The 72089-nt window shown below is 39.0% G+C and overlaps 1 protein-coding gene across 2 annotated transcripts; it reads left to right on the top strand.

Moving 5' to 3' along the window:
* Window positions 1-19570: 19570 nt before the first annotated feature.
* MAGED1 (MAGE family member D1) lies at window positions 19571-70190 on the top strand. Of its 2 annotated transcripts, none has more exons than XM_033115864.1 (13): window positions 19571-19641; window positions 64086-64159; window positions 64874-65587; window positions 66269-66937; window positions 67065-67128; window positions 67357-67436; window positions 67604-67695; window positions 67903-67982; window positions 68074-68116; window positions 68374-68436; window positions 69043-69157; window positions 69397-69782; window positions 69981-70190. In XM_033115864.1, the coding sequence occupies exons 2-12, from the start codon at window positions 64115-64117 to the stop codon at window positions 69772-69774; spliced, it is 2343 nt and encodes a 780-aa protein (XP_032971755.1). In that variant the 5' UTR covers window positions 19571-19641; window positions 64086-64114; the 3' UTR covers window positions 69775-69782; window positions 69981-70190. The 2 variants fall into 2 exon arrangements, with proteins under 2 accessions (XP_032971755.1, XP_032971744.1); XM_033115853.1 differs by lacking the exon at window positions 19571-19641 and adding an exon at window positions 63397-63550.
* Window positions 70191-72089: the final 1899 nt, after the last annotated feature.

Genomic DNA, 72089 nt, shown 5'->3' with positions numbered 1-72089 from the left:
AGAATATTTGCTGTTCTGAGAACTGTGGACCACAGACACAGTTTCGCAGCCCAACTAGTTCCGGCAAAAGGGAGGGAGCTGTGGAAGCAGGACCAGCTGTGGTGGTGGTCGCCGCCATTGCTTTGGGCCACCTCTCAAACTCACCCCGCCCCTGGCCCCACCAATCTGGGCAGATCCCTGCAGGACTAAACAGAACTCCTGAAACATACAGGCTCTGAATCTGGTGTAGGAAGAGCATTGGAACTTCAAAAGCTCTCCACATACCAACATGGAAAATGCGCACTGTGACCCAGGCGAACTATTAACAGAGGAAAAGCCCATCTCCCAGGGAATCCCCCCATTATGTGAGAAGCTGGAATGGTGCAGAGAAAACAGCACTACCGTGTGACAGAGGAAAAAAAGACTGAGGTTGGAGAGAAAATAAAACATTCTACCAACAATTACTGGAAAACAAAAGAAAGACCTCTTCCTATCAACCTGTTGCAGAAGACACTCCTGTAGATGTCTTGGAAGAGAAATAATAAATCAGGAATTGCCATGAATAACCAAGGCAACAAGACAGTGCAGAAAGAAAGTGAAAAGTCGCCAGAAAAGGACTTTAAAGATATGTAAATATGTGACTTAAATTACAGAGAATTCAAGATTGCAGTTCTGAAAAAACACAACGAGATGCAAGAAAACAAAGAAAGGCAGTATAATGAACTCAGAAACACAATCAAAGAACAACATGAGCATTTTACAAAAGAGATTGAAATTTCAAAGAAGAACCAAATAGAATTTCTAGACATTAAGAACTCAATAGAAGAAATGGAGAATGAAATAACTAGCTTAGGTAGTAGAGTTGACCAGATGGAGTAAAGAATCAGGAATATCGAAGATAGAAACCTGGAAATGACACAGATGGAAGAAGAAAGAGACTTGAGAATTAAAAGAAACGAAAGAACTCTACAAGAACTTTCTGACTCCATCAGAAAGTGCAATATAAGAATAATGGGCATACCAGAAGAAGAAAGAGAGAAGGGAACAGAGAATATATTCAAACAAATCATCGATGAGAACTTCCCAAACTTGTGGAAAGACATGGACCCTCGAATCCAAGAAGCAATTGGAACACCTAATTACCTCAATCCCAAAAGGCCTTCTCCAAGGCACATTGTATTGAAGCTGTCAAAAATCAACGACAAAGAAAGAATCCTCAAGGCAGCCAGGGAAAAGAAGACGGTAACCTACAAAGGAAAACCCATTAGATTATCATCAGATTTTTCAGCAGAAACTCTACAAGCAAGGAGGGAGGGGAACCAAATATTCATACTATTGAAAGAGAGAAATTATGAGCCAAGAATAATATATCCAGCAAAGATATCCTTTACATATGAAGGAGAAATAAAGACCTTTCCAGACATATAGAAGCTGAGGGAATTTTCTAATACACGACCTACACTGTAAGAAATACTAAAGGAGGCTATTCGACCACCATCAACAGGGACAATTTGTGACAACCAAAGTATAAAATGGGGGAGAGTAAAGGAATGAACCGGAATATGGGAAAGGAGAAAGTAAGCATGCTGAAGATAATAGAATACTCTAAATATCAAACTTTCTTTTACATAAACTTAAAGGTAACCATTCAAAAAAAATCCAGAACTGGAATACATACTGTAATAAAAGAAGAAACAGAGGGAAACATCATAGAATACTACCACACAGAAATAATAGACAACAACAAAAAGGCAAAGAAACAATGGAGACACAGCCTTACCAGAAAACTAAAGACAGAATGACAGGAAATCCTCACATATCAATAATCACCCTAAATGTAAATGGAATGAAATCACCAATAAAAAGGCACAGAGTAGCAGATTGGATCAAAAAACTAAACCCAACCATATGCTGTATCCAAGAGACACATCTCAGCTACAAAGACAAGCACAGACTCAAAGTGAAAGGGTGGAAATTGACACTCCAAGCAAATGGCACCCAGAGGAAATCAGGCATAGCCATAATGATATCAGATGAAACAGACTTCATGGTGAAAAAGATAACAAGAGACAAAGATGGACATTTCATAATAGTAAAGGGGACTATACAACAAGAAGACATAATAGTCATCAATATTTATGCCCCCAATCAGGGAGCACCAAAATATACCAAGCAACTACTAACAGAACTAAAGGGAGAAATTCACCAAAACACAATTATACTAGGGGAACTAAATACATCATTGACAGCTATGGCTAGATCATCCAAACAGAAAATAAATAACGAAATAGCAGCCCTAAATGACACATTAGATGAAATGGACATAATTGACATATAGAGAGCACTTCATCCTAAAACATCAGACTATACATTCTTTACTAGTGTACATGGAACATTCTCAAGGATAGACCATATATTGGGACATAAAACTAGCCTCAGCAAATTTAAGAAGACTGATATCAGAACAAGCATATTCTCTGATCACAAGCCTTTGAAATTGGATATCAACTGCAAAAAGAAAGCAGGAAAAAGCACAAATACATGGAGATTAAACAACATACTTTTAAAGAACGACTGGGTCAAAGAAGAAATTAGAAGAGAGATCAAAACATACATAGAAACAAATAACAATGGAAATACATTGTACCAAAATTTTTGGGATGCAGTGAAAGCAGTTTTAAGAGGGAAATTTATATCATTACAGGCCTATCTCAAGAAACAAGAAAAATCCCAAATAAATAACCTCATGTTACACCTTAAAGAACTAGAAAAAGAAGAACAAGTGAAACCCAAGGCCAGCAGAAGAAAGGAAATAACAAAAATCAGAGCAGAACTAATTGAAATAGAGAACAAAAAGACAATAGAAAACATTAATGTGACAAAGAGCTGGTTCTTTGAAAAGATTAACAAAATTGACAAATCCTTGGCTAGACTCACTAAGATAAAAAGAGAGAAGACACTAATTAACAAAATCAGAAATGAAAAAGGGGAAGTTAACACAAACACCACAGAAATACAAAGGATCATCCAAGAATACTATGAAGGACTATATGCCACCAAATTCAATAACCTAGAAGAAATGGACAAGTTCTTAGAAATATGTAGCCTTCAAAGGCTGAACCATAAAGAACTGGAAAATCTAAACAGACTAATCACCGGTAACGAAATTGAGTCATTCATCCAAAACCTTCCCAAAAGTAAAAGTCCGGGACCAGATGGCTTCACTAGTGAATTCTACCAAACCTTCAAAGAGGATCGAATACCAATCCTGCTCAAACTCTTCCAAAATATTGAAGAAGACAGTACTCCCTAAATCATTTTATGAGGCCAACATAACACTGATTCCAAAACCTGGTACAGACAACACAAAAAAAGAGAACTACAGACCAACAGCTCTGATGAAGACAGATGCAACAATCCTAAACAAAATTCTAGCAAATCGAATGCAACAATGCATGAAAAAGATTATTCATCACAACCAACTGGGATTCATCTCAGGGGCACAAGAATGGTTCAACATCCGCAAATCCATCAATGTGATACATCAGATAAACAAAATAAAGGACAAAAATCATATGAATATATCAATTGATGCAGAAAAAGCATTTGACAAGATACAACATCAATTCATGATTAAAACACTTAATAAAATAGGTATAGAAGGAAAATACCTTAACATAATAAAGGTCATATATGACAAACCTCAGCTAATCCAGTAATTAACGGTAAAAAGTTGAAGCCCTTTACTCTACGTTCAGGAGTACGATTTGGCTGTCCCCTATCACCTCTGCTTTTTAACATAGTGTTGGAAATCCTTGCCAGAGCAATCAGGCAAGAGAAAGAAATAAAAGGCATCCACATTGGGAACGAAGAAGTTAAATTATCACTCTTTGCAGAAGACATGATGCTATATATAGAAAACCCTAAAGTCTCCACCAAAAAGGTATTAGAAACAATCAACGACTACAGTAAAGTTGCTTGCTACAAAATCAACGTACAAAAGTCCATTGCATTCCTATATACTAACAATAAAATCTCAAAGAGAGAAATACAAAAAAACAATTCCTTTTGCAATTACAGCAAAAAGAATAAAATACCTAGGAATAAACTTAACCAAGAATGTGAAGGAGCTATATGCTGAAAACTATAAGACTTTTTTGAAACAAATTGAAGAAGACACAAAGAAATGGAAAGACATTCCGTGCTCATGGATTGGAAGAAGCAACATAGTTAAAATGGCCATATTACCCAAAGCAATATACAGATTTAATGCAATCCCCATCAAAATCCCAGTGGCATTTTTTAAAGAAATAGAACAAAAAATCATCAGATTTGTTTGGAACCTCAAAAGATCCCGAATAGCCAAAGCAATCTTAAGAAAAAAGAACAATACTGGAGGTGTCACACTCCCTGACTTTAGCTTGTACTGCAGGGATACAATAATCAAAACAGCCTATTATTGGGAGAAAAACAGACACAGAGACCAATGGAATAGAGTTGAGAACCCAGAAATAAAACCATATAAAAATGGACAGATAATTTTTGACAAAGAAGATAAAAACATACAATGGAGGAAAGACAACCTCTTCAGTAAATGGTGCTGGGAGAATTGGATAGCCACGTGCAAAAGAATGAAACTGGACTGCTATCTGTCACCATGTACCAAAATTAATTCAAAATGGATCAGAGACTTTAGCATAAGACCTGAAACGATAAACTGCATAGAAGAAAGTATAGGTACTAAACTTATGGACCTTGGGTTCAAAGAGCATTTTATGAATTTGACTCCAAAGGCAATGGAAGTAAAAGCTAAAATAAACGAATGGAACTATATGGAACTTAAAATCTTCTGCACAGCAAAAGAAACCATCGACAAAATAAAGAGGCAACCAACTGAATGGGAGAAGATTTTTGCAAACAGTGCCTCTGATAAGGGGCTAATATCCAAAATATACAAGGAACTCATGCAACTCAACAACAAAAAAACAAACAACCCCATTGAAAAATGGGCAGAGGACCTGAAGAGACAATTCTCCAAAGAGGACATACAAATGGCAAGTAGAGATATGAAAAAATGCTCAACATCACTAATCATCAGAGAAATGCAAATAAAAACCACAATGAGATATCACCTCACCCCAGTCAGAATGGCTATCATCAACATGACAAATAGTAACAAGTGTTGGAGAGGCTGTGGAGAAAAAGGAACCCTCATCCACTGTTGGTGGGAATGCAGACTGGTGCAGCCGCTGTGGAAGGCAGTGTGGAGGTTCCTCAAAAAATTACGAATAGAATTACCATATGACCCAGCAATCCCTCTCCTGGGTATCTACTCAAAAAATCTGAAAACATTTATACATAAAGATACATGGCTCCAATGTTCATTGCAGCTTTGTTTACGGTGGCAAAGACATGGAAACAACCAAAATATCCTTCCATAGATGAATGGATAAAGAAGTTGTGGTATATATACATAATGGAATACTATTCGGCGGTGAGAAAAGATGATATAGGAACATTTGTGACAACATGGATGGATCTTGAGAGTATAATGCTAAGCGAAGTAAGTCAGATAGAAAAAGCAGAGAACCATGTGATTTCACTGATATGTGGTATATAAACCAAAAACAACAAAAGAACCAGACAAACAAATGAGAAACAAAACCTCATAGACACAGACAATAGTTTAGTGGTTACCTGAGGGTAAGGGGGATGGGGGGTGGGAGATGTGGGTAAGGGTGATGAAATATATGGTGATGGAAGGAGAACTGACTCTAGGTGGTGAACACACAATCGGATTTATAGATGATGTAATACAGAATTGTGCACCTGAAATCTATGTAATTTTAGTAACAATTGTCACCCTAATGAATTTGAAAAAAAAATAGAAAAATAAAAATGAACATATGTTCTTTAATCTCCATGTATATTTGTGGTGTTTCCTGCTTTCTTTTTGCAGTTGATATACAATTACAAAGCCTTGTGATCATCGAATATGCTTGGGATGATTTCAATCTTTTTAAATATGCTGAGGTTAGTTTTACGTCCCAATATATGGTCTATCCTTGAGAATGTTCCATGCACACTAGAAAAAATACATAGTCTGATGTTTTAGGATGAAGCGCTCTATAAATGTCAGTTATGTCTATTTCATCTAATGTGTCATTTAGGGCTGCTATTTTGTTGTTTTATGTTTGGATAATCTATCCATAGCTCTCAATGATGTATTTAGGTCCCCCAGTATAATTGTGTCTTGGTCAATTTCTCCCTTTATTTCTGTTAGTAGTTGTTTGGTATATTTCAGTGCTCCCTGATTGGGGGCATAAATATTGATGACTGTTATGTCTTCTTGTTTATAGTCCCCTTTATCATTATGAAATGTCCATCTTTGTCTCTTGTTACCTTTTTCACCCTGAAGTCTGTTTCATGTGATATCAGTACAGCTACACCTGATTTTCTCTGTATACCATTTGCTTGAATTGTCAAATTCCACCCTTTCACTTTGAGTCTTTGCTTGTCCTTGTAGGTGAGATGTGTCTCTTGGAGACAACATATGGTTGTGTTTAGTTTTTTGATCCAGTTTGCTACTCTGTGCCTTTTTATTGGTGAGTTCAGTCCATTTACATTTAGGGTGATTATTCATATGTGAGGATTTCCTGTCATTTTATCTTTAGCTTTCTGGTAAGGCTCTGTCTCCATTGTTTCTTTGCCTTTTTGTTGTTTTCTATTATTTCTGTGTGGTGGTATTCTATGATGTTTCCCTCTGTTTCTTCTTTTATTACATTATGTATTCCAGTTCTGGATTTTTTTGAGTGGTTACCCTTAAGTTTATGTAAAAGAATGTTTGATATTTAGAGTATTCCATTTTATTCAGCACGCTTACTTTCTCCTTTCCCATATTCCGGTTCAAGCCTTTACTCTCCTCCATTTTATACTTTGGTTGCCACAAATTGTTCCTGTTGATGGTGTTCGAATAGCCAGCTTCCTTTAGTATTTCTTTTAGTGCAGGTCGTGTATTAGAAAATTCTCTCAGGTTCTGTATGTCTGGTAAAGTATTTATTCCTCCTTCATATCTAAAGGATATCTTTGCTGGACATATTATTCTTGGCTCATAATTTCTGTCTTTCAATAGTTTGAATATTTGGTTCCACTCCCTCCTTGCTTGTAGAGTTTCTGCTGAAAAATCTGATGAGAATCTAATGGGCTTTCCTTTGTAGGTTACCGTTTTCTTTTCCCTGGCTTCCTTGAGGATTCTTTGTCGTTGATTTTAGACAGCTTCAATACAGTGTGCCTTGGAGAAGGCTTGTTGGGATTGAGGTAATTAGGTGTTCTATTTGCTTCTTGGATTCTAGGATCCAGTTCTGTCCACAAGTTTGGGAAGTTCTCATCCACAATTTGTTTGAATGTATTCTCTGTTCCCTTCTCTCTTTCTTCTCCTTCTGGTATGCCCATTATTCTTATATTGCTGTTTCTGATGGAGTCAGAAAGTTCTTGTAGAGTTCTTTCATTTATTTAAGTGTCAAGTCTCCTTCTTCTTCCATCTGTGTAATTTCCAGGTTTCTATCTTCGATGTCACTGATTCTTTCCTCCATCTGGTCAACTCTACTACCTAAGCTGGCTATTTCATTCTTCATTTCTTCTATTCAGTTCTTAATCTCCAGAAATTCTATTTGGTTCCTTTTTAAAATTTCAGTCTCTTTGGTAAAATGTTCATGTTGTTCTTTGATTGTGATTCTGAGTTCATTATACTGCCTGTCTGTATTTTCTTGCAGCTCGTTGAGCTTTTTCAGACCTGCAATCTTGAATTCTCTAGTCCGACTAGAGAATTTAAGTCACTTACTTCCATGTCTTTAAGTTCATTTTCTGGCGACTTTTCATTTTCTTTCTGAGCTGACTTGTTACCTTGGTTATTCATGGCAATTAATGAATTATTATTTGTCTTCCTAGGTATCTACAGGCATGGGTTTTGCATCAGATTGATAGTAAGAGGTCTTTCTTTTGTTTTCCAGTTGGTGTTGGTAGAATGTTTTATTTCCTCTCTTGCTGGAGCCTTTTATTCTCTCTCATGCTGTAGTGTTATGTTTTCTCTGCACTGTTCCAGCTTCTGACACAATGGGGGGTGTTTCCCTGGAAGGTGGGCTTCTCCTCTGTGAGGAGGTCAACAGTGACTCCTTTCGGGATTGTGGAGAGTTTCTGAAGTTCCAAAGCTCTTCCTGTACCAGTTTCAGAGCCTGTGTGTTTCAGTAGTTCTGTTTACCCGTGCAGTGATCTGCCTATGTAGGTGGGGGCAGGGGCAGGGATAGGTTGGGTTGTGAAGAGTGGCTCTGAGCAATGGTAGCAACCACCAGCACAGCCAATCCGGCACCCAAGGCTCCCTTTGCTTCACTGGAACTAGTTGGATCACGAGTATGTGGCTGCAGGCCACAGTTCTCAGAACTGCAGATATTCTGTTCTTTTGATGTGATAGTGCTACCGTTTTGCTTCTAGCACTGGGAGGGTGGATTGGGGCGAGCTCTGAAAGGACAGGAATGGGCTATTTAGGCTCCGTGCCCAAGCCTTCTGTCCTCTGCTTGGCAATGAGGGCTTAAACCACCATTTTCACCCTTCTTCTCTCAGTCTTTGCTCCAAGGTCTCTGCCATGAGCATTGGGTTCACCGATGTTATATGCTGATCCCTCAGTTGGGACTGTGGGCCTACCAGTCCAAATTCTTCCCTTTCCCAAAACTGCGGTAGCTCCGGAATGCAGGGAGCTCAGATCTTTGAGCTCTGGCCTGCGCTTGATCCCTGTTTCCACACTTCCCCCTTTCCTCCTCCCTCGGACACCCAATTTGCTCACCTTTAGATGATTTCAATTGCGCATCTCTTGGTGTTGCCTGTTTGATGCACAGGGAGTCCTTTGTGAAATTATAGCTGTTCAATTTGTTGTAAATTCCGGCGGAGATTTCAAGAGGCTCACCTCACACCACAATTTCTATGATGTAATCTCTCCCAAACAATTTTATTTTGACCTCCAGCTCTTCCTGAGTTATAAATTTTTGTTCAGAATCTTTGAATCATCATTTTCTTCAACCCACAACTCCGTCCTGATAATTATGTTTTCATATACACCACATTTGCTTTTTTTAGGTTGACATACATTGTCATTTTATTTGCTCTCCATTCTTTCTAGCCTTTCAGACTGTCCTTTTGGGATCATTTTTTTTCTGAGGTGTAGCCTGTAGGGTAGTGGTTTTCAATCTTCTCCAGGCATCAGCAATATTTTAGGGATACACACACACACACGCACACACACACACACACACACACAGTGGGTGCTAAAAAATGTATACACATTTTAAGAAAGGAAAAAAACTGTATTAATATATACCAATAAAAAAGATGAATACAAGTCACGTTTGACTTCTGCAATAACAAGTTTCTCAGAGTGTTTTCCATCAGCATCCAGACACTTTTGATTATGACAAACTATTGCTTGAGCAACGTTAACCAAAATGTCCACTTATATACATTTTTTTGGCTTTTCCAGTATATATATGCCTGACCTCCCCCCAGAGCTTTAAATTAATTTTGGGTTTGGGATGGGAATGAGGTACTGCTATTTAAAAAAGAAGAAAGACAAACGCTTTCCTAGTGATTTTAATGGCAACCCAGAGCTGAGAAAGACTGATTTAAAAATTCCATGTTTATTATTTTATTTTGTTTCTGCTTGTCTTCCTCACTAAAATATAAGTTCCAAGGATGCAAGGATTTTTTTCAGTCCTTTGTTTATGTATGTGTCTCTACTACCTTGAATAGTGACAACTGCACAGTATTTGACCAACAAATGTTTGTTGAATGAATGACAAAGTGAAAAGAATAGGATACAAGGCAGAAGCAGAGAAGAGGAGCATTTGTCTGATTTTGGTTAAGGAGTGGAACAAAGAGTCAGCAAGTTTTCATGAAAGATAAAATGTGAGCTGACTTTTGAAAGGTGAATATGAGTTGGAAGGGTGTGAAAGCACAGGACTTGAGATCTTGGTGAACTTTCCAAATTATAAGCAGTTGTGTGAGACTTGGACTTAGGGTGGTAGAGGCTGAGTGATGAGAGATGAGGAGAAAGAGAAACAGAGAGAGAGAGAGACAACCAAGGCTTTTGTATACCATGGTAAGATGTTGGGATTTGGGGAGAAATATAGGGGGTCTGAACTAAGAAAGTGATCCTGGTGACTAAAAGAAGTGGATGAAGTCTATAAAGGTTGTTCATGCATCACCCTTTCAGAGAGTCCTTCTATAATGGCAACTCTCCGCTCCCCGTGTACATTGCTATTGCATTTATTTGCTTTGCTTCTTCAGAGCACTTGTCACCTTTTAGCATGTACGTGTATTTCTTAAATATTGCATTATCTGACACAAAAATATAGGTCTTGTGAGGGCAGAAATTTCTGTCCATTTTGGTCATGATTCTATTCTCATGGCCTGGTGCATATTAACTGCTCAATTAATATTTGTGTGGCATGAATTAATCAAAATTTTAAATAAAAAAGAGTAAAAACAAAATGACCATGTTTCAATGCCTGTGGATTTTTGATAATCCATTGACTTTTTTCCCCAGCTCATTTCCCAACTACAATTAATTCTTAATAACATAAGCTCCTAATTTTCTGTGTCTATTCACTGATTACCACAGTATCCTCTAAACCAACCTCTCTGCATCTGGATTGTACCAGTATAACCCAGTTTCTATATTCTGGCTTGAAATATTAATATATACTTTCTTGCTTAAAATTCTTCTTTGGCTTTCTGTTTTCCTCATAATTAATTTCAAACTCCATAACATGGAATGCAATTTCCTTCCTTCTCTGGCCTCTTCTTATATCCAGCCTCATCTCTCTTCATAGCCCTTTTCACACTATTCTTCAACTCCACTGCCATTCTTCCCTTTTATTCATACATTAAATCATTTATTCTGCCTTAAACAAGTCTTTATTGAGCACCATCTAGGGATAAGGCCTATTTTAGGTTTTTAGTATTCACCAGTCAGTGGGATAGTCAGAGTTCCTACATTGTCTTCTCTTTATTGATTATTGTCACATTATAGTGCTACTAGCTGTTTATGTGTTTGTTTCTCCCACTGGTAGGAGGATATTAAAATGCAGGATTATATCTTATTCTTCTTTATATGGGCAATGTCAGGAATAGAACCTTACATTGAGTGGCTGTTCAAAATCTGTTGGTTGAACAGAATGACAAAATATAAATCAAATGTTGAAATGAACTATAAAAATATTAGCACAAGTATGGACCTTGTGCTGGCCCCTGCCATTGTTCTGACAACATTTGGTCATTTATTCATTCAAAGAACATTGATAATCACCTATTTTATGCTAGGCTCTTAAATGTCTTTAAATGTCACCTTTAGCTCCTATGCTGAGGGCTCCTAGTGCAATGCCTTTGGCTATACCATAGTGTTTGGTTCATGGTGGGTGCTCAGTATATACTTGTGGATTGACTGAATATGTACCCAGAGAGTGGGCCCTTATCAGAGCGATGTTCAGGCTTGGTTTCCACACCGGGGGTAAAACCCGACAGTTTCTGGGCTAGATTCCCAGACCGGGGGTCGAACCCAGGCCTCATGCAAAACTGGGAATCTTACCTGCTCTGGCTTGGCTCTCACACTGGGGGTTGAACCCTTTGGAGTCCAGGCTAGATTCCCAGACCAGGGGTCGAACCCAGGCCTTCGAACAAAACTGGGAATCTTAGCCGCTCAGTTGCTGGAGGATGGGCCCTCCTTGGCTCGGTGTCCAGGTTCTTGGCATCTTGAGCAAAGAATTGAGCAAGATACCAAGGTAAAGTAGTGAAAAAGCAGTTTATTAGAAGAAAACGTACACTTCAAAGAAATAGAAATGGGCCCAAGCAGAAAGCAGTGGCTCAAGGGCCATTATTAGAAGAAAAAATGTACTCCAAAGGCATTGGAGAGGGCTTGAGCAGAAGTGTGATTCGAAAGGCTCAAAAGGCTCAAATGGGACAAAAGCCAAAGTCCCAAAGGACTCAAAGGCCCAAAGGCCCAAAGGGCCAAGGGCCAAGGGCCACCAGGGCCAGGGCCAGGGCCAGGGCCAGGTCATCACTATTAGTAGAAAAAGTACACTCCAAAGAATTTGGAGCGGGTCGAGCAAAAGAAGAGGCTCAAAAGGCGCTCATTGGAGTTTTTATCACTTTTCTTTAGAAAGGGCTGTTTCTTTCTGGGTGTGGGACCACTTGATTGGCCCCTGTTATTGACAAGAGACTATTACCTCATCTTTTAAGACTGCGCATGTTCCTTCGCAGAATTCAGTCTGTTATAATGATATTAATGAACTTCTGGGCATATGAATGATATTATAATGATGGTATAATGAAGCCCAAGTAAAATGAAGGTTGTTGTGGCCTTTACTGCACAGGTGCTAGTGACTGGTATAATCTAGTTGGGTATTTTGTACCCATTTGTTTCCTCATAGGGGTAGATAATTATAATGAAAAGGGGAAGTTTTGGGCAGAGAGGGGAGGTCTTTTGGGTGGTCACATTCTCTGGGTTGTCTTGGACATGCAAGAATGAAGAAACCTGATGCCTATCTCTAACTGCTGCCTTGTTTTCCACTTGAGAGACATGATCCCCATAAATATCTATGGGAATTTGAGGAACAGGAGGTCTTTTCTTCTGTATCTGCTTCTGCTGGGCAAGGGCGTAGAGCTGTTCTTACCTATTGGGGGATACACGGAATTCTCACCCTATCTGATCTTAGATGAGAGGAAGGGGTGTCCAGATCCTCCTAGAAGACCGTGCTCTCTTCTTCGGTTGGGACTGTTAATCTTGCTGGGGTACCATCTGTTTCCCCAAGGCCCCTGAATAAGGAAAAATAGATTTTAATTAATAAATTTGAAAGTGTTGGCTTAAAGAGCAGAGCTCAAAGCTATTGATGCGGGGTGGCTATGTGATGGAAAATCCGTCAGCACTTATGGAGCCTGCGACCATTCAGCTGGTCACTCACGTGGCGTCAATTGTCTAGGAGCTGGGCCCAGAATGGGTTGGAAAGAACATTAGGTTTCAATGATTACAATCCACAAATAAATCAGAAGTTTTAAGGTAATCATCTAAAGCAGGGATAGGAGCTAAAAAATTGGGAAAAAGGAAACTTTAAGAAGGAAACTTAAGATCTTGGGGAGTGACGTCATAAAAATGGCAGCGAGAGGTGAGCCTCTTGAAATCTCCACTGGAATTTACAACAAATTGAACAACTATAACTCTACCAAGGACTCTCTGCGCAGCAGACAGGGAAGACTAAGAGGCACACTACAAAAATAACCTAAAGGTGGCAAATTGTGTGGGCAGGGGAAGAGGTAAGGTAGAAGTGCGGAGACAGAGGCCACAGGAGCAATACGCAGACCTAACTCAGTGCTCCGAGCTCCCTGCATCCCGGAACTACTGCAGCTGCGGGAGAGGGAAGAATTCAGACTGCTAGGGCTCTGTTGATGGCCCACAGGACTGAGGGAACAGCATATAACACGGCTGAACCCAAAGCTCATGGCAGAGACCTCGGAGCAAAGACTGAAGAAGGCTGAAAGAAGGCTGAAAACGGTGGTTTAAGGCCTCACTGTTGCAGAGAACAGAAGCCTTAGGTACTGAGCCTAGCCAACCCCTCCCTACCCTCACAGAGCTTGCCCCGCCCCCACCTGCCCAGTGCTAGAGTGGAACAGTAGCAGTGTCAGATCAAAAGAACAGAATATTTGCAGTTCTGAGAACTGTGGTCCGCAGAGAAGATTCGCAGACCAACAAGTTCTGGCACAGGGGAGGCAGCTGTGGAAGCAGGACAGGGTGTGGTGGTGGTCACCACCATTGCTCTGGGTCACCTCTCACAACCCACCCTGCCCCTGTCCCCACCTATCTGGGCATATACCTGCAGGAGTAAACAGAACTGCTGAAACACATGGGCTATGAATCTGGTGCAGGAAGCACTTTGGAACTTCAAAAGCTCTCTGCATCCCCACATGGATGCGGTGCCCTAAGACCCAGGCGAACGGTTAACAGAGGAGAAGCCCGCCTTCCAGGGAATCCCCCCATTGTGTGAGAAACTGGAGTCATGCAGAGAAAACATAAGACTACAGTGGGAGAGAGAAAAAAAGGCTGCAGTAAGAGAGAAAATAAAACATTCTACCAACACATACTGGAAAACAAAAGAAAAACCATTTCCAATCAACCTGTTGCAGAACCCACTCCTGTAGATGTCTACGAAGAGAAATAATAAATCATTAATTGCCATGAATAATCAAGGCAACAAGACAGCTCAGAAAGAAATTGAAAAGTCTCCAGAAAAGGAACTTAAAGATATGGAAATATGTCATTTAAATGACAGAGAATTCAAGATTGCAGTTCTGAAAAAACTCAACAAGATGCAAGAAAACACAGAAAGGCAGTTTAATGAACTCAGAAACACAATCAAAAAACAACATGAAGATTTTACCAAAGAGATAGAAATTTTAAAAAAGAACCAAATAGAATTTCTGGAGATTAAGAACTCAATAGAAGAAATGAAGAATGAAATAGCCAACTTAGGTAGTAGAATTGATAGATAGAAGAAAGAATCAGTGACATCGAAGATCGAAACATGGAAATGACATGGATGGAAGAAGAAAGAGACTTGAGACTTGAAAGACATGAAAGAACTCTACCAGAACTTTCTGACTCCATCAGAAAGAGTCATATATAATATAATATAATATAATATAATATAATATAATATAATATAATATAATATAATATAATATAATATAAGAATAATGGGCATACCAGAAAGAGAAGAAAGAGAGAAGGGAATGGAGAGTATATTCAAACAAATAGTCGATGAGAACTTCCCAAACTTGTGGAAAAAACTGGATCCTCGAATCCAAAAAGCAAATAGAACACCTAATTATCTCAACCACAACAGACCTTTTCCAACACATATTGTATTGAAGCTGTCAAAAATCAACGACAAAGAAAGAATCCTCGAAGCAGCCAGGGAGAAGAAGACGGTAACCTACAAAGGCAACCTCATTAGCATATCATCAGATTGTTCAGCAGAAACTCTACAAGCCAGAAGGAAGTGGAACCAAATATTCAAACTATTGAAAGAGAGAAATTATGAGCCAAGAATAATATACCCAGCAAAGATATCCTTTAGATATGAAGGAGGAATACAGAACTTTCCAGGCATACAGAAGCTGAGGGAGTTTTCTAATATACAATCTGCACTGCAAGAAATACTAAAGAAGGCTATTCGACCACCATCAACAGGGACAACGTGTGCCAACCAAAACATGAAAAGGGGGAGAGTAAAGGCCTGAACTGGAACATGGGAATGGAGAAAGTATGCATGCTGAAGAAAGTGGAATACTCTAAATATCAAACTTTCTTTTACATAAATTTAAGGGTAACCACTCAAAAAAAATCCAGAACTATAATATATACTGTAATAAAAGAAGAAACAGAGGGAAGCATCATAGAATATCACCACACAGAAATAAAAGACAACAATAAAAAAGCGAAGAAACAATGGAGAAACATTCTTACCAGAAAACTGAAGGTAAAATAATAGGAAATCCTCACATATCAATAATCACCCTAAATGTAAATGGACTGAACTCACAAATAAAAAGCCACAAAATAGCAGATTGGATCACAAAACTAAGCCCAACCATATGCTGTCTCCAAGAGACACATCTCACGTACAAGGACAAGTGTAGACTCAAAGTGAAACAGTGGAACTTGACACTCCAAGCAAATGGTATCCAGAGAACATCAGGTGTAGCTAAAGTTATATCAGATGAAACAGACTTCGAGGTGAAAAAGGTAACAAGAGACAAAGATGAACATTTCATAATGGTAAAGGGGATTACACAACAAGAAGACATAACAGTCATCAATATTTATGCCCCCAATCAGGGAGCACTGAAATATACCAAACAACTACTAACAGAAATAAAGGGAGAAATTGACCAAGACACAATTATACTGGGGGACCTAAATACATCATTGACAGCTATGGATAGATCATCCAAACAGAAAATAAATAACAAAATAGCAGTCCTAAAATGGCACATTAGATCAAATAGACATAATTGACATATATAGAGTACTTCACCCTAAAACATCAGATTATACGTTTTTTTCTAGTGTACATGGAACATTCTCAAGGATGGACCATATATTGGGACATAAAACTAGCCTCAGCAAATTTAAGAAGATTGAAATCATACCAAGCATATTCTCTGATCACAAGGCTTTGAAATTGGATGTCAACTGCAAAAAGAAAGCAGGAAAAAACACAAAAACATGGAGATTAAACAACATATTTTCTTTTATTTGTTGTTTTTGGTTTTTTTTTGTTTTGTTTTTTAATTTATTGGGGTGACAATTTTTAGTACAATTACATAGACTTCAGGTGTACAATTCTGCATTACATCATCTATAAATCCCATTGTGTGTTCACCACCCAGAGTCAGTTCTCCTTCCTTCACCATATATTTGACCGCTTTACCCTCATCTACCACTCCCCTCCCCTCTTACCCTCTGGCAACCACTAAACTATTATGTAACTTTACTAACAATTGTCATCCCAATAAACTTTAATTTTAAAAAATCATATGATTATATCAATTGATGCAGAAAAAAAATTTGACAAGATACAACATCCATTTATGATTAAAACACTTAATAAAATAGGTATAGAAGGAAAAAACATTAACGAATAAAGGCCATATGTGACAAACCCTCAGTTAATCTCATAATTAACACTGAAAAACTGAAGCCCATTGCTCTACGTTCAGGAACACGACAGGGCTGTCCCCTATCACCTCTGCTTTTCAACATAGTGTTGGAAGTCCTTGCTAGAGCAATCAGGCAAGAGAAAGAAATAAAAGGCATCCAAATTGGGAATGAAGAAGTTAAATTGTCACTCTTTGCAGATGACATGGTGCTATATATAGAAAACCCTAAAGACTCCACCAAAAAGCTATTAGAAACAATCAACGAATACAGTAAAGTTGCTGGCTACAAAATCAACGTACAAAAGTCCATTGCATTCCTATATACTAACAATGAAATCTCAGAAAAATAAGTTAAAAAAATTTCTTTTGGAATTGCAGCAAAAAGAATAAAATACCTAGGAATAAACTGAACCAAGGATGTGAAAGATCTATATGCTGTAAACCATAAAACATTTTTAAAGAAATTGAAGAACACACAAAGAAATGGAAAGACATTGCGTGCTCATGGATTGGAAGAATCAACATAGTTAAAATGGCCATAATACCCAAAGCAATATACAGATTTCATGTGATCCCCATAAAAATCCCAATGACATTTTTTAAAGAAATAAAACAAAAAATCTTCAGATTTGTTTGGAACCACAAAAGACCCCAAATAGCCAAAGGAATCTTAAGAAAAAGAACAATGCTGAAGGTGTTACACTCCACGACTTTAGCTTGTACTACAGGGCAACAGTAATCAAAACAGCATGGTATTGGCAGAAAAACAGACACATAGACCAATGGAATAGAATTGAGAACCCAGAAATAAACCACATAAATACGGACAGATAATTTATGACAAAGAAGTAAAAAACATACAATGGAGAAAACACAGCCTCTTCAATAAATGGTGCTTGCGGAATTGGAAAGCCACGTGTAAAAGAATGAAACTGGACTGTTATCTGTCACCATGTACCAAAATTAATTCAAAATGGATCAAAGACTTAAGCATAAGACCTGAAACAATCAACTGCACTGAAGAAAACATAGATACTAAACTTACGGATCTTCGGTTCAAAGAGTATTTTATGAATTTGAGTCCAAAGGCAAGAAAGTAAAAGTTAAATAAGTGAATGGGACTATATCAAACTTAAAAGCTTCTGCACAGCAAAAGCAACCATTGACAAAATAAAGAGGCAACCAACTGAATGGGAGATGATTTTTGCAAACAGTGCCTCCGATAAGGGGCTAATATCAAAAATATACAAGGAACTCATGCAATTCACAACAAAAAAACAAACAACCCAATTGAAAAATGGCCAGAGGACCTGAAGAGACATCTCTCCAGAGAGGACATACAAATGGCAAATAGACATATGAAAAAATGCTCAACATCACTAATCATCAGAGAAATGCAAATAAAAACCACAATGAGATATCACCTCACCCCAGTCAGAATGGCTATCATCAAGAAGAGAAATAGTAACAAGTGTTGGAGAGGCTGTGGAGAAAAAGGAACCCTCATACACTGTTGGTGTGAATGCAGACTGGTGCAGCCAATGTTCATGGCATCTTTATTTACGGTGGCCAAGAAACGGAAATAACCAAAATGTCCTTCGATAGATGAATGGATAAAATAGTGGTGGTATATATACACACAATGGAATACTATTCCGTGGTAAGAAAAGATGAAATAGGACCATTTGTGACAACATGGATGGATCCTGAGTGTATAATGCTAAGCGAAATAAGTCAGACAGAAAAAGCAAAGAAGCATATGATTTCACTGATATGTGGTATATAAACCAAAAACAACAAAAGAACAAGACAAACAAATGAGAAACAATAACTCAATAGACACAGACAATAGTTTAGTGGTTACCAGAGGGTAAGGGGGGAGGGGGGTGTTAGATGAGGGTAAAGGGGATCAAATATATGGTGATGGAAGGAGAACTGAATGTGGGTGGTGGACACACAATGGGATTTATAGATTATGTAATACAGAATTGTACACTTGAAATCTATGTAACTTTACTAACAATTGTCACCCCAATAAACTTTAATTTAAAAAAAAAATAAGAAGGAAACTTAAAGTCTCTTAGGAAAGAAATCTTGGCCTGTATCAAAAATAACCACAAAAGAGAAGGACTGGAGTCCTGATTTTGAGCAGAATTGGTTTTTGTAGGTAGTGGCAGCACGTAATTCAATATTGAACTTTTAACCAGAGAAAGGATTATTCTCATTATTGTACTGAAACTTTTTTTAAGCTGTCATTTTCTTCATTTTTTTTCCTTTGGTGGGGGGTGTGGAAGTATCCAAGAATGTTTTCTAAATGAGTTCCCATTTATTTATTTGGAATTTTGAGTCTGGCATGTAACTCTTTGGATACCATTCCAAGACAAAAATGATTCAGATTTAAGATTTTTTTTTCAAAAAGTTGAAATCAAAGTATGCTACTAATAAAAATTAACTTTATTTCCTAAAATGGTATGCCAGAAAACAGTGACCCGGTATGGTAAATATGAAACTGCAGACATTCAAGAATTAAGGGACTAAAGGCACGGGAGGTATTTAAAAAGCTGAATCACAAGGACAGGTGACAGATTGGATAGGTGGGGTTTGACAGAGATACTGCAGAGTGCTAGGATTTGAAAAAAGTTGACTGATTTCCAGCCGGTTTACATCTCTATCCAGGTTCTGATCTGGTGAGAGAACCAATGAGATAAAGTCTTGCAAGAGCTTGCTAGAGAGGCACAGGAAGCTGCCTGGAGTGAAAGTGCGGGGGTGGGGGTGGGGGGTGAGGGGTGAAGGGTGAGGGGTGGGGGTTGGGTGGGTGGCAGCAGAAGCTAAAGCTTCCGCCAAACAAAAGAAAATACCACTTCCGGTCATACAGTAGACGCGTCGCTGGCTTTCTTCATCAAGGTGAGTGTAAAGAAAGGGACTGGTAATTCTCACAGTGAATGCTCAAACATGCCAAGGAAGCTTTCCTCCTTGCTTCAACATGGGGTGGAAAGAAGAATTCATCCCCACAGTATGGAGGATATTCCTGATGGTTGTGGTTCTGATTGTCTCACTATCTCCTCTCTTAATCCTCCGGAGATGGCAGGCCGTTATCCCCTCCCTCTTCTGACTTTTGTGGTACTTTTATCCCTCGTCACTCTTCACATCTCCTCTTTATCCTGGATCCTCTTCCAGATCTTTCTGAGCCTAGTTCATTCCCTGTACCACAGATTTTTCCTATCTCTTACTCCTACCTTCTACTCAGTCCCCTTTAAGCCTCAGAACTTTTGCAACCCCCTTCCCCCACTCTGAACCTACAGTCTTCCCTTTTTCCCCTTCTGACCCAGTATTTTATCCCATTGAAGGCTTCTGGTCTCTCCTGAATCTGCCCTGCAGAGGTAAGTGAATTACATACTGTAGAAATTGGGTGTGATTTCAATTTCAAGGTCAAGAGTATTTTCTTTTAAAAAATACGCAAAGAAACAGATTTTAGAGCCCTAAGAGACAAAGGGGAGGTGTTCAAATTATTACGTCCTTTTATTTATATTTTTACTCTAAAAAAACACACATCAGATATTGCACTGGTTTCAGTTGTCTAGTCATGACTTTTTAAAAAAAATGTAAAATTTTGGCATAGAACTGAATCCCCAAATTTTTATGGTATTGCAAACATAGCGTGTTTTGCCTAAAACCTGGTGTCAGCTTTAGAAGATGGAAGATTTCCCACCCCTTTTATAACCTCTCATAGAGCAAAAAGGTTGACAGATATGACATCCAATTACACATGTATTATTTCATGAGTCGGGTTTATTATGCAAATCCTTTTCTGGTCTCTGGTAGTAACATTGAACAGCAAACTGGAAGAGTTTTCAAGTATTTTTTTCCCCAAGAGTTTTGCAAGTATTATCTGTTTTGTTGCATTGTGAGCTGTCTTTTTTCCCCATTTGTTGCAATGTGAAATGTATTTTTCTGTTTCCTTAACCATGTGTAATTTATCTGATGAGAACCCTAGTTAATAATCACAGTTTATTATTTCAATTCTTTACCCAAGAGAAGGGAAATGATCATTAAATTTATAATGATGTTCAGGGTTTTTTCAGGCTCTAAAGGAGAATTGAACCAAGAATCTCCTTGAACAAGCATTTATTCCTCCTCTTCTAACTAGTGTGTTATGTTTGCCAAAATAAGAGGTGATTCTTTTTTCTAGGCCAGGTATAGTTTTCAATTCCTTTAGAATAAACAATGAGGCAGAGATTTTATGACGCCAAAACACTTAGGAACTTTTTCAAAGGGTATTGCTGATGTCTCTTTATTCTCTATTGAAGTCATAATTATACAGTTTTAGATATCATCACATTGGCTGCAACCCACTGTGCATGCATCCATCTATTCATTCAGTAATTTTTTTATTGAATAACTTTTATGTGTCAGACAGTGTTCTAAGCATTGAGGCTACAACAGTGGAAAATAAAAACAAAAATACCCCATAAATTTGGGAAAGTTTTGTTTTCATTTGTTTCAAGGTAGTTTTTGATTTCCTGGTTTTATTTTCTCTTTGACCTATTGGTTGTTTAGTAGCATGTTGTTTAGTCTCTACATATTTGTGTGTGTGTTTCCAGTTTTCTTCCTTTACAATTTATTTCTAGCTTCATGCGATTGTGGTCAGAAAAGATTTCAGTCTTTAATTTATTGAGGTTTGTTTTGTGGCTTAATATATGATCTATCCTGGAGAATGGGCCCTTGAAAAATCTGTATCCTGCACTTTTTGGATGAAATGTTCTGTAAATGTTTATTAAGTTGATCTTGCCTAATGGGACATTTAAGGCCATTATTTCCTTATTAATTTTCTGTCTGGACGATCTACCATTCATATGGGTGAGGTATTAAAATCCCCTGCTGTATTGTATTACTGTGAATTTCTCCCTTTATGCCCATTAACATTAGCTTTATATATTTAGGTGATCCTATATTGGATGTGTAGATATTTATGATTGTTAAATCCTCTTCTTGGATTGACCCCTGAAAACAAAGTTTTCAAACTATAGCTGAGAGACAGACAATAAATGAATATATATTAAATATGTAATAGGTTGTGATGGGGAGGGGCTGTCCTATTTTAGGTAGGATGGTCAGGAAGGCCTCCTGGTAAGGTGACATTTGAGCAGAAACCTAAAGGAAGTGAGGGCATGAACTATACAGATATTAATGGGAAAACAGGATATGTCTATGCCAGTGTCTCTGCATTTGTTGTTCACTTTGCTTCCTGCACTCCCCACTCCTCCACAGTCACTTTTCTGCATAGTGTTAAGCAACACTCTGCATAATCAACTAATCTAATCCACCCACATAATTTCCTCATATTCTCTTTTTCCTAGTTAGCTTCTTGCTACCATTTAGGTGAAGAGTGAGTTACCAGCCCCAGTAAGAAGACATGTATCTACCTCCATCCTCAGTCTGTTTCTTTGTGGCACACTGTGTGCTATCCTACAGCATATTTACTTACCTCTCTCATTGCTCTTATCACTGTGTGTTCATTATATGTTGCCCATAAATACTTGGTATGGTAAATGGAAATGAATTCAGTGCTTGTGTGTAACAGACAAGCTTTTAAATATAGTTGGCCACCTAGTGTTAAAAACCACCCTCTGAGGTCAGTATTATCATTGTCATTTTACTGATAAAAACAAGACTCAGAGGTGGATAGTAACTTGCTAAATGGTGGTGGAATTCATGGAGTTAGGGTCTGTAAGATACTCATTCCTGGCCTGGTTCTTTCTTTCTATCTGTCTTTCTGTTTATTAATAACAAATAGAAAATATATAGACTATTTTATTTTATTATTTTACAAAACATAATCTGGGTATAGAAATTTCGTGTTTTTTTTAAATTAAAGTTTATTGGGGTGACAATTGTTAGTAAAGTTACATAGATTTCAGGTGTATAATTCTTCTTTTTTGTTTCTTTTTTTTATTTATTGGGGTGACAATTGTTAGTAAAATTATATAGATTTCAGGTGTACAATTCTGTATTACATCATCTATAAATCCCATTGTGTGTTCACCACCCAGAGTCAGTTCTCCTTCCATCACCATATATTTGATCCCTCTTACCCTCATCTTCTACCCCCCGCCCCCTTACCCTCGAAATTTCGTTTTTTAAAGTTTGCTTTCACAAGTCAGATTATATCAAGTGCTTTAATTACTTCCTAGTTATAAATATTAAGAGTTGAGAGGCATGATGACTCTTTTCACTTGAACATTTACTAATCAAAAATTTAAACAAACATAAGTTGAACGAAGAGTACAATGAATACTTTTATACTCTGAACCTAGATTCAACAGTTGTTAACTTTTGCCATATTAGCTCAGTTGTTCACTCACTGCTCACTCTATCCACCTATCCCTTTTTAATTGAGGTATAATTTTTATCTGTTTTTTGATCTATCTATTTTGGCTGAACCATTTGAGATTTGCAGGCATTTTTTTAAGTAAACTTAAATACACGTAGAATGGTGCACAAATCATAAGTATACAGCTCAAAGCATTTTCACAATGTAAACACACCTGCATAACCACCAGGGAGATTAAGAAATAGAACATGATTAGTATCTGAAAAACTTTGAATGTATCCTCTCCTAGTCACAACTAAACTCCAAATTAATCACAATTCTGGCTTCTATCACTGTATAATAATTTTTCCTGTTTTTGGATTTTATAAAAATACAATAGCATAGTATGCAGTGTGTGTGTGTGTGTGTGTGTGTGTGTGTGTGTGTGTCTGAATTCTTTAGCTTAAGATTTTGTTTCTGAGATTCATCTGTTATTGGGTGTAGTAGTAATTCCTTTATTCTCATTGATAATGTATTCTGTGTAAATATACCACCATCGGTGGGCATTTTGGTTGCTTCCGTTTTTTGGCCTGCAAATAATATTATGAACAGTTTACTAATACATGTCTTTTGGTGATATATGCACACATTTATGTTGGTCATATACCTAAGAGTAGAATTGCTGAATATAGTTTATACGTATGATTAACTTTAGTAGATATTGTCAACCAGTTTTCCGGTTGTACCAAAAAATTCCCAAGAGACATGTTCAAGATTTCCAGTTCCTCTAGAATATTGCCAAAACTTGTCATAGTCTTTTCTTTTTAAGAAGAAAATGTATCCATTCTAGTGGTTATAATGGTATCTCATTGTGGTTTAGTTTACATACCTCTGATGATATATGCACATCTTTCCATGTGTTTGTTGGCCAGGATATTTTTTTATGAGGTGCTTGTTCAAGTTTTTTAACTGCTTTTTCTCTTGGACTATCTTTTTCTTATTGATTTTTAGGTGATCTTTCTATATTACTTTGAAAGATGTGAATACTTTGTTAGATTATTTCTTGCAAGTTTCAGTTGCTTGCATTTTTAACCTTTTAATGGTGTCTTTCGATGAAGTGAATATCTCAATTTTGATATTGTTCAATTCATAATTTCCCCCTTTGTGGCCAGTGCTTGTTTGACCTGGTTAAGAAATCTTTGTCTTTCTCAAGGTCATGAAGGTATTTTATTCTATGTTGTGTTATTGTTTAGGCTCTCATTTGTATTTACAATTGATTTTTCTGTATGTTGCCAGTATGAGTTATGGGTATGGCTTAAAGGCTTATTTTTGTTTGTGTGTATCAAAATGGACATCCAGTCAACCCCATCCCACTTATTGAAAAGATCACTCTTTCCCTCCTATAGTGTCATCTTTTTCATAAATCAAATTATTAGGTTATGTGGGTTTGTTTCTGGATTCTGTTCCATTTGGTTTATTTTTCTATCCTTGTATGAGTACCACTGTCATAATTAATATAACTTTATAGTAAACGTTACATATGGTCATTAAGTCCATTGAAGAAGTCTTTTTCTTCAATAATGCCTTGATTATTCTTGGTCTTTTGAATCTCCATTCCCATTTTAGAATCTGCTTGTCAATTTCTACAAAAATTCTTCTTCGCTTTTTTTTTTTTAATTAGTTTCAGGTGTACAAAGCAATGTAATAGTTAGACATTTCACCCCTCACAAAGTGATAACCTCCATCCCCCAATCTATTGCCCCTCTGACATCATATATATCTATTACAATTCCACTGACTCTAATCCCTATGGTGTACTCCATATCCCATGACTATATATATATAAATATAGTTGACATACAATATTATTCAGCTCTAGCTTCATACCACTTAATAGATCAACTTGAGGAGCACATATCATGGTACTTCACCCCTAAATATCTCAGCATTCATCTCCTAAGCTTAGGAACATTTTGTAAATAATTTAATTACCATCATCTAACCAAAAAAAATTAACAATAATTCCCTAATATCATCTAATATGTAATCCATTTTGAAATTTCTTCTTTTCCCAAACAAACTTTATATAGCTTGTATTTTAAACTATCATCCAACCTAGACTAATGTATTTTATATTTGAGATTTTATTGTTGTTTTCTCTATTTTGTTGAACTTGTGGATATTTATATATTTAGTACTTTTCAATTCATTTCAGTCATTATTTCTTCTGTAGCTCAAACTTTCCAGTTTGGAAAGGACCAGTTGGACCCCCTGCACATTGGACTCTGTCTTTTTTCTTTTATTACTGAAATTTTCAAATATATTTTAAGTAGAAACTAGTAAAATAAACATGCATGTATCCATTCCCCAGCTTCAAGAATTAATACCATTTTGGCAATTTTGTTTGATCTTTTCTCCTCACCCACTTTTTTGACTGCTGTTATTTTAAAGCAATCCCAGGCATCATGACATTACACAGATAAATAGCTCATTATGTATCCTTAGTTCACAGGTGTATTATATTAAGTAACCACTAGGCATTTATACTTAATAAGAGTAACATCACTCCTTATATCATCTAATACTCAGTTCATATTCAAATTTCCATGATTTTCTTAAAGATGTCTTTTTACAGTAGCTTTGTTAAATCTGTATCCAAACAAGGGCTGTTTATTGCCACTGGATATTTTTCTCTGAAGTCTCTTTTCCTATGAAACCCTCTATAGCTCCTTCTATTTTAAAGACCATTGATTTATTAAAGAAACTAAGTCATTTGTCCCATTGACAAATGGATTTGGATGATTGCTTCCTTGAGGAGACATTTGTTTTCCCATCCTCTTGTTTCCTGTTCAACTGGGATTTAGAGCTAGAGGCTGATTCACTTTCAATTGTTTTTTTAAGGAAAAGCATCTTCTCAGGCAGTGGTATGCTCTTTGTATGCATTTCATCGTGTCTGGTTTTACTTTTTTAACTGGTGCTGGGATTGATTTGTGTTTTCAGGTGTTATCAGCCTGATCCTCCATTGTAGCGTTTCCTACCAAACTTTCTCCTGTTCAATTTAACAGCCATTGAAGATAATTGTCTAAATTTATTACGTCAATAGTGGTTGAAAAACAGTCGTCTAATTCTATCAATCCTTCTAGCTGGAATTATTTTGTAAAAGAGACCTTTTTCCTTATAGCTATTTTTTTTGTCCTGAAATATATTTCATAAAAACAAAGTCAGGATACATGTTTCTTTTTTTCATTTATCTATTTTCAGAGTAATGAGTTGGTTTCCTAGAGACCTTCGTCGTTTTTTTTAATAGCATTAGGAATTCATGGACTTTTATGTATTTTATATGTGTCTATTGTGATTTTTTTTTATTGGGGAAGGGGAACAGGACTTTATTGGGGAACAGTGTGTACTTCCAGGACTTTTTTCCAAGTCAAGTTGTTGTCCTTTCAATCAATCTTAGTTGTGGAGGGTGCCGTTCAGCTTCAAGTTGTTGTCCTTTCAGTCTTAGTTGTGGAGGGTGCAGCTCAGCTCCAGGTCCAGTTGCCATTGCTAATTGCAGGGGGCGCAGCCCACCATCCCTTGTGGGAGTTGAGGAATTGAACTGGCAACCTTGTGGTTGAGAGCCCGCGCTGCAACCAACTGAGCCATCCGGGAACTCAGCGGCAGCTCAGCTCAAGGTGCCGTGTTCAATCGTAGTTGCAGGGGGTGCTGCCCACCATCCCTTGCAGGACTGGAGGAATTGAACTGGCAACCTTGTAGTTGAGAGCCCATGCTCCAACCAACTGAGCCATCTGGGAGGCAGCTCAGCTCAAGGTGCCGTGTTCAATCTTAGTTGCAGGGGGCGGAGCCCACTATCCCTTGCGGGACTCGAGGAATTGAACTGTCAATCTTGTAGTTGAGAGCCTACTGACCCATGTGGGAATCGAACCGACAGCCTTCAGAGTTAGGAGCATGGAGCTCTAACCGCCTGAGCCACTGGGCTGGCCCTCTATTGTGGTTTTTAAAGAATGCTCAAACTGTGTCATCTTAGAAATTAGGAGCCCTTTCTTTTTGCTTCCTGTATCCTTTTTCCATGATCTCATTAGGTCTTGGTTTCCTTGCTTTCTGACACAAGATATTTTAGGCTCAACATGTATACTACTTGCCCCTGCCCTGGAATCAGCCATTTTGTGAGGAATCATGTATTCTTTCAGTAGGGATTGGTACTTAGAAACCAAGATGTGAGTGCTCAAGAATTTGTTATTTTTGGTGCCCTTTAGTGCCCTTTTCCTCACTATTTTGAATACATTCTAATGACTCCACCAGCATTCCATTGACAATAAGCATGGCTTTCATTTGTTTCTGTAGTCATTCATTTAGCAAAAATTTATAGAACAATTAATACCATGTATTTGGTCTTATGCTGGGTACGGGGGATGTGAAGGTGAACCTGAATGGTTTCCTATCCTTGAAGATTCATTATAGTGAAGATATGAGTAAGTAAACACACAATGTCTAAAGAGTATGATCAGTACTATTGTGGGCATAGGTAAGTGGGGGGTGACAGGCTGTGGGAGCACAGAGGGGGCATCTGAAATTGCTTTAGAAAAGGGAGATAATGCTTGATATTGAGTGAGTAGAGGTGGTGTGCAGGTAGAGGAGCTATGAAGGGTGTTCCAGTCAGAGGAAACTGGAAGAGGGAGGGAGGTATCTTGATGAATTCAAGGGAAGGCATCAATGTAGTTGGTTGTAACTGGAACAAAAGTTTTATGTAGGGAAGGAGAGACAAAACTGATGCATGGATAGGGGCCAGGATGTTGAGAGCCCCAAAGGTCAGAGAACTGGGATTTCACTCTGAAGGCTATGAGGGAGAAGTACTGATGTTGTCTTAAGCAGGTGATATATATAGTCCCCCCTGTGATGTACTGATGAGGCACTGGGTGGGTGGATATGAGTGGGGCAGTAGGAGACTGGTAAGGAGGACAGAGGTATAGCTGTCCAGGAGAGATACTGTCATGTTGCCCTGTACCCTGTGTGTGTGAGCGATGTGTGAGAGAGGGGTGTGTGTGTGTGCATGTGTGTGTGTGTATTATAATGTTATAATACATGTAAATTATATATATTTATACACATGACTCTCCCACACACCACATGACTTTCCTACACACATACATAAGGTGCAGTGTAATATGACGTTATATACATATAATATCTATCTGTCTATCTATCCATCTATCTATCAAATAGATTTGTGCATACACATGTACATAGTGTTGCGTGTGTATAATTCTATATGTGCCTGTGTATTCAGGGGCCATCTCATTGCCATAGGTCTAAAATAGAGAATATTTCAGTGGAGAAACATTTCCCAAGGAAAGCTGTAGAATAGAAAAGGGTTAACCAAAGCTCTCTCCTTAACCAAACTTTAGTCATGTTCCTCTGAGCCCTCTTTTCAACTAGAGCTTACCCTTGGGCATTGTCTTTGGCCTGCCTAACCCAGTTTGAGAAAGAATCCTGCTAAGTCAATTTACCGAGAATTCCCCCCACCCTTGATCTCTGATCACCCTGGTCTGCCTTTAGCAAGAATCCTAAGTTGGTTTAGCAAGAATCCTCCTATCCTTGATGGCTCCTCTTAGTAATTTTCTATGCCCCCCGACACAGTCTGCTTCTTGGGTATAAATCCCCATCTGTCTTTACTGTATTCAGAGTTGAGTCCAATCTTTCTCCCCTTTTTGCAATAGTCCTGACACATCACAATAGTCCTTAATAAAGTCTTTCTTATCATTTTAACAAGTATCAGAATATTCTTTTTCTTTAATGGAACACATCAAAATTTTTGATTATTGTGCTCTTCTTCAAAACTCCACCAGTTGGCAATGAGGTCCAGTTATGTACCTTTGAGTAATCTAAGAATTCTTCCTTCTCTTTGTCCTGGGATTTAATGGTATGGGGCCGGGGTGGGAGTGGGGGGCAGGTGAGATGATTGCTCAGCTTCTTCCACAGTTTAGAATGTAGCTTTCACAGTTGTCTCTGGGAGGGTGGAATGATGATTGAAGATGCTTATCTCTTTTTGTGTGTTTCTCTGTGCCAGGTTTTGTATACTAATCAGCATGCATTGCATTTGTTTTTTTTAAAAAAAAAAAAAAAACTAGTGTCTTAAGCTTTTTAATATAAAATATGAAATTTCTCTACATGGTTATATAAGATATGGACTGAGAGGGTTCTGTTAGATTAGGCATTTAGGAGAAACCAGGGCAGTGAGTGTTTATGGATCAGTGTTGGTGAAGGCTAAAGCGCAGAGGGCCAATAATGTAATTGGTGAAGTGTTGATGGAGTGTAGACTATTGTGTCAAGGATCTCGTCTGTGAAAAGTGGATTAGACAACAGGTGGTACATGTATGTTTTTAAGATGAGAGATTTGAACATGTTTACTCGTATATGTTCTACAGGGGAGGAGATGATAAAAACAGGTTGAAAATTTGGAGAGAAAGGGGATAATGGAGAGGCAAGATGTGGAAAAGATGTGTTGTAGAGAATATGTGGAAGGACTGGCCATGAACAAGAGAAAGGGCATCATTTTTTAATTTTTTAATTTTTAATTTTTATTTTTATTTATTTTTTATTAGTTTCCAGTGTATAAAACAATGTAATAGTTATACATTTATCATTTATATCCCTCATACTGTGTCAACCCCCCTCTCCCCATCCACTATCCCTCTGACATTGCACACAGCCATTACATTTCCACTGTCTCTATTCCTAATGCTGTACTCCGCTTCTTGTAACGATATACATACATATACATATACATATACATACATACATACATACATACATACATACATATATATATAAAATTGTAGTTGACATTCATTATTGTTCAGCTTCAGCTTCAGGTGTACAGTGCAGTGATCAGGCCTCTACATCTTCCCTGAGGTGGTCTCCCTAATGAGACAAGTGTCCATCGGATACCCTACAAAATCTTTACAACATTATTGATTACATTCGAAAGGGCATCATTTTTGACATTGAAGTTAAGGAGGGTCAGAAAGGTGGTTTTTTTGTTGTTGTTTTTTGTTGTTTTTTTTTAGATTTTGGAAAGGCAAGAGACTGAAGGAGTTTCTTTCTTGGTGCTTCTATATTCCCTGTGAATAAGGTAGTAAGGGCATTCTGGAGTGTAAGTGGAAATGGCCAAGGGCCAGAGGAAAAAAGAAGGTTGCAACCTTGTTTAGGAAATGAGAGAATATTGATGGGCAGTAATGAACACCTACCTGAGTAGGAAATGAAGTGTTTTTAGTTTTTTCCCAGGTATGCTCAGATGCCAAGAAGGCAAACAAGGGAACAAGGAAGGCAAACATTGGGTTTGATTTTAGACTTGTGAATATAATGGTGATGATTGTGGGTAGTTGAAGGTTTGAAGGCCTAAGAGGGTTGTTGAGGTTACTGATGCAATTTGATCAGGTTATAGAACATCAGGGAAGTGTGTATTCTCAGGAGGATTGTAAGAAACCAGAGAAAGAGAAGCTGTTCAAATATGTGGGTGAGTGTAGGCAAAGTTGTACAGAGGCTTCAAAGCCCAAAGAGTAGATGTTAAAAAGGTAGAATGGCAGACAAGAAATTTTAATCAGAGTAGTATATTAGAGTTTAAGATTTCAGAGGAAAAGTAGTTCTGGATGATGACAAGGTTCAGTGGGTAGATGAGTTGGAGTACAAGAGGTCCAGGAAATGTGAAGTTGGGGTGATGGACAAGTTAGCCATGGGATCTTCAAAGATAGTGGGAAAGATAGGGTGTGTAAGAGTGGAGAGGAAGGTGAGGAAGATGCTATATTTTGTAAAAGAAGGAGTGAGTGTAGCTGAGAGATAGATTGGCATGACAATCAAAGGAACAGAGTTTCACAGAAGGGAGGAAGATTTAGGGAATGGAAGCAGCAATGGCCAGCATGAGTGATTACCTTTAACCAGCTTTGCAGCAGATCCCTTGATGGCCCTAGCTTGGCTTCAACTTTGTCTTTGCTTCACACACTTTTTTTCTTTTTTCTTTTTTTTTTTTTTTGCCATTAACCAGGGCCAGGAAACGACTGGACTGATACTAAAATCTTGAATGTAAGGGGAACCTAAGATAGCATTCTATATTGATTCCTATACTTGGAGGGATGTAAACAATTGCCCTTAGCAACTTTAAGGGAAATGGTAATATTGGTAGGACCCTGGCTTGCCCAGGTGTCCCTTTCGAAGAATCCTATTGCAAATAAATGTGGATAGCCAATACCATACCTTTTAAAGAAAGGAGTAGATAGATGCTTTTTGTATTACATCATTCCTCATTTCAGAAAGGTTGAAAGCATACAAGTATGCTATTAGGGAATGCTTTAAGGGAGTTCTGTAAGAAGGCCCTGGATTCTTTCTTTCTTTTAAAAATGTTTTAAATTGTGCAATATAACAAAAATACCAAAATTTGCATAAATATAAATGTATACTAAATGAATAATTATAAAGTAAACATCCATGAAAGACCCTTCCAGGACCAAAACTAGAACGTTGCGAGTTACCCAGAAGCCTCCAGTCTTAACCCTTATCTTTCTCCCAGAAGTAACCATTTATCCTGACTTGACTGTTATGGTAATCACTTCTTTGTCTGAGTATACAGACATGCGTGCACATACCTATTTATACACTCTACTGTTTATGGACGTTTGGATTTCTTTCCATTTTTGACTATTGTGAGCAGTGCTGCTAAGAACATTCTTGTACATGTCTCCTGTTGCACATGTGCATGAGTTTCTCTAAGATATATATCTGGGAGAGGGATTACTTGGTAATAGTGGATGCATATATTCAACTTTACTAGCTAATGGAAAATTGATTTCCAAAAGGATTGCACCAGTTTTCACTCCCACTAAAAACATATGAGGATTCATACCTTGGTTCTTTCTTCCCCACATTCCTGAGGCCAGAAAACTATGGGTTGGAGATGATCAGGGGTAGCCAGGACCTGTGATTTGCTGTGGATATGGGGGACTTGGTTACTATTTCACATTTATCCTGGAACAATTGCCCTTAGCCACTTCAAAGGGGTTCCATAGGAGAACCTTGGTTTGGTACTATCTTTCCCAGAATCTCAAGGCCCAAGAATTGGGCCCCAGAATTAAGTGTGGCTGCCCAGCTCTGAGGCCATTTGAGAATGTAAAGGCCAGGGTTAGCATCCTACAGTGCTCCCCTTTCTTGGAAACTCCAAACAATGGAATTTAGCAATTAGCCAGGGTTTCTGTAGATGGGCTCTGACTCAGTTATCTCTTCCCCAGATTCAAGGGTCAAGAACCAAAACCAGGAAGTGATCAGAGATAACCAGCATCTGTGGATAGCAGAGTATGAAGACTGGGGTAGTGGCTTAGAAGACCATGTGTCTTTGAAGGGTTCTTGAACAACCATTGTTAGCCAGCTCCAAGGAGAGCTGGCTTGTTGCTTTCTTTCCCAGAGTCTGTCCCTTAGGGAGTCTTTTTCTTAGGGAGGTCCCTGGCTTATTTCTTTCCCAGAGTCTCAAAGACTGAGAACCTTGGTTAGTTTATTTATATGGCCAGCTAGAAGTGAAGATGTTTGGGTTAGCCTCCTAGAGTCTCACCTGATATTTGTTGGTTTATGGTGCACTGTTAATTACCTGAATTTTGTAGAAGTACATTTGCAGTGATTAAAAGTTGTATATGAGTTCATCAACTTTCAGAAAATTGACAAAATGTTCTATATGCAGATGTGAAAAGAGTCTAGGTAGGAAGGAGAGCAGTGAACCAATAGCTTCAAGGGGAAATGCGTGGCTTGCTACTTTTCATTCCCTCTGTTTGTCTTCTTGGTTATCACAAAAATATTTTCTTAGGATCCTGGCAGAAAAGAAGTGTGAGTGAACAAAATGGGAAGTCAGAGGTGAGAGAGGCAAATGTACAGTCTGAGACTGTCACAAGTGCTAGGATACCAGTGGGCAAGATAGATTGATTGGAAGCCTAGAAAATTTAGATAGACCATTAATTAATCAATCAATCAATCAATTAAGTAAAATGTAGTGATCTAGTCTCTTTGTTGGATAATGAGGACATATAGTTGGATTAGATGTATTTTCTACTGACTTTGGTTGGTGAGACATTGTAGCAGGGAGTGCTATGATGGAGAAACCAGGTGCTGTCTGTAGAAATATGGAGGAGGGTCCTCTAACTTGTCCTAAAGGCTCAGGGAAGGCTTCCTGGAAGGTACCATATTGTGAATTTTGCATAGAAGTAGCCATCAATCTGGCAGTGGATGAGTGGGGACCAGAGAGCAAATGGTCTTTAGACCATGTATAATGGAAGCCTAGGTATGTCATCTAGCCTTTAGCTAGGGAAGTACCTGAAGAAATGGGCAGTTGAGAGGCCACTCTGTGATCTAGCAGAGATAGGGAAAGTGGGCAAGTAGAAGGGAATAATTTCATAAATGGTTAAATCTATGCTAGCCCTCATGGAATAGCAGCCTCTTCCATTTTCCCCAGTATGCCATGAAATTACTATCATTTTCTATATATGCCATGTGTTTTTTATCTTGTTTAAGGAATTCTTTCTTACCTTTATTTCATAAAGATATTCCATATTCTCCTGTAAAACTTTTATAATTTTCTTTCCACAATTAAGTTTATGATCCACTTGGAATTTATTTTTGTTTATGGTATGATGTAGATATCTTACTTAATTTTCTTCTGAACAATTAATCAGTAACTCCAGGACTCTTTACTGACTATTCTTTCTCCACAGATTTTTAATGCTGTCTCTGTAATATACCAAGTTATAATATATGGGGTGTGATCAAAAACTATGGTGAATGTTAAATTTAAAAAATTTATTACAGTAAAAGACACATTGCCATTAAGCCCCCTCAAAATACTCCCCATCGCTTCAAACATATTTATCGCATCATTCTGCCACTTTCTGAAGCAATTCTGGACGTCCTCTTTTGTGAGTGTCTTTAGTTGCGCTGTCCTGGCTGCCTCGATGTCCTGAATCTATTCAAAACGTTTACCTTTCATGGTCATTTTGACCTTGGGCAAGAGCCAGAGGTGCATGTTGCCAGATCCGGTGAATAAGGTGATTGAGGACACACCGTAATGTTTTTATTTGACAGAAATTGCCATATACCAGAAGTGATGTGTGACAGGAGCCTTTCCGTTGTGATCAAAAGATACGGTGAATGCTGTTGCGGAGTACCATCCAATGGAAAGGCAGAGATCTTCAATACGGGAAGCAGTACGTCGAACCTAGGTAACAATGTGTGACAAGGTTCAACTTGTTTGGTGGTCACTTGGGTGTGAGCTACGGTTGAGAGGAGTGTTTCAAAGTGTGTGGTAAATCATCCTCTATCATGACAATGCTCCATGTCACACAACGCTTCTGGTATACGGTAATTTCTGTCAAATAAAAACATTATGGTGTGTCCTCATCCAACTTATTCACCAGATCTGTTACTGTACTTCTGGCTCTTCCCCCAAATCAAAATGATTTAGGACATCAAGGCAGCCACGACAGCGCAACTAAAGACACTCATGAAAGAGGACTTCCAGAACTGCTTCAGAAAGTAGCAAGAATGATGGGTGTATTCTAAGTGAGGGGGAGTATTTTGAGGGGGATTAATGGCAATGTGTCTTTTATTGTAATATATTTTGTTTTTAAAGTTTAAACATTCACTGTGTTGTTTGAAAACACCTCATATGTGTATTCTAGGTTTTCTATTCTAGGTTTTCTGCTTCTAGGTTTTCTATTCTGTTCCATTGTCTATTTGTCTATTTATATACTAATACTATACTTACTTAGTATAGCTAACTACTGTAGCTTTGTAATGCATTTTAATATTTGATAGGGAAAGACTCCTTCCTTGTTCCTCTTCTTCAAAAGTATATTCTTTGCCTTTTATTTTTCCATATGAATCTTAAGATAAGTTTAACATGGCCTGTAAAAAACATTGAAATTTTCATTCGAACTGCATTTTATTTATAGATTATAGACAGAAATGGCACCTTCACAACAATGAAGGAGGCTCATCTCTCCTTTAGGTATTTTTTGTCTTTGAAAAAAGTTCTATAATTTTCTACATAAGGGTCTTATGCATATTTTGTTAGACATATTTTTGTGTACCTGATAGTTTTTGTCGCTATTACTAATATTTTTAAATTACATTTTGTAATTGATTGTGACTGGTGTATAGGAATGCTTGATTCTGGTGTATTGTTTTAATTTATTATTATTTATTTTTTTTATTTTTTATACTTAATATGCAATATTATATTAGTTTCAGATGTACAACATAGTTATTCAACATTTATATACCTAATGAAATAATCACTATAAGTCTAGTAACCACCTGATACCATACAAGGTTATTACCATGTTATTGACTGCTTTCCCTGTATTGTACATTACATCCCTGTGCTTTATTTATTTTATAACTGGAGGTTTGTACCTCTTATTCTCCTTCACATTTTTCACTGATCCCTCAACCCCCTTCCCCTCTGGCAACCATCAGTTTGTTCTCTAAATCTAAGAGTCTGTTTCTGTTTTGTTTTGTTTGTTTGTTATTTTTTTTAGATTCCACATATAAGTGAAATCATATGGAATTTGTCCTTCTCTGTCTGACTTATTTCACTTAGCATAATACCCTCTAGGTCCATCCATGCTGTTGGAAATGGCATGGTTTCATTCTTTTTTATGGCTGAGTAATATTTCATTGTATTTATGTACATCTTCTTTATCCATTTGTCTATCTGTAGACACTTAGGTTGCTTCTGTGTCTTAGCTATTGTAAATAATGCTGCAGTGAACATTGGTGTATTGTATTTAGATCCATTCACCTTGCTAACTTTTCTCTAGGTCCAATTGTTGGTTTATAGATTTTATTAAGTTTTCATATAAACTTTATATAAAACATATTTAAAAGTGCATGAATCATAATTATAGCGCTCAATGATTTATCATAGTCTTTTTGATTTGTTAATGTAACTTGTGAATAATTGTAATTTTACCTTTCAGTCCTTTTATCTCCATTATTTGATGTCATTCTGTATAAAATAAAATAGAATTTTTTCCTAAACGATTTTACTTGAAGATCCTTGAGACCTCATGCTCTAATTAGCTGTATTTGATGTGTAAATACTTTTGAAATTATCAAAGAAAGGAAATTACCTTTATTTGGAAGTTCCAACAGAACTCAATAAAAGAACCTGCAGGGTGGTGATTTTTCAGTTAGTTGAGCACAGTCCAGGATTTGGTCTTTAGCATTTATGAAATGATTAAATGAAATTTGGTGATAAACAAATACAAATTAATTTACTGAGAGTAAAATAGATATACAGAGAAAAACACACATTCTACACTAATATACTCTTTCCAGTGACCAGAACACTCCGGACCTCTCTCTTCAGGGCATGTCAGTTCTGGTATCTGGGGATTTGGGAAGTGAAATTAAAAAAACCTAGCTTGTTGCTTACTGTAAATGTGGAATTAAAGCAAAGAAGGTAGAGAATCTCACAAACATTGAGTCTTTGTACAGATATGGGTTATTTAAGGAATACATTTGGATGGTCCACCCTCATTACATCACACCCCACGCAGTTTGAGAGGCAGCAAGTTGTAGTAGAAAACTATTGGCCTTTGTAGCCAGTTACCTTCAGGCAAGTTACTTCTTGAGAGTTCCATTTTTCTCACTGGTGAAATAGAAATCAGGACACTGTTAATTTAAAAGAAATGTATCATCTCAAAGTATTTGTTACATTGTAAACACAGCAGAATCGTGGGTTTGTATTTGTTTATCCATGCCTGCGGGTGAAGAGGAAAGTGCCAATGATCCTTTCCTAATTTGTCAGAATGATCTTAGAAGTATTAATCTGTTTCTAAATATAGAGATGGTGATTACAAATTCATCACCAGATGTATTAATTTCCTATTGCTGCAGTAATAAATTATGACAAACATAGATAATAAACACAAATTTATCATCTTACAATTCTGGAGGTCAGCAGTCCTAAAATCAAGGTGTTGGCTCCCTCCAGAGCCTCTAGGGGGAGATTGTTTCCTTGCTTTTTCAGCTCCTTGAGGCTGCCTGCATTCTTTGGTTCTTAGGCCTTTTCTCCATCTTCAGATCGAACAGTATAGCATGTTACACTCTTTGATTCTGACCTTCTACTTTCATTGTCATATTTTTTTCTCTGACTCTGAGCCTCCTGCTTTCTTGTTATAAGGGCTCTTGTACTTACACTCCACCCATTAGTGTAATCCACTATAACTTACTCGTCTCTTGATCCTTAATCACATATACAAAGTCCCATTTGCCATTGAAGGTAACATATTCACAAGATCAGGAGGTGGACATTTTGGGGGGGGGGCATTATTCTGTCTACCAATGCCAGGTTAATGAATTACCAAGTAAGATACCTAATTAGAATTACACATTTCTTTTGTAGGTTATTTTCATAGAACAAAGCATCAATTTCCAAAGTTGTGGGAGTCTTATAAAATGCCTATCTTTAAATAATACTTCCAAGGTAAAATTTATATTAACAGAGTAGAACCAGTTGGTAACAATTATGAATAGTCAAAAGCCTCCATATTGTAAAAGAGAACAAGATTGACATTCTTAATAAATTATCAATTCAATCTCTTTTAAATTTAGATTACTTGAAGTAATTGTGAAGGAAAATCATTTCCACCCCTCCACAGCTTCAGGGAAGAGAATACAGAGCCTTCCCACTTTTTTTCAGTTTCTTTTGTTGATTGTGAAGATCTGCATTTGTAAAGTTAGGCTCTGGAATTTTATTAGCTAGTTTTAAACAAAAAGAAGGTCTGGAACCCAATTTTGCTTATAGAAATGGAGAAAGGACTGAAAAGGATTTTCTTTACTATCAGTGAAATTCTATATTTTGTACCTTGTACAGTAGTTGTTAAGATTTGGTGTGATTACTTTGACAAGGCTGTGACAATGTGATTGCTGAACAAGAGTAGTTTGAGTCTGTTACACTCTTTTCTGTTCTTTCCACCTTGTTGTCTCTTTTTATTGTACTCTAATAATTTCCTTTGACCTGCCTTAAATTTTCACAGATTATTTCCTTTTTTTATTGAGGTAACATTGGTTAATAACATTATACATCTCAAGTGCCTAGAACAATGCCAGACACATAATAGGTCCTTATTAAATGTATTAATTAAATTAATGCATGGAAACATAAATTAATGAAGGGATGGATGACTGGATAAATGAATCAGTCATTGAATCAATTTTGTCTGGAATTCAGAGGGCCCATCCCTTAACTCAGGGAAATTTTCTTCCATCATTTAGTTAAGTATTGTCTCCTTTCCTTCTGTTTATTTTCTCTTTTAACTCACCATCCACCCACCCATATCACATGGAAGGTCCCTTGGAACTATCTAAATATCTCAATGTGTCCTTCATTGAATCTATTACTTTATTATTATTATGATCACTTCTTTTTGCTTAGTGCTTTGATATAAATCTTGCACTTGATTTTCTAGTCCAGTAATTCAGGGCTCATCAGTGACCATAATCTTTCATTTTATTATTTAACTGGAATTTTTTTTAAGCTTTGAGTTCCAGAAAATTTTTGGTTTGTTTGTGCTGTACTTGACTTTCCTTAGGTGTTCTTATGCTCATTTTTTAAATTAAATGTATTGGGGTAACATTTGTTAGTAAAATTATATAGGTTTCAAGTATATAATTCTATATTACCCTTTAGTCAGGGTTTTACATATCTTGTCCAGTAGTTTTGTTTCATTTCTCTTTGACTGCTGAGACATAGTTTTTTTGTATGTTTGTTTTTATGAATGGTCACTTTGTGAGCTCTCATGTAGATTAGACAAGGTGTATTTTGGTCAGTACCACCAGAACACCAACTATGTATAGGTATGAAAATTGCTCCTATGCAAAAGAGGTTACATGTGAAGTCGAACCAACACTGCTTTATTTCCAGAGAATAGTTGACATTTCTTTACAACATTGTCCTATGGTAAAACTGTGAAAATTCCAATATTTGGGCTTACTCACACAAACTGTACTCTGAAATGGTGTTCTTTCACTGAGAGAAGACAAGCATAGTATTTAAGTTTGTATGGAAGGGCTCAGAAGCTAGCACAAAGCTAGCTAGCAAAAAGGAAAAAAGAGAGCTAAAGTGACTGTTATATCTAAATTTCCAAAGAACTTGTTAACAAGAACATCTTATCAGACTAAATTTTAGGTTTTTTTATTATTATTATTACAAGGTTTTTTTTTTTTTTTTTTACCCTTTAGGAAATGGTTCACTGATATGTCTTTCTTTAATAAGTCTTCCATACATCTGGATGAATATCTAAACCCCTTTCTGATAGTTCATATAAAGGTTTGTCACCCCATCCCATGAAAAAGTGCTTTTGTTATGCCCTCCTAGGACTCATCAGTATGACCAAGGAAAATAGATGGTCCCTGCTCTCTACCATCCTGATTAATTAAGTACCACCTACTGTGCTATGATAACTCTACCCCTTCAGAATTTGGACTCCCTAATCCAGGGGAATCAGGAGTCTAGGGGTGGCAGACATACAACTTCCTTATTTAGACCTAATCTTAATTGCTGCCAAGTGTTTGTCTTGAGTGCTAATCAGTACCAAACGCTACCTAGGAACTCCTCTGTATTAAAACATGGATAAAGCCAATAAAGAGAATTGACATGATTTCAATGATCCAAATCATATGGGAATTGTAAGGGATCAATAAATACTTATCTTTCCTGCCTAGATTTAGAAGTAACTGAAATATAAATTTAGGAATCAGATAAATGGAAATCAGAAAATCATTATCATTACTAAGAAAGCTGATTGGAGAAGATAGTTTTAGTGTGGACTTGCTAATACTGGACCACAGAATTAGGCAGACTTACCCAGACAATTGCAAGCAATGCTGAAAAACTGCAAGACTCCAGGGAAAAATGGGTCTCACTTCACAGCAAGGAGCCAGTGAGAAATCATGTTTTCTATAGGCATACAGACCCCTGAGAGGAAAGCAAAGAGCAAGTGCTTGAACCAAACACACTCAGATATTTCTCCCAAGCACACTAATCATATAACTCATTCCTCCGTCCGTGGGAAGAAAAGCAGGCGTGTTAGTCTAGTTGAAGTTCTTCCACATGGAAACCTGAGAAGTAAAGATTAAGTGTTCTTTCTAACACAGTTCAGTATTGCCATGTGCTTGAACCTGTCTATCTCTTCAGGACCAAAAATATCACAATTTTGCTGTAACAAAGAAGCTATTAGGATATTTTAGGAAGACTTAAGTATAGTGCAAATAGATTAACTGCATACTATCATATTAAAGACATATCAACGGAATATTTAAAAACCTCACCTAAATGCTGTAACAAAACATGAAGAAAAGCTTCTTAAAAGCAAATTTACCAAAAGGAATCCATTCACAACTATCTACCAAGTGGGAACATTCCATATTGTACTTTTTGAGAATGTGTTCCTCCACTCGCTAGAGCTTTTAAATAAAGCTTCAAGTAAGAACTTTCTCTGTTATATCTGGGTTCATGTAATATCCACATATTAGGAAAGTGTGTGGTATGGGGGTGGGGAGAGAAGAGAAGAAAAGGAAAGGGAGAAAAGAGAAAATGAGGAGGAGATTGCAGGGCATAGGCACCATGTGTAAAATTGTAGATTATCTTGACCATATGTTTGATGCAGAGAAGGGGAAAGTAATGAGTGACAGTGGGATAGGGGGGCTGATGTGAGCAAGGTATGTATGATAATGGTAACAATGGGGACAGTGTGAGTAATAGTGTAGGATGGTATGAAATCACTGTGAAAATGAAGGCAGGGGCAATGTAAATGATAGTGACAGGACAAGATCAGAATGTATGGACACAGTGTGTGTCATATCGTGGAAGATGAGAATTGTGTATGTGTGTGTATATGGTTGTGCGGGAGACTGGGAAGGGAGAGAGAATAGTGGGAAAGGACACAATGATAATGAGACACTGAGATCATTGTGTGTGTGAAAATGTGAATGGGGCATTTCAGGTAATAATAGGTGGATGTAGAGAGTGGGTAGAATGGGGAAAGTGTAATATGATGGTAGAAGATAAGTACATGGTGTAAGTGACAGGATTAGTGTGTTTGTGTGTGTGTGTGTGATGCTGGGGGAAATAAGAAGTGTATATATTTGTGGCAGCAGATAGGTACAGTAAGCATGCGTGATAATGGGGAATGGAACAGTGTATGCGTGTGACAATTTGGAGTGTGGAAATCATGAATATCTGAGTGGAGTTGTTGAGTAAAGTATATGATGGGAAAATGCAGAGTTTCCGAGTGTCATTTAGGAATGGGAAAAGTATGTGTGTGAACTTGGAAGTGATGTGGATGTCAGTTGTGAGTGGGTATGATATACAGATGTCATGAGCATATGGAAAAGGAATTTTGGAGGGTGTTGAAGGTTTTATAGTGGGGATGTGGACTGTATGTATGATAGTGGATATGGTTAGACACTGTGATAGTGTAGGGATTGAATAATTGTAGGTGTTACCATGAGTGATGGAGATGGTGTGTGTGATAATGAGGATTAGAGCTAGTTGCATTTGACTGTGAGTGTCACGGCACTGTATGGACTTTGTGTGTATGACAGTATAGAATAAGATAGTGTGTGTGCAGAAATGGGAGTAATAGAGACAATGTGTGTGTGTGTGTGTTACAGAAATAGTTTGGAGAATTGAGGCAGTGTGTGGAGATCACAAATCAAATAATAGTCATTATCATATAAGTCATAGAAATAATTATGTATGAATGAGATAGTGTGTTAAACATGCACACACACACACACACACACACAGAAAGAGAGAGAGGTTTCATGTTTTGTGATGGGCATTTGGAATTGTATTTGGCTATGAATAACAGATCTGAAAAAGAGTTGCCTAAAATAATGAGGGGATAACTTTATCTTACCTAAAACAAATCCAAATCCAGGACCTTCAGGATTTTATCAATGTTTCAGGCCCCTCATGTATTTTTTTTTTTTGTTCCATGATCCTTAGCATGTGGCTTTCATCTGTCAGGTGCCTCAAGGCTTCCAGATGCCTGCTGCAACTCTAGCCATCATTTCTGTGTTCCAGGTAGGGAGATGAGGAAGAGGAGATGGCAAAATACCTTGTCAGTAGAATTAGTCTCCTTTATATGGAGTTTTCCTGAAAATCTTACCCAATACATCCATTGGATAAAAGTGACACATGGCCACCACTATCTTCAAGGGTGTCTGGGAAATAAAAATTTACAGCTGGGAACATAATGTCACCCATATTAAAAATCATTTATTATGTCACCCATAATAAAAATCAAGATTAATTTAGTAAGGAAGACGGGATGTTGCATGGGATACAGCCAGTAGAGAAGGAGAAGTTGAAGATATAGAAAGGGTATAATTAATACATCAAAATCCCAGAGATAAAAGATACAGACAGGATTCAGGGTGCAAGGGCACTTATGACTGGCACAGTTGGAGATGCTGGGGATATCATGGTAAACAAAAATAGACATGTTTTCTCTGCACTCATGGAGGTTATTGCCTTGTGAAGAAGACAGACATTAATCACAGACCCAAATATTTGTGAAGTTGACACTGTCATAAGTACTGTGGAGGGGAAGTACAGGGTTCTGTGAATAGGTTTAAAGAGGGTTTGACCTATTCAGGGAGGTCAAGGAAGGAGGAAGTAATGATTAAGCTCAAACTAGAAAACAGATTAAGAAATAACTGGTCGATGGGTGGATGAATGGTTAGGATGGGGGCGGGGGGAGTGTTCCCAGAAAAGGAAACAGCATGAACAAAGGCACTTATGCTTTGTTTTAAAAATTCATTTTATTTTTATTTCATGTAGAATATTTGCTATTGTTATATCTTCAAGTTTACTAACCTTTACTAGTTAATTCCATTCAGGGTACTTTTCATCTCAAATATTATGATTTTTATCACTAGATATGATTTGTACCTTATTAAATATGTCTCATTTCTTTACTAAACATGGCCATTTTTTCTAGCTTTTTGGACACATGGAATAGAGAGTTACAATAACTTTTTAAATGTGCTTTCTGCTAAATATAGTATCTATGTAAGATGAGTTTTTATCCTCATGATGGGTCACATTTTTCTGCTTCTTCACGTGCCTGATTATTTTTTATTGGATTCCAAGCATTATAATCTTTACCTTTTGGTAGAATTTTGGTAATTTCTACCTTTTGGTGCTAGATATTTTGTATTATTATGCATTTACTTACTTGAGCGTTATTATGAGATAAAGTTACGAGTATGTGGAAGCAGTTAAATCTTTTTTGAGTCTTGCTGTTAAGATTTGTTAGGCAGGACCACAGCAGCGTTTTGCATAAAGGTAATTATCCCAGACTACCGATGTAAGGCCCATCTGAATACCTCATGCCTCGTGAATTATGAGTTTTTCTGCTCTGGATGTTGGGAACAGGCATGATTCCCAGACCTGTTTGAGTTTCTGACACTTCTTCCCTCTAATCCTTTCAGGAGGTTCTTTCCCCAGCCTTGGCTAATTTCCTTATGTGCATTCACTGATCAGTACTCTGCTGAAAATGGAAATCCTTCAAAGATCTCGAGGGTTTTCCCGAAGTGCAGCTCTCTTTTTGGTATCTGTTCCCTTGATCTTTCCAGTCTCTCATCTCTGTCACCTCAACTAAGGGAATCCTCTGGGCTCTGACTGCATTCTACCTCACTGAACCATGAACTAGAAAGTCCCAAGTAGTAAAGGCTCACCTCATTCCCTTCCCCAATCTCTTAGGGATTACTATTCTTCATGGCCTAATGTTTTGAAAACCATTATTCCATATTCCCCTCCCCACCTTTTTTAGTGTTTTTGTCAGGGTGGAGGGTAAATCCAATCCCGGGCTTGCCTCCTAGGAAGCTATATGAGTATGGTGGAGACTTGTTAAGTAATTCTTTCCTTTTCCTTTTCCTTTTCTTTTTCCTTTTCCTTTTTCTTTTCTCTCTTCCTCCTCTCTTTTGAGCTGGTTGGATTCCTCACTGCTGCCAAGTATCATTTATAAATGACAGGTTTACTTTTTAAATTTTGTTATCAAATGAGAAAGAGCCTGAACGAAAATAAGAAATGTATTCAAAATCAGGGATCTGAGGAAGAATTTGGATTACAGGGAATGTGACCACGTATTCTAAGGGTAACACTTCATGGCTCTGAACTTAAGAAAATTCTGAGTGTAAAGACAAGCTAAAGAGGCAGATTAACCTCCCTTCAAAGGATAGATGTTTAAGGCTTGGAGTAGATACTCATAGCGTTGGATTTGAGTCTCAGCCAGGGAACTTCCAAGACTAATAAGTATTAGAGTAACTGTGCTATAATCTCAGACACTGTCCTACATGAGAATGAACCAATACATAGGATGGGCAGCCCATGGAGTGGGTCACATGATCATAGCTTCAGTCCAGTTTCAGAGATTATAAATCACCAAGGTCATGATGGTGAGAAAACATGTGAAAAGCATTGAAGAGCCTTTAGCCAGGCTTCAGATTTTGTTAACATCAGAAATTTCATCAGCAGAGATAAACTCTATGATTGTAGTGATCATGAGTGATCTTTCAAATCAGAGTTCAAATGTTATTCAGTATAGTGGAATACATAATGAAGACAAGCTGTAGGAATGTAGTCAATGCAGAAAAGCCTTTAGGAGCAAGTCAAACCAGAATGATCATCAGCAATTTCTATCTGAAAATAAACTATTGAACATCCAAAATGTGATAAAATACTTCCCTCTGTTCTTATCCCATGCACATTTCCCAAGTCTTTATGAGTGATTCTTTGGATCCCTCCTTACATGGCTTTGGCAAGGGAGTTGCATGCCCCCCACCTCCTCAAAGGAGGGGAAAACACTCTTTCCCAAGCCAAGGACTCACAAACACTATAAATTCTTCCCTAATTCTTTCTAGTCTCTAAGTAAATTTAGGCTGAGAAGGAATGGAATGAGTAATCAAGAGTGACTAGTCTGCTGCCCCTGCATAAGCCCTATAGGATTTTGTTCAGAGCTCCTTGGTGTCTCTCTTTAGAATACGGGGACACCTGGAGAATGTTTTTTTAGCTATGTGGCTTTAACCAAAATTCTGAAGCCACTGTAAAGTCCTATTCAATAATCTGTTAAATTTGTATTTTGTTTTCTTACTTCATATGGCAAAAGAAGAATGCTTCTGTCATTAAAAACACCAAAATAATTCAGATTTTGGAATTCTCCGCTTAGAACATAATCTCCAAAGGTAAATTACTGAAAAAGTATAGGTATTTTTAGGTCCTGAATACACATTTCCAAATTACTTTCTAGAAAAGTGAATATTCATTTGGCTTTTGGGTGGGGAAGGACATCCCTAGCATTAAAAAAAAAAAAATGGAAGAAATGACAATGGAAAAGAAAGTAATGGTTTATATTTTTTCCTAGATCATGAATATATAAACAAAATTAAGAGGCAAGCCACAAAAAATGTATTTGCGACAAACTTGATAGACATAGGTTAATATCCTTAATATTTAAATAACTCTCATTGTAGAAGTACAGATGACTAACAAGCATAGAAAGTTTGTTTCCCTTTTTTAATCATAAAAGAAATATAATTTAAAGCAATTAAATATTTTGTTTAGCAAATTGGAAAAGATATTTTTAAAGCAGATTCTCAATACCATCAAGGGTACATGAGAATTCTTCTACATTACTACTGTTGATAAAAATCTTTCTGGAAAGCATTTTGGTATTATTGAATAATGACCTTAAAATAGTTCATACCCGTTTGACCTAGTAACTCCATTTCTAATAATATGCTATAAGGAAATAATTGGAGATATGCTCAGAGGTTTGTGGTGGGCGGGTGGGGGTGGATCACAATGATAATCTAATGAACAAAATAAATGGAAACAACACTTTTGTTAATTAGTCAAGTAGGTAAATTTATATCATGGGATATTACATAGTTATTATAAACAAATTTGCAAAGGCTTTTTAATGTCATAGAAAATGTTATGTCAAAATGTAGTGTAACATTATGTGCTAAAAACAGTCTCAGATGGAGTATATTAATTACCATTGCGCCTGTGGGTGGGTGGGTGTGATGTTGGAGTTGGTATGGACCATTTCTCCAATGTTTTTGAGATGATCCTTATTTCGTAAATGAAACAGGAAATGTTGTAAGCTTAAGTATATGATCCAGCTCCATATCTGGTATAGTTGTTAATGCTTCATGATTCTCAAATTAGGCAGTTGATAAGTTTTATATTTATGCTGAACCTTGAGGACACATATGGAGCTAAATTATATCCCAAGTATATGAAAACATTTAGATATACCTGTGAATTTTCCAGTGTAAATGACAGAGGTGTATGATTCCAGAGGCAAATGATATCTGATGAGATATCAAACAAACATCCTTACACTGAACTTTGGAGGTGCTACTTGCAGGTGTCCTTCTCTTGTCTTCTCTGATAACCTTCTGCTTATTAATGAAATGTTCATTGCTATGGTGATGAGAGTGAAGAATTAACTGGAAGGGAATTGTACAGTATGAAGGAAGGTGTAACCTATTTAAGTTTATATAAAAATCATTTGATGTAATCTTTTTATTATTTTTTAATTTATTGGGGTGACAATTGTTAGTAAAATTACATAGATTTCAGGTGTGCAATTCTGTATCACATCATCCATAAATCACACTGTGTGTTCACCACCCAGAGTCAGCTCCCCTTCCATCACCATACATTTGATCCCCCTCACCCTCATCCCCCACCCCCCAACCCCCTTACCCTCTGGTAACCACCTTGATGTAATCTTGAGATGTCACTTTGCCTGATCTCATGATGCAAATTATCAACAAAAACTCAGTACTCTTAAAACTTTTAAAACTGTGCAAATCTGACTGGACTTATGTTTATTTACATTAGACTGGGATCCATTAGTCCTTGAATGCAGGTAATAGGCGTGTTTTTGCTCATTATTATTTCCCCAGCACTTATCACAATACATAATACCAAGTAGGCATACTTTAAAATTTATTTTAAAATTCTTACCCATGTGTAAATAAAGGAGATAAAAAATCAAGTTAGCTCAAGTGTAGAAAACATAGAAGAGGGATGTAAGAATTCTGTAGTGCTCATGTTTCTTTTTTATGATTTTTATTTCTTTTTTTTTAAATTAAAGTTTCTTGGAGTGCCAATTGTTAGTAAAGTTAGATAGATTTCAGGTGTACAATTCTGTATCACATCATCTATGTATCACATTGTGTGCTTACCACCCAGAGTCAGTTCTCCTTCCATCACCATATATTTGATCCTCTACCCTCATCTACCACCCCCCTACCCCCATACCCTCTGGTAACCACTAAACTATTGTCTGTGTCTATGAGTTTTTGTTTCTTTATTTGTTTATCTTGTTCCTTTGTTGCTTTCAGTTTTATATCCCACATATCAGTGAAATCATATGGTTCTTGACTTTTTCTGTCTGACTTATTTTGCTTAGCGTTATGATCTCAAGATCCATCCATGTTGTTGGAAATGGCAATATTTCGTATTTTCTTACCACTGAATAGTATTCCATTGTGTATATATACTACAGCTTCTTTATTCAAAAATCTGTCGAAGGACACTTTGGTTGTTTCCATGTCTTGGCCACTGTAAATAAAGCTGCAATTAACATTGGAGCACATATACCTTTATGGATAAATGTTTTCAGATTTTTTGGGTAGATACCCAGGAGAGGGATTATTGGGTCATATGGTAATTCTAGTAATAATTTTTTGAGGAACCTCCGCACTGCCTTCCATAACGGCTGCACCAGTCTGCATTCCCACCAACAGTGGATGAGGGTTCCTTTTTCTCCACACCCTCTCCAAAACTTGTTACTATTTGTCTTGTTGATAATAGCCATTCTAACTCATATGAGGTAATATCTCATTGTGGTTTTTATTTTCATTTCTCTGATGATTAGTGATGTTGAGCATCTTTTCATATGTCTATTGGCCATCTGTATGTCCTCTTTGGAGAAATGTCTCTTCAGGTCCTCTGCCCATTTTTAAATTGGATTGTTTGTTTTTTTGTTGTTGAGTTGTATGAGTTCCTTATATATTTTGATATCAGACCCTTATCGAAGGCGTTGTTTGCAAAAATTTTCTCTCATTCTGTTGGTTGCCTTTTTATTTATATTTTTCATTTTTATTTTTTTTAAATACCAAAGCTTTTTTTTTTTTTAAGTTTTTTATTGGGGAAGGGGAACAGGACTTTATTGGGGAACAGTGTGTACTTCCAGGACTTTTTCCAAGTCAAGTTGTTGTCCTTTCAGTCTTAGTTGTGGAGGGTGAAGCTCAGCTCCAGATCTAGTTGCCGTTACTAGTTGCAGGGGGCGCAGCCCACCATCCCTTGCGGGAGTCGAACCGGCAACCTTGTGGTTGAGAGGATGCACTCCAACCAACTGAGCCATCCAGGAGCTCAGTGGCAGCTCAGCTCAAGGTGCCATGTTCAATCTTAGTTGCAGGGGGCGCTGCCCACCATCCCTTGAGGGACTCGAGGAATTGAACTGGCAACCTTGTGGTTGAGAGCCCACTGGCCCATGTGGGAATCGAACCAGCAGCCTTCGGAGTTAGGAGCATAGAGCTCTAACCGCCTGAGCTTCCGGGAGGCCCGGTTGCCTCTTTATTTGATCGATGGTTTCTTTTGCAGTGCAGAAGTTTTTTAGTTTGATATAGTCCCACTCATTTATTTTAGCTTTTACTTCCCTTGCCTTTGAGGTCAAATTCATAAAGTCCTCTTTGAACCCAAGGTCCATAAGTGTAGTACCTATGTTTTCTTCAGGCACCATAATAGTTTATGTTTGGGCCTCAGTGTATAGTATCTATGTAGAAGTTTCAAGAAGGACCCATTATTTTGTATAATTATTCTATCATTCACTTAGAAAGGAGTATTATAATATCATGCTATGATTTTGGTTTTATTTCATTTTGCCCTTCTGTTAAATTATGATTTGTATGTTATCTTATTTACATCATGTAGTGAAATGTTTATCTAAAAGCATTTCTCCTTAAAGTATTATATGTCTGATACTAATACAGTTTTTTTGTTTATTAGTTGTCTGCCATAACTTATTCCATCTTTTTTATTTTTATCCTTGATATATGTTTATGTTTGAGAATTGCTTATAGTTGTTTAATAATGGAAAAATGTATTACACAAACTTCCTTTGATTAAAGCATCCCAAAATATCTATAATTGCAGTTTTGCTTTCTTCTTTGAAAGAAAGCTTCATTTCCCCCCCTTCAATACTCTTCCTGTTTTTCTGTAGTTCCAAAGTTTCTGCCCTGTATCATTTTCCTTCTGCCTGAAGAAAATCTTTTAACACTTCTTGCAGGGCAGATCTATTGGTGATGAATTTCTTCAGTTTTTGTTTGTTTAGGAAAGTCTTCATTTCTCTTTCACTTTTAGAGGATATTTTAGTGGGTATAAAAATCTAGTTGGTGGACTTTTTTTCAATATTTTAAATATTTTACACCGCTTTCTTTTTGCTTGCATGATTTCCGATAAGAAGTCTTCTGTAATTCTTACCCTTGTTCTACTATAAGTAAAACATTGTTTTTCCTCTGGCTTTTTTCAAGATTTTGTCTTTGTATTTGGTTTTCTGCAGTTTGATTATGATGTGCCTCAGTGTAAATTTTGTAGTATTACCTACTTGGTGTTCTATGAGCTTTTTGGGTCTGTGATTTATCTTCATTAACTCTGGAACATTTTTAGCTATTATTATTTGTAATATTTCTTCTGTTCCATTTTCTCTCTTCTCCTTCTGGTGTTCCAGTTATATATAGGTTGCATTTTTTGAAATTGTCCCACAGTTCTTGTATATCCTGCTCTGCTTTTTACATTCTTTTCTCTAGGTCTCTCATATGGAGATATACGTTCATCTTGCTAGCACTTGGCCTTGTTTAAAGTTTCCTTTAGCACTAGGTGCCAGAGGCTCCCCATCCCTCTTATGTCCTTAATTTTATATCCTTTCTTGGTTTTGGGCTTCCTTATATATTCTTCCTTAGAGAGTCTTTGTCTTGCAGTTCATTCAGCTGTAATCCACTGTTGTTATACTGGAGCCCTATTGTTATGGTGGTATGGTATGGGGAAAAGGAGTGTTTTGTAATATTCCAATTAAATCTCAGTGTTTTAGTGGGCTTGTGATCTTTACAGATATTGCTTCTTGTATAGCCCCCTGTCCCTGTCCCCCACCTTAGGTGAGACAGTAAAGCTAGTGAGAGGAATGTCTTTCTTGCATGACTCTAAGACAAGGCTCTGGTAGTATTTCTTCCTGGAAAGTAGGTCTTTGTTATAGCGAAGACCTTGGGCATATTTCACAAGGATGTTCACAAGGCCTCTTCCCCTTTTCCTGCCAGCACCACAAGGGTATCTTTCTTTGAATCTTTACTGTGAGAACCTGGTAATACTCCTGGAAATAAAGCCCATGAAAGTGTGCTTCCACTCCTAGACTACCTACCACTCCCAGGAGTTTCTCATTCTCATTCTAGTCTACACTTAGCCTCCAGCAGTTTGTCAAAATTATCATTTAAGTGTCCCTACAAGTTCATGGCTCTAATAGCTTCTGCGTCAGGTAAGCAGATCTCATCTGTGACTCTGGATTTGCCTGTCCCCCAAAAAATTCAGTAAGGTGGTTTGCTCTAAAACCTCATTTCTCTGCTGGGTCCAAGAAAAGTCATTAATTGTTAGTTTGTCCAAGTTTTTCTTCCTGTTAGTGCTTTTTGTGAAGGCTGTATCTCCACCCTTACATGATTCTGTTGGGAAGAAAAGCAGAGGGAAAAACAAGGAGTCAGTAGATATTGTGGGCTTCTGAAAAAAAAAAAAAAAAGAGAAATCTAGGCCCTATATTCCAGGGATAGGAAGAAACCCCAGATAGTTCTGTAAGTTCTTCTAGCAATGTGGCCTTGTGCCTCACTTCCTGAGTAAGACAAGGAGAGGACAAGACTACAAAATAAAAATTGTTATGTGGTATCTGTAGGCATTCTTAACCTTAGGCCTCCTTACATAGTTTCCTTCCACTCAGGGTATCATGGGAGTATAAGAATATGTTAGGCAAAGACAGCCTCACAGAAATGAACAAGGCCCAGCATATGGTAGGAGCAACAGAATATTTTCCATGTGTATGAGTGGTATATGACACACTCAAAGAGAATCAGGCCCCAAAGGGACTTTGTAGTAAAGAATGAGTCTCAACTCAACAGCTACCTGCTTGGACAGACATTGGTGAACTAGATAGGGCGTGAATGCCAGCATGGATATATGATACTCAACAGTATCACCCATCGTAATGTTTTGACACTAAGATCCCATAACTTAGACACAACCTCAAAAAAAGAGGGTGAGAGAAATTCTGTACTGCTGGAGATTTGAGTTTCAACTGCTCAGTAGATTGGGAACTTGACATCAAATTTAATTTGAGTTGCAAGAAAAAGAAAACTTACATTTCCTGAATACCTGAATTTGTCAGATAATATCCACACCTGATGAACAACCAGCAGCAGAAAATATATGATAAATGCTGCGTATTACAAACAAATTTATCTGTTCAAAACATGGGTCACATGGCTCTTACTAGTTGAAAACCACAATGGTCTTACCTCAGGGCAAGAGTGACATCATGTGAGAAATGATCTCTGGTACTTTGCTGGGTACCAAATATAAAGGGAACTGGGTATTTGAGGAGAAAAGGGGAATTTCTGACATTCAACATTCTTTCTGCAGAATGAAATCTGCCATTAGTAAGGTGATTTTACATCATTTCTTCTCCTCTTCTTCCTCTTCCTCCTGCTCCTCCCCTCAACCGTCCCTATCTCTCTTACTTCAAACACTTCTCTTTTCTCCCTAGTGATTTCCTCTACTCCTTTCTTCTTTTTGTTTCTTCTCTGTTTATTTTCCTATCTTCTTCATCTACTCCTTAACCTCTGTCTCCTCCCACCTCCCTGTCACACTCTTCCATCCTATGTCTCTTCTTCCTTCTGCATTCTACTTCCTTATTCTCTTTCCTCCGGCTTTTCCCATTTCAACTTAGTATTCATTCTTTCACCACTCTCTTATTTCTCCTTACCTTAATAATTCTATTTACTTGCAACAGCTATTTTCCATTCATCCTTTCTCTTATTCCTATTTTCTACTTTCCTTCCTTCCTCTCTCTCTCTCTCCATCTCTCTCTTTTTTACTTTTTTCTCTTAATTTCTCCCTCTCTTCATACTCCCCCTAACAGCAAGATGGTAAAAGGTAAGAGAACAGAATGGAATCAAGGTGTACTTAAAATGGTAGAATCAACAGAAATAGGTTATGGATTAGATTGGGAATACGGCAGAAGGAGGCATTATGAATAATTATAAGTAAAATAGGAAAAGAATGAAACTACTAAATAAGATTTTTTTAAACTCATTATAAAAAAGCAACAAATATTCTTTTTTCCCCCCTTCTTCTGCCTCCCTCCCCACCACTCTGGTTCAAGCAGCTCTTTCTCAGTCTAGTTGTGTAGGACACAGCTCCCTGGCCCATGCTGGTATTATGTACCTTGCGCTCCTCCCGCTCCCTCCGGCTGAGGCACTGGTCGGTCGCTCATGGCAGCCTACGACAACCTCTGGCTGCTCGCCACAGCCCAGCTCCAGGGAGAGTCATTGTTCACAATCTTAGCTGCAGAGGGCGCAGCTCACTGGCCCATGTAGGAATTGAACCGGTGACCTCAGCGTTAGGAGCACGGGGCTCCAACCACCTGAGCCACTGGGCCGGCCCACAACAAACATTCTTAATATGAAATAAAATGGTGAAGTCATTTTAGGAAAAAGAAAGGGATGTTATTTACTTACCCAGTGTTTTAACTGATGTTTCAACAAATCATTTAACACAATAAAATAAGTGCCATATATATTGTAAAAGAAGCGATCATATTATTTCTTTTTCTTACAGTAAGATTGTCCATTAGAAATCCCAATAGTTATAATGTCTTTTTTTTTTAAAAAGCACTGAAATTGAGGACTTATGCTTCTAGTAGGAAGGGGTAAATAGTGTAGATGTACTTTTCCCTATTCATCCCTGGGCATCATATATATATATATATATATATATATATATATATATATATATATATAACTATATATATAACTATATATATAACTATATATATAATCTATATATATATAAAACTAGATATATATATAGATATCTATATATATAAAACTAGATATATATATATATATATATATATATATATATATATATAACTTAAGAAAACCCTGAAAGTTGCAGATAAGATGGCACACTGTCTAGTGAACTTGTATCCCAAGGCACAAAATGGTGGTGAATTCCCTGGGTTTTCTTTTTGACACATATATCCCAGACCAGGTACTGGAGAAGCTGGCAAACTGGAAACACCAAAGGGCACAGACAAAAAAAAAAAGCCCCAAGGTAAGTCTGGTCTTTCTATATCCAAATGACAAAGACAGCATAGCAAGACAAAATAAAAATTAGACAGTAACTGCTTTACTGTAGCTAAATACCAGAGGAGAAACAATGGCCCCCACCCCTACCAGCAAATGACAGCTAGAGACCCTATACTGCCACCCTTGTCAGTCTGTAATGAGGTCTCCAATCCCTTGACAGAGTGTCAGAGAAGGGCGAAGAGGGAGTGGGAACAGCCCAATCCTCATGATGTCATAGACCAGTGGAGAGCCTGGATCTCAATTTCCAATGGATGATAAGGAGATGCTCCTTCCCTTAACCAGTGGAGTGGTGTCAAAAGAAGCCCTAGTGGACAGTAAGAACTTTTATCACCACCCAGCACTAACAGTGACACCCATTCACTATGTAATTAGGTACCCAGGTATCTCCCAGTCAGAGTGGTATTAGTAAAAGCTTAACATGGAGCTAGAACTCTCACTTAGTCTTCAATAACAAGGAGCCCGTCCCTCCCAAGTGTCAATGGAAGCTGAGTGGGAATGTGGACTTCCACCCACAAATAATAAAACAGAAGATTTAAATAAGATCCAGATCCTCATAATATAATAAGCAAATTATCTAAGATTCAATTTAAAAACACTTATATCAAGAACTATAATAATCACAACTTGAATGAGAAAAGACAGTCAACAAACACCAACACCAAATGACACAGATATTAGAATCATCTAACAAGGATTTTTAAACAGCAATCATAACAATGTTTTAATGAGCAATTGTGAGCATTCATAGAAAAAATAGGAAGGCTCAGCAAAGAAGTAGAAAGTCTCCAAAAGAAATAGAAGACATAAAGAAGGATCGAAAAGAAATTTAAGAACTGAAAAACCCGATACATGAACTTAGGAAAAAAACAAAACAAAACAAAAAACCTCAGTGGATGAAGTGGATGAGCTCAGCAGCTGAACAAGATGACAGAAGAATGAATCAGTGAACTTCAAGATAGAACAATAGAAATGATCCAATCTGACCAAAAGAGAAAAATATAGACTGAAAAACAAAAATGAACAGAGCATTGGGTACTCAGACTATTATGAAATATTTAACATAGGTATCATACCAGTCACAGAAGAAGACAGAAGGACGAAGGACGGAAAAAGTGGCTGAAATTTCCCCAAATTTGGAACAAAACACAATACCAAAGATTCAAGAAGGTGAGCAGACTCCAAACAAGATACAGTCAAGGAAATTCACACCAAGACACATCATTTTCAAACTTCTGAAAGCTAAAGACAGCAATAAAAAGTCTTGAAAGCCATCAGAGAGAGAAATGACACATTACTTATAGGAGAACACCAAACCCATGACAGCAGGTTTCTCATATAGAGGCCACAACAATTTTGAAGTGTGCAAGAAAAGAACTGTCAACATGGAATTATATACTCAGTGAAAATATTCTTTAGTAGTGAAGAGGAAATCAAGACATTTTAAGAAGAAGGAAAACTAAGAGAATTTGTCATCAACTTACCTATCCTAAAAGAACGCCTAAAGGAAGTTCTTGAAAAAGCAAGGAAATGACAAAAGAAAGAATGTTGGACCATCAGTAAGAAAAGAACAACAGAATGAGTAGAATATGGGTAAACACAATAGACTTTCCTTTTCCTCTTGAGTTCTCAAGATTATATTTGATGATTCAAGCAAGAATTAATGCATATGTCAGTGTATATACAGGAAATATTTAAGACAATTTGCATATATATATTATAAATATATATAAATTTAAAATATAAATGACAATATAAATATAAATTCTATTACAAACGATGGTAAAAACATGTAAGCAGAGTTAAGGTTTCTCTTTCACTAAACTAGTAAAATGTTGACAGAAATGGACTGTTATACATTACATACAGAGGGTGCCAAAAAATGTATACACATTTTAAGAAAGGGAAACTGTATTAAAATTCTAATACTCAATATATACTGATAACAAAAGATGAATACAAGTCATGTTTGACTTCTGCAATCGCAAGAGGTGCTCATAGTGGTTACCATCAGCATCCAGGCACTTCTAATTATGGTGAACTACTGCTTGGGCAATGTTGACCAAAGTGTTCACTTGTACACATTTTTTGGCACTCCCATATAATACTGTGGTACCTATAGCAACCACTACAAAAGTCTATGCAAAGTTACATACTCAAAAACACTATAGATAAAATCAATTTATCTTAGTCTATTTGGGTAACAAAATACCACAGACTGTAGTTTATAAACAATGGAAATTAATTTCTAATGCTTCTGGAGGCTGAGAAGTCCACAATCAAAGCACCAGTGTGGTCACATTTCATGAGGGCCCTCTTCCTGGTTCATAGCTGGTACCTTCTTGCTGTGTCCTCACATGGTAAAAAGGGCTAGAGATCTCTCTGAAGCCTCTTTTATAAGTCACTGATTCCATTCATGAGGGATCCACCCTAATGACCTAAGCACTTCCCAAAAGCCCAACTCCTAGTATTATCATCTTTGGGGGTTAGGATTTCAACATACGAATTTTGGAGGGACACAAGCATTCAGACCATAGCAGAATTCTACAAAAATAGTTTAACTAACTTACAGGAAGTCAAGAGAAATGGAAAATAGAGGGGAAAAACGTAAAACAAAACATAAAAAGAACTAAGCCCTAATACATCAATAATTAAACTCTATGTAAATGGTTTAAACACACCAATTAGAAGACAGAGATTGGCAGAGTGAATAAACAAACATTACCCAATTATATGCTCTCTGTAAGAAACTCAATTCAAATATAATGATGAAATTAGGTTGAAAATAAAAGGATGTTAAAATATATACCATGCAAATATTAATAAAAAGAAAACAGAAGTGGTGATAGTAAGTAGACTTCACAACGTAGACTTCAACGTAGACTTCAGAGCAAAGACATTTACCATGGATAAAGAAGGATATTACATAATCATGAAAGGATCAATTTACCAACAATGCATATCAATCCTAAATGTGTAAACAGCAAACAACAGAGATGCAAAATATCCAAAAGAAAAACTGATAGAACTAGCAGTAAAAATAGACAAACCTACATTTGCATAGTTGGAAACTTCAGCATCCATCTCTCAACAATGGATAGAACAACTAGAGAGAAAATCAGCAAACATCATTGACCAATGGGATCTATTAGATATTTATAGAATACTCCACCCAGCAACAGCAGAATATGCAAAACTGATGAAGAAATCAAAGAAGGTCAAAACAAAAGGAGAGATATACTGTATTCATGGATTAGAAGAAGCAACACAGAAAAGATGTTAATTCTCCCTAAATTGATAAACAGGTTGAATGCAATTGCTATCAAAATCCCAGCAAGAGGTTTTGTAGATACAGATTATTCTACAGTATGTGAGAAAAGCAAAAGAACTAGAATAATAAAATAATTCTGAAAAAGAGTAATAAAATTGTACTCAATTTCAAGACTATTGTATAGCTACAGTAATCAAGACTGTCGTATTGGTAGATGAATAGACATATAGATCAATGGAATAGAATAGAGAACTCAGAAATAGGCCTCACACAAGTACAGTCAACTGATTTGTTACAAAGTTACAAAATAATTCAATGGAAGGATTGTCTTTTTAAATAAATTGTGCTAGAATGGTTGGATATCCATAGTCCTACCACCCCAATCCCCCCAAATGTACCTTGACCTAAACCTCACATCTCATTCAAAATTTAAATAGAAATGGATGACAGACTTCTATATATAAGTTATATAAGTTAAAGTAATAAAACTTTTAGAATATAACATAGGATAAAACTTTCAGGTCCTAGGTCTTGTTGAAGAGTTCTTAGAAATTATACAAAAACCAGTCTTTAAAAGGAAAAAAAAAAAAACCTCAATAAATTGGACTTCCTCAAAATGTTGCTTTATAACTCTGTTAAGAGGATGAAAAGACAAACTACAAACTGGGAGAAAATAAAGGACTCATACATAAAATATGTAAACTCAAGATTCAACACACACACAAAACACGCACCAAAAAAACCCCAAAAAAAGCCCACAATTCAATTAGACAATGGGCATGAAGAGACATTTCACCAAAGAGCATATATGGATGGTAAATAAGCATATATAAAAATGTTCGACATCATTGGCCATTAGAGAAATGCAAATTAGAACCACAATGAGTCATCATTGCACATTTATCAGAATGGCTAAAAAATACAACAGATGCTGGCAAGGATTTGGAGATGATGGATCACTCACACATTGCTGGTGGGAATGTAAAACGATACAACCACTCTAGGAAAGTTTGGCAGTTTCTTATAAAACTAACACATTCTACAAGCCAGCATATTGCACTTTTAGGCATTTATCCCAAAGAAATGAGAACTTATGTTCACAGAAAAAATTGTAAACAAATATTTATAGCAGCTTTATTCATAATAGCCCCAAACTGGAAATCACTCAGATGTCCTTCGGTGGGTGAATGGTTAAGCTAGCTGTGGCACAGCTATACCATGGAATAGTACTCAGCAATAAAAAGGAACAAATGATTGATACACAAAACAACTTGGATGTATCTCACAGGCATTATGCTGAGTGAGGAAAAAAAATGAGACTCAAAATGTGGCATACTATGTGATTCCAATTTTATAGCTTTGAAATGTTAAAATCACAAAGATGGAGAACACACTAATGGCTGCCATGGGTTAGTGATAATGGAGGGAAAGGTGGTGAATGTGACTATAAAGGGGAAAATCTTTGTGGTGATGGAATACTTCTGTATTTTGATTGCTGTGGTGATTACCATAGAAACCTCCGTATGGGATAAAGTGATATAGAACTATATACATGTCATACCAATGTCAATTTCCTGGCTTTGATATTGTATTATAGTTACATAGATGTACCCATTGGGGGAAGCTGCTGAAAGGTACATAGGACCTCTCTATACAATGTTTGCAATTTCCTGTGTACTTATTATTATTTCAAAATAAAAAGTTCCTAAAAATTGTTTAAAGTAGTAGAATTAATAAACTAATTTCCTAAGAGCATCTGGCCCAGCTGTATTTTAAAAAAATCATGCCACAAGTATTAGCTTGTTGTATGCCATTACTGCCACCACTGAACACTGGATAGTAAATGCTGCCTTTGGCCCTGCTACCAGTGCTGCTCCGACACTTACAGATATGGCATTGAATCCCATCTTTGAATAACTGCTTTCTAACCAAGTATCAGGTTGGTGTTGTGACTGTTCATGCAGTAAAGAGTTGACTCAGCAGGTTTGGGGTGTTCAAATCCTATGTATTCCACAAAAAGCTTTGCACATTCCAAAGAAAGGTCTGGCTCTTGACAAAGTCTGGGGAGATAAACTCTAAGCCCTTGGAATATCCTACCTGATTAGTGTCTTTGTTCACCTGGGGCTTTGAACCACAGCAGATAGTTTACATTTATGTTAGCCGTGCGTTTTATAGTGGGGCCTTGGACCTTGTGGTATTAGTTTGACCTCTGCATAGGCTGGTAACTGAGTGACTAAGGTCAGGCACACAGGTGTTCCAGGCCTACGTGACTGATCCCCAGTAAAATCCTGGGCACCAAGACTCAGGTGAGCTTCCATGTTTGTCACACATCTTGCTGGGAGAATTAAACTCTAGCTACACAACTCCACTGAGAGAGGACAACTGGAAGCTCATGCCTGTTTTTGTCCCAGACTCTGCCCCATGTGCCTTTTAGCTTTGCTAATTTAAATCAGTATCCTTTCACTGTAATAAACCATAGCCGTGAGTATAACACCTTTTCTGAGTTCTGTGAGTCCTAGCAAATGATTGACCCCGAGTGTGGTCTTCAGGACCTGCCATAGTGGTAAATCCTAGATCATGTTCTGTTAGTTGCTAAGGGAATGTGAAAAAGTAAATATCTGGCCTTTGTGGCTTTTGCAGTTGGAACTATTATGTAGTAGAGTATATATACTGTATTACCTTACTAAAATGTGAAAAAATTGAAATACATATAGCCCTAAGGATTTTCAATAAGCATTTGTACAACTATATAAAGAAGTCTTAAAAGTCAGTAAGACAAAGAAAGACACACAAGAAAAATAGATAAAAGATTTACACAAGTACTTTACAAAAGAAATTTAATAGGTCTATTAATATATGCATATGTGTTCTACTTATTTATCAGAAATGTAAATTAAAACCACAGGGAGATACCAATAAAACACACATCACATTGGCAAAGAAATTGGAAAGATTATAATACCAAGGGCTATAGAGTATGTCAGTCTTACTCCCAGGCATCTGGTGTCATAGGAATAAAAAAACATTAAGCATTAAAATATAAGGATATATGTACATGTATTTTATCACAATGTTGTTTGTATGTACAAAAAAAACCCCAAAAACCTTAAACTGAAATGAATGACCATAAGTGGGGAGAAATGATTGAATACATTGTGGTACATCCCTATTATGGAATATTATGCATCTATGTAAAAGAATCAATCAGAGGTAGGCTAGCATTAACTAAGAAATAAGATGTGTTAAAGTGTGTATAATCGTAAGTTTTATAAAACAATAAAAACATGACTTTTTGAACATGGAAGGATATAAAAATGTTGTTAAAAATTCATGTCTAGCAGATGAGGGTAGAAGTGAAAGAAAGAAGTGGCAGTAAGAAATTTAAAATATTTATGGCATATATAATATAATCCCATTTATGTAAGAATATATATATACATTAAGTGTTATATTAAAAGGTAGCATCAGAATCTTAATAGTAGTTATCAAGATGGTGAGATGTGGAGTGATCTTCACTTAATTTCTAAAATATTTGGGTAATTTTTGAATTTTTAATGATTAATATGCATTATTTGTATAATGAGGAAAAGTAAGTGAATTCATCACAGGAAAGGAAAAAAGTATGTCTCTCAGGTTTCTTGCTTGAGGAACAGGATGGATAATGGGAATAATTCATTCATTAAACTAGTATTTTTTGACCATATAAAATATACCAGGCATTGTTCTAGGTCTTGGGGATACAGCAATTAATAAAACAAACAAAAATCCATCTCCCTAATTTGTATTTCTTAATCCTTTCACCTTTTTCACCCAGCTCCCCATATCCCCTCCCCTCTGGTAACCATCAGTTTGTTCTCTGTATCTATGAGTCTGTTTCTGCTTTCTTTGTTCATTCGTTTATTTTGTTCTTTAGATTCCATATATAAGTAGTCACGGGGATGTAAAGTACAGCGTAGAGAATATAGTCAGTAATGTTGCAACAACTACGTATAGTGCCAAGTGGGTACTAGACTAATTGGGGGATCGCTGCATAAATTATATAAATGTCTAACGACTGCACTGTACACCTGAAACTAATATAAAATAATACTGAATGTCAATTGTAACTGGAAAAAAGAGAACAAAACAAAAAATAAAATAAGATCAACAAACTGAACTTCCACTTTAGGAACCTATGGAAAAAAGAGCAGTTTCAACCTAAAGTAATAAGAAAAACAAACAAGTAATCAGAAAAACCCAAATAAAAGAAAAAAAAATCCATCTCCCCAAAAGGCTTTTATTCTAATGGGGAGGGAAGGACATAACTAAAGGAGAAACACAATGTTGGTGAAGAGGAGGATATATACAAAAGAATCAGTTTATTACCTGTTAATTTTGAAAATACTACCTGAAATTTATATAATGTTATTAACCAATGTTACCCCAATAAATTTATTGTGTTTGTTTGTTTTTTTAATACAGAGACATATCCAATTGGAGAATTGAGGTAAGGCAGGCAGTTGGATTATGGATGTAGAATTCATAGGCCAAATCAAGACTGGAGATACAGATATGGAAGCAAATAGCATATAAAATGGTGTTTCAGACCTCCTTTACTGAGTCTGATCACGTCCCACTGCAGACACTTTACAGAGGAAGTGCTGAGGAAAAACAGGCAGCTGACAGAGGAGGTTGCTATGCAACAGATGAGGAAAGTCATCCAGCCAGGCAGAATTGATGTTGGCCCTTGGGGACCAAATGCTGGGATCCTTCCTAGCATTAGCTTCCTTTCATATGCAGACTACTGGCAGGAGCTGATGCCAGAACAAATGTGAAATGTATAAAGATCTGCTTTGGATTTTGGAAAATACCCATTCAATCTGGGTCATCTCACATCTGTATATCATTTTCTGCCTTTTCAAGTCTCTCCAGTCATTCTAGAAGCACAGCAGCATGTGTGTCTTTGGGTAGGACCCCAATAAGTGCTCCTTGCACTTTCCATTTTGCATAATGAGAGCTTGGCTCAGAGAAGTGGAGTGACCTGAGTGGGCTCACACAGCTAGTGGTAGAGTGGCCCAGCACTTTATCCGAGGAATTGAGGCCCAGCCCTGGAGGGAACCAAGACAAACATTTACTCTGAATCAGGTCTTGCCATGGCTCAGACACACAAGTGATTGTCCTAGCTACTCCAGCGGGCACCAGGAAAGCCTCGGGAACAGCGTGTTTGTGCCACTCTCTGCGAAGAGGCCATTCAGAGCGGGGAGTGGACCCTAAAGAGCAATGGTCCCACCCCTTACATTACACACCAGCTCCCTACCTTTTCCACAATGCGTTTCTGTTCTATCCTTTCCCTCTCATGGCCCCTCCCATCAGGTTGGCAAGCGTCTCCGCCCCCTTGCCTAGCACCACTTAAGGAAGTCTCTGAGTGGGGTCTCTGATTGCAATAAGCTCTAGGTTCCTGCTAAGTTCATCTATAATACTTTGGGGCCCAGGAAATGGAATGGCCAGAGAGGATACACTATTGGAGAAAGAAAAAGTCTGCTGAAGTGGACCCTATTCAGTGTAGGATGGACTTGCGTAGAGTAGTCAGTGGTGGGGCTAGGGGCCTCTACCTGTATCCTCCCGGGTGCAGAGCAAGAGCTTAGGTCTCAGAGAACACACACCTTGCTTGTTTGGGACAGACGTTGACTGGGCAGGAGAGGTGGGGGGCGGAGTTGTCACTCCAACAAGAGGAGAGGGTGCCTCAGTCCCCAGGCCAACTCTAATGGAACATGGGTTTTGGAGTCAGGAAGACCCAGGCCCACATTTTGCATTTTCTGTTCACGGGATCTGTGGTCTTGTCTAGTTCATGCAACGTGTCTTTGCCTCAGAGTCTTGATCTGTAAAATGGAGACATTCACCTCCCAGGGCTGCTGTAAGAGGACAAGGTCCAACACAGATCGTGCTGTGATGTAGAAGCTGTGCTCTTCCTTTCCTTCCCTCTTCCCTACCTCCGCATATAAAATAAGCCCATGGCGGGGGCTGCATAAAGGGCAGGAAAGAATCTAATGTTCTTGAGTCTGGGAGCTCTTGGGGTATCATGTAGAGTCGCATGGTGTGCAGATGTTTTCTACCTCCAATGGTGTATCCTCTTTGGCCATTCCTTTTTCTAAGTCCCAAAGTAGCCTAGCACTTGTTGCAGAGACCTCCTTAATGTGACCTAAGTGATGCTAGACAAGGGGGTGAAGATGCGTGCCGACCTGACAGAAGGGGCCATAAGAGGGGAGGGATGGATCAGAGACGCATTGCGGAAAAGGTAGGGGGCTGGTGTGTGGGGCAAGGGGTGGGACCTAGAGGCACAGCGCATCTGTTTTGGGGAGGGGATATAAAGTAAGGGGAGGGACCGTTGTATACTGTGGACCTGGTTGGTGGTGGGGTGGTGTGTTGGCAAAGGGGCGGCACTGCCTGCCGTTGCGCATGCGCACCATGATGTTCAGGAGGAGGCTTTTGTTGGGAAAGCGGTGAGACTCTTATTTGGTCGGTCAGCTCTTGCGCATGCGCACAATCATGTGAGGCGGTGGGTGGTATATTAGGCGAAGAGGCGGGGTCGTCCTAGCTGCCGCGCTGGCATTTTCTCCGGGACAAGGAGAGGGTGCGGCTGCTGAGGGCCGAGCACTGCAATCCCGATCCTCTGAGTCGTGAAGAAGGGAGGCAACGAGGGGGTTGGGGTTGGGGCCTGAGGCAAGGTGAGAATTAGCCCCCAGACAGGGCATCTGCCCCCTGGTGCGGGCCTCCCATTTTTTCATCCCGATCCCTTTACCTCGGATTCTGATCCCCCTTCCACTCCCCAAACCCCGATTCACACCCCTCACCCGATCTTCCCTTATTCAGAACCCCTGTTCGCTCTCTGAACCCTTCCCCATCGTTCAAAATCTCCAGATTTCTCGACCTCGAACTGTACTGTTATACGATTGATTCCTCCTTATTCGAAACCTCCATTCAATTTTCCAAATGCGACTCCCAACCCAATCCCTCTAGATTCAGAACTCTTATCTGCTTTCCTAACCCGGATTGGAAGCTTCTCCTCGTCAGTAGCTTCTCGGGATTCAGAACCACCTTCTGGGCACCCATTCACTTTTCCCATATCGATGCAGCGCGTTCCCCTCACATTCAGCACCTCATCCGTCCCCACAATCAAATCCCAACAACCTACCCCCAAATTTGATTCTTCGTATTTGCCCTCCATAGTATAACGCCCGGCTCCTCCCCCACACCCCCTAGGCTCTGCTCTTGCCAGAGGGACGGGAGCCATGGCTCAGAAAATGGACTGTGGTGCGGGCCTCCTCGGCTTCCAGGTGAGATTTCCACTCCTCCCCCATCCCATTTCCCCAGCCGACAGTTCCCCCCTGGGCCCCTTTGGCCTCCCAAACGCCTGGATCCGATTTGCCCTCTTCGTGCCTTGACTCTGTCGTCTTTCAAATTCCCAGGGTTTATCGAGGGGGGAGGGGCTTCCCTTTCCAGCCATCAGTCCCTGCTCTGAGAAAGAGGAGACCCTGTTAGTAGTCAGGGCAATCTGCCCAGAGAATGCGGGTTGGATAAGGAACCATTTCTCCCCCCATAGTCCTGACGATCGTAGACCAGTCGGCCGCTCCCTCCCCCAAGCTCCCGCCTCCACCCTCCCGCTCTCCTGCATTCCCCACTCCCTGAGACCCCCCCCTTATTCTCCTCAACTCCTCGCGGGGGCACCCTCACACCGCCCAGGTCCAGCGCTCCTACCGCGCACTGCTCTGCTCTAACCTCACTCCTTGATCACCTTGCTGTTGAACTTCACCCCCACTCCTCTTTCCACCCCACCCCGCTTTTAGCCCCTGGCCACCTGGCCGCTCAGCCCCTACCTGACGTTTTCTTACCACTGTGCCTCCCTTTGTCCCTAGCCTGTGGTCTAGATTTCTGCCTCAGCCTGCATTTTGCTCCAACCACCCACTTGCACCTCCCTTATGCTGCTCCCCCTACCCCTTCGTTCCCGCTTCGGAGGCCCAGAGATTTAATTTTCCCCCCTGTATTTGCAGGCTGAGGCCTCCGTAGAAGACAGCACCTTGCTTATGCAGACTCTGATGGAGGCCATCCAGATCTCGGAGGCTCCACCTACCAGCCAGGCCCCAGCAGCTGCCTGCGGGCCGAATTGTAGCCCCCAGAGTTCACAGCCCTCAGCAGCCAGTGAGATGGCTGATAATCAGGTTTCAGCAGCTGCAGCTAAGCCTAAAACAACCTTTAAGGCCCAGAATGCCACCACAAAAGGCCCAAATGGTGCCTATGATTTCTCTCAGGCTCTTAATGCCAAGGAGACGCCGCCTAAGGCAGCCTTTATGCCCCAGAATGCCACCCCAAAGGGCCCAAATGCTGCCTATGATTTTTCCCAGGCAGCAACCACCAGTGAGTTAACTGCCAACAAGTCCGAGATGGCCTTTAAGGCCCACAATACCACTACTAAGGTGGGCCCAAATGCCACCTACAATTTTTCTCAGTCTCTCAATGCCAGTGAGATGGCGAACACTCAGTCTAAGACAGCCTTCAAGGCTTGGAATGAAACCACTAAGTCCCCAACAGCTGATACCCAAACCCAGAATGTTAACCAGGCCAAGATTGCCACTTCCCAGGCTGATATAGAGGCAGACCTAGGTATCTCTGAATCTGATGGTGCAGCTGCACGGACATCAGCAGATGGTTCCCAGGCTCAGAATCTGGAGTCCAGGACTATAATTCGGGGCAAGAGGACCCGCAAGGTGAGATCCCTGCTAGCTCCACTTTGCTTTGGGCTCTTTCCTTTCTTCTCTGAGATTGTTACTTGTTCTAAAAACTAAATATAGAGATATCTATGTCTATATTTATGTCTATATCTGCCTGTATTTAGCTACATAGGTTATAGGGGATGATAAGGTAAATGTGATAAATCCTGCCCTCTGAATGTCCACAGACTGATGGGTAGATGAGACATAATATATACAACCTGTATGTAATTCAGTTTATATTTTGATAGCAGCCATGATGTGTTAGGTCTTGAGCTAGGCACATTTACACAGGTTATCTCACTTATTAAATCTTCACGATACTTCATACCAGTTAGGAATCATAGTCTCACTTTTACAGAGAAGGAAACTAAGTAAGTCTCAGAGAGGTGAAGTGACTTGAGTGATTTGTCCAGGGTGGTACAAGCAGAGCCACTGATGGACATAGGAAGAGGAGCAGCTTCAGGCCCCACCCTTGGGTTGCTCCTGGCCTGGTTCAGAGATGAAACTCCTGCCTGGAAGACAGTGAAAGACAAGCCCAGGACTCAGGGTGACCATTGGCTAGTGGGTCAGGCTGTCACTACAGGTGAGGGTTTTAGGGGGCCTTCCTGAAATAGATAGGGTGAGGACACAGAAACAACTGGTGACGCTGGATCTTCCTTCTCTTTGACAATGCAGATTAATAACTTGAGTGTGGAAGAGAACAGCAGTGGGGATCAGAGGCGGGCCCCACTGGCTGCAGGGACCTGGCGGTCTGCACCAGTTCCAGTTACCACTCAGAACCCACCTGGCGCACCTCCCAATGTGCTCTGGCAGACCCCATTGGCCTGGCAGAACCCATCAGGCTGGCAAAACCAGCCAGCCAGGCAGACACCACCAGCACGTCAGAGCCCCCCAGCTAGGCAGACCCCACCAACCTGGCAGAACCCAGTTGCTTGGCAGAACCCAGTGATCTGGCCGAACCCAGTGATCTGGCAGAACCCAGTGATCTGGCCGAATCCCATTGTCTGGCCTGGTCCAGTTGTCTGGCCAAACCCACTGGCCTGGCAGAATCCACCTGGATGGCAGACCCCACCTGGATGGCAGACCCCACCAGGCTGGCAGGGTCCTCCAGATTGGCAAGGCCCTCCCGACTGGCCACTACCCCCTGACTGGCCACTGCCGCCTGATTGGCCACTTCCCACTGACTGGCCACTACCACCTGACTGGATCCCCACCGATTGGCCAGTTCCACCTGATTGGCAGAACCTACGACCCTCACCAAATCTGCGCCCCTCTCCCAACTCGCGTGCCTCACAGAACCTGGGTGCCTCACAGCCCCGAGACGTGGCCCTTCTTCAGGAAAGAGTAAGCACTATAACCCCGCAGTCACTTCTCCCCTCTCGCTCTCTTCTTTGTTATCCTTTCATCTATAACTCAACCAAGTTTTCTGTAAATATCTTATAACTTTTAAGATTTCTTTTTCCCCTCCCAGGCGAACAAGTTGGTCAAGTACCTGATGCTTAAAGATTACACAAAGGTGCCCATCAAGCGCTCAGGTAGGCATCCAGTGCCCTCTCCCATGGCTTCGCCCTTACCCTCGCCCCATGTTCTGTGGACATCTCTTTGCTAATATGTACCCTCCCCTTCAATTCGCTCCTTCCATGGCTGATTCTTCCTTTTTCACCCTTGAGGACCCTGACTGTGCTCTCCTCAGTGGGGCCGGCAAAGTGGCTGCAGCTCCATGGCCCCTGCTCAGCCAAGGTGCTCTTTTCTCTCTCCTACAGAAATGCTGAGGGATATCATCCGTGAATACACTGATGTTTATCCAGAAATCATTGAACGTGCGTGCTTTGTCCTGGAGAAGGTGAGAAGGCAGCCCTAAGGGACAAGAGTGATGGGAAATATCTTGATTTCAAAGATTCATGGGATTCCTACTGGGAGTTTAGGGCAAATCTCACAGGAAGGTGAGCGATTGAGTATGGGTAACTTATGCTAGATTTATAATTTCATAGTGTCTTCCTTTCCCTGTAGAAATTTGGGATTCAGCTGAAGGAAATTGACAAGGAAGAACATCTATATATTCTCATCAGTACTCCTGAGTCCCTGGCCGGCATACTGGGAACGTAAGATGGGAAAGGAGGTGGAACATAGCCTTTCTCAGTAGTGCTTTTTTCAGGGAGTAGGTCAGGGTCCAAGATTCAGGGTCACATAGCAGAGCTGGGGTAGAATTATCCCCTAGCCGAGGAATACTGGGGAAGCTATATGGATAAGCTGCCTGGGGTGTCTTGTGAAAATGTCTGCTGAAAGCATATTCTTTTTGTACTATTTAGGACCAAAGACACACCCAAGCTGGGTCTCCTCTTAGTGATTCTGGGCATCATCTTCATGAATGGCAACCGTGCCAGTGAAGGTGAGTGGCTGGACCTGCAGCAGGGGGTTGGCTACTGCCTGATTTCCATGCTCATTTTCCGTCCCTTGTCTCCCCTTGCCTCCCATTGCAGCTGTCCTCTGGGAGGCACTACGCAAGATGGGACTGCGTCCTGGGTATGACTGGGCTCTCTCATCTCTTGCCTATTTACACCATCCTCTGACAACAGAGGATGGTCCCAGAATTGAATCAGCCTGGTGGTCTAGGGGATTTGGGGAGGTATAGACCCCAAGAATGTGACCTGGGAGGATGGGGAAATAGTCCTGAATTCTTTGCCTTTTCTCTCATCTCTGACCTCTGTGCTGGAAAGCTCTTTTTTCTTCTTTGGGCAATGTCATAGTCTCTGTTTATGGGTTCCTTTTTTTATTATCAGGGTGAGACATCCCCTCCTTGGAGATCTGAGGAAACTTCTCACTTATGAGTTTGTAAAGCAGAAGTAAGTGATGCCTAAGGGAATTTGTCTGGTCCTCTTGAGTTCTGTGCTGATCAGCCTCAGAAAGTCCTTCCCATGCTCATTTCTTACACTAACTATACACACACACACACACACACACACACACACACACACACGTGCACTCAGAGTATTTATTGAGTATACTTCTTGTGATTGAATTTTTCTACAGTACAGTTACCTTGCAAGTGAAGCTTGTCCACCATCCCCACAGTAGACATCTCTAAGACTGGGCCTGATTGAGCTTTTGTACTGGAGTGTAATCATTGTAGTGGGCCTATCTGTGGTTCACTGACAAGACTGCAAGAACCTGGAGCTAGAGTTTTGACATAGGGAGTGAAATTAAGTGTTGTCCTTTATATAACCCTATGCAAGCCTCCCCTGCAGCTCTAGGTGACTGCTTAGTGTACAAACACTGATGTAGGAATTCAAAGGCCTGATTATTAGAGGATAAATACTCTGTTTGTGTTTAAGAATGAGGCTGGGGGCACTTGCTACCTGAGATCTGGGATTTAAAGTGTAGGGTTATGATGCATTAATGGACTATCATTCTACCTTGATATAAACAGAGATCATTTTGCTCTTTCTAAGGTACCTGGACTATAGGCGAGTGCCCAACAGCAACCCTCCTGAGTATGAGTTCCTCTGGGGCCTCCGTTCCTACCATGAGACTAGCAAGATGAAAGTGCTGAGATTTATTGCAGAGGTAATAGAGGAAATTCTCCAGACTTGATAGGGCAAGGGGTGAGGTGTGACTGGCTGGGAATGGTCCAGAGCAGGAATGAAATCTAAGGTATTGCACATGGTAGGTGCTGCATTACTAGTGGTATTTGTTGTTATTAAGCAAACAGTAGCATGAAGTAGGGCATAAATATATAATAGGTGCTTCATAAATATTAACTAATACTATTATGGGTTTGTTTTATTTTCTATTCCTCATCTCAGGTTCAGAAGAGAGACCCTCGTGACTGGACTGCACAGTTCATGGAGGCCGCAGATGAGGCCTTGGATGCTCTGGATGCTGCTGCAGCTGAGGCCGAGGCCCGGGCTGAGGCGAGAACCCGCATGGGGATTGGAGATGAGGCCGTATCTGGGCCCTGGAGCTGGGATGACATTGAGTTTGAGCTGCTGACCTGGGATGAGGAAGGAGATTTTGGAGATCCTTGGTCCAGAATCCCATTTACCTTCTGGGCCAGATACCACCAGAATGCCCGCTCCAGATTTCCTCAGACCTTTGCCGGCCCCATTATTGGCCCTGGTGGTACAGCCACTGCCAACTTTGCTGCCAACTTTGGTGCCATTGGTTTCTTCTGGGTTGAGTGAGATGTTGGGTAGGTATATCACTTTGGATTGGGCAGCTACAGTCATTGGGAGATGTAGGGACTATAGGAATGTTTTTATGTGCACAAGCTGGGAATCATAGGAAACCCATGGCGGGGAGATAAGTATGGGGAAGCACTGTTTCGTATTTATATTCCTTATTATTTGACATACATCATTGATTTTAAATTTTTTTCTTATGTTTACAGATATTGCTAATCAGTTGCAATAGTCTTTCCCCTGAGTGAGGCTGAAACCTCAGATTCCTTCTAAACACAGCTATCTAGAGAGCCACAACCTGTTGACATGCAAGTGGCATGCAAGATAAATTTATTTGCTGTTCCTTGTCTATTGCTTTTTTCCCCTTGTGTGCTGTCAAGTTTTGTTATCAGAAATAAACATTGAAACTGCAAAATGAATTAGATGTGCTCCCATTGGTTTTTTATGTTTGAGGAGAGATCAACATATTTATATGGGAGAGATGGGGGCCTCAGTTCTAGCCTGAGGGGTGTATCAGCTTTCAATGGGTGGAAATGTGAGTAGATTGGCTAATGAGAAACAAGGAAGGAATTGATGAACACAAGTGTTAATGAGGTCCAAGAACTAATATGGTTTATTTAGTAAATATCACTTAAGTGATTCATATGTGAAAGATATGCTGTTAAGTGTCCCAGAGTGACACTAAAAGCGATGATGTAATGAAAAAGGGTGTAGATGGTCAGACAATTGCGTTTAAGGAGACAGGAGGTAAGATTCCAGGTAATGAGAAGGTCCAGAGAATGGATGGTTGAAGGGGAGAGAAGATAACTGTTCCTGGATATGATGTTCCTGGGACTCAGGGGTGTGGGTTGTATTTGTATTATCCATGTGGAAAGTGAAATAACTCCAGGACCGGGGCAGGAGTGGAAGCAGACAACACTATAAGCCAGGTACCAAAGTCTCCTGTATGAGAAGGAAGATCTCATACCTCTAGCCACATTGCCCACAAAGGGACTGGCTCACAGGCCACGCCCCTTCTCAGCTCTGGAAATGCTGCCCAGGAGCCTCTCACTCTAGAAAGACCTCACAATCCCCACCACCATAGGACCAGGGCTGCAACTCAGACAAGGTCTTATGGACAGTGAAGGCCGCACAATGATCTCTTCTCCCCTTCTGTAGGGAAAATGAGGAAACTTGCTTACAGAACAAGAATTGAGAAAGTAAGACAAAGCTCCATGCAGAGCTAGACAGTCTTTTGGCCGTGACTGTAAACAGGCTTGAGTTGCTGAGGTCCTTTTTGGAAATGGCTTTCTCGCTGAGAATGAAATTAGGCCTAGGCCATAACTTCCTCAGAGGCATGGTGGTACCTAAGCCTGTAGGTAAGGGCAGAAGTGGGAGTTCCTGGAGTAGAAGAAAGCAAAAGCAAAGGCAATTTAGCCTCCTGGGAAGGACTCAGTAGTGGGCAGGGACGGTGTCCAGGAGTTCCTCAGGTTCTCGGGTGATGTCCACATTCTGAGAGGAGATAACCCAGGATTAATATAAAGAAGACAGCAGTGTGGAGCCCCAGCCCCTGTCTGTTGTCCTCACTGCCAGGCTCCCCTCCTTCAGCCAGGCCTGGATCCTGACCTTTTCTCAGGCAAGCCTGGGGGAATCTCAGCCAGAGGCCTTTTGGCAGGAGTTGCTCTAGCCCCACATCTCTGTGGTGCCTCCAACGCTGTGGTTCCAGTATTCCTGGGTGCTCGTTATTCTACGTGATGGTGTGAAACACCCAAGCTCTGAGACACTGGCGTGGCTTTTCTGTGGGGACAGGTGCTTTTGCCATGCGCCAGCTTAGGCCGTGGAGTCCCTCACCTACCTCAGACTTCTCCCGGTGTGTGTTCACAGCCTCCACGTTCAGGTAGATGGACTCCACTTTGCAGCCTCAAAAAGAACAACCCATCCATCCTTAAACCCCCCAGGAAAGCACAGGTCTTCCCTAAACTGTCATTCCCTTCCCCACCCATCACCACCCACACCCCCAGCAACACACTGTGTGCAGTTGTGACTGCCCTGTACTGAGTGGAATTTAGACCAGCTCTGATATGTGTGGAGGAAAACAGGCCTAAGAAGCAGCCAATGGGATGACCTCCCAGCTCTTCCTCTAATAGTCTCAGCATTCTCTGAGCCTCAGTTGTTCAACCGTCAATGGGAAGGAGATAAAAGGAGATGATCTCTGTGTCCTCCCTCAACTCTTGTGGACAGCAATCTAATCTATATAATACTAATGGAGTTCTGCAGATCCTCAGAGCTGTGTCATATGGTGAAATGCTGGAAGAGTCCTGGGCCACTGCCTTGGGGCC

The sequence above is a fragment of the Rhinolophus ferrumequinum genome, chromosome X, assembly GCF_004115265.2.
Source record: "Rhinolophus ferrumequinum isolate MPI-CBG mRhiFer1 chromosome X, mRhiFer1_v1.p, whole genome shotgun sequence".
NCBI classification, from domain to species: Eukaryota; Metazoa; Chordata; class Mammalia; order Chiroptera; family Rhinolophidae; genus Rhinolophus; species Rhinolophus ferrumequinum.
The sequence above is the reverse complement of the archived record's forward strand: the minus strand, read 5'-3'. Positions and strand labels throughout refer to the sequence as shown.

What these genes read in the sequence shown, in the direction of transcription:
- MAGED1 (XM_033115864.1), top strand. Translation starts at nt 64,115, where the DNA reads ATGGCTCAGAAAATGGACTGTGGTGCGGGCCTCCTCGGCTTCCAG. An exon ending in GGTGCCCATCAAGCGCTCAG is followed by an intron (nt 67,129 to 67,356) that starts GTAGGCATCCAG and finishes TCTCTCCTACAG; the next exon opens with AAATGCTGAGGGATATCATC. An exon ending in CGTGCTTTGTCCTGGAGAAG is followed by an intron (nt 67,437 to 67,603) that starts GTGAGAAGGCAG and finishes CTTTCCCTGTAG; the next exon opens with AAATTTGGGATTCAGCTGAA.